The 69,214-nt window shown below is 41.9% G+C and overlaps 1 protein-coding gene and 1 long non-coding RNA gene across 2 annotated transcripts in view; one reads left to right on the top strand and one right to left on the bottom strand.

The window, feature by feature from the left end:
* Positions 1–5,725, bottom strand: part of LOC125294087 (NXPE family member 3-like) — a 13,555-nt gene extending 7,830 nt beyond the window's left edge. The window contains exons 1-3 of the mRNA XM_048242433.1: positions 5,246–5,725; positions 3,047–3,462; positions 269–339 (exon numbers count right to left, since the gene is read on the bottom strand). Coding sequence (XP_048098390.1) covers positions 269–339; positions 3,047–3,462; positions 5,246–5,518 — 760 coding nt within the window. The 5' untranslated portion in view covers positions 5,519–5,725. The remainder of the gene's footprint in view (positions 1–268; positions 340–3,046; positions 3,463–5,245) is intronic.
* A 50,911-nt stretch (positions 5,726–56,636) lies between these two features.
* Positions 56,637–63,477, top strand: LOC125294999. The gene is made up of 6 exons (XR_007193614.1): positions 56,637–56,716; positions 57,510–57,626; positions 59,259–59,365; positions 60,689–60,766; positions 60,886–61,024; positions 63,250–63,477. It is a non-coding gene; the product is annotated as an uncharacterized LOC125294999 (long non-coding RNA).
* The last annotated feature ends 5,737 nt before the right edge of the window (positions 63,478–69,214 follow it).

Here is a 69,214-nt window from a genome sequence, read left to right as displayed (position 1 = left end):
AAGTATACTTTGACATAACAAAAGGTGTGAATACTTATGTAAATGGAATAATTCAGTCTTTTTATATATACATTTACAAAACACTAGCTTTTTGTGGGGTGTTAGAGTATTGGGTGTACTGATGAGAAAAATAAATAATTGAATCCATAACAAACATAACAAAATGTGGAAAAAGTGAAGGGCTGTGAATACTTTCCGTATGCACTGTACAGTATGTGTCTTATGTTGGCATGGCATTCACAGATCCAAAGAAAAAGGAAAAATATACCAAGAGTGGAGTTAGAGGCAAGGACTGTAATCATTCGTGAATCACCATTGATCCAACGATTCACATGTTGCCTGAGGAAACCAAAAGAATATGGCATCAGAGAAATGTTGTTCCTAATTATGCATAATCACTGATAATGCATATTTTTTACTCTATTCCAATTGTCTTCAACAACAGTACACATGGAATGAATACTGTATATAGGAACTGACTTCAAACAGAACACAACTTTAACAAGATACAGTTTTAAACAAAATTCAATAAACAATAGAAGTAAAGCATGCATAAAAAGTTGCGTAAATGTTACTGTTGACGGCGAAAATTCGATCCTTTCATTTTGACCATCAAAGCGTACAGATTCTAAAAATGGGATTAGAAAAATGGGATTTCTCTTTCAGTCGACTTCACGTAACATTAACTAATGGGAAGCCATGGCCGCATGACGTCATCAATCTGAATTTATCTCCAGTTACCCATCTGATGCTGGGCTTACATTTCAGGTTTTTCTCTTATGGTTTTATAATCAGGCACACACATAAAGATAATCTCAATGCACATTTCTGGCAACTTGACATGGCCCATTTGAGGTGGCTGAACGAGTGTGATGATAGAGTCCGGCAACCATTTAAATGAAGTTCCAGAATTTATTACTTACCCAGAGTTGGCAAGATTATTAAAGGGCCTTAGAAATGCTAATTTTATCACCACTTTAGAGCTTGCGAAAGGATATTGGCAAGTGCCATTGGCGAAGACGTTGAAGGAGAAGACTGGTTTCACCACATTTGAGGGGACTTTGGCACTACAAAATGATGCCCTTCGATTTGTGCAGAGCACCTGCAGCCTTTCAGCGCCTTATTGACCAGGTATGAAAGCCTAAAGCTTACGCTTCTGCATACATAGATGATGTGGTGATTCAGGGCCAGGATTGGGAGAGCCACTTGCTGAGGGTACTAGAATCTCTCAGACAGGCAGGCCTGATGGCTAACCCAAAGAAGTGTAAACCTGCTTTTGGAAAGCTTAGAATCTCAGCTTTTCAATGATGTATGATGGCTATCTGACAAGAGTAGCTGTTTTGAGTTATCACACATAGGGCCAGATGTACGTACATTTGCGAACGTAGCGTTATCAGCGTCATGGACACACCGCAGATTGCGAACGCTGTCAGACCCAAGTTTCCGTCGTATTTATCAATCGTTCTATCCTTAGTGTAAACTGCACCTTTCTCTGCCTTTCTCCGCCCATAAACGCAATTTACGAACGTCCACAACTGAATGGCAGCGCCTACATACAAGCGCAGTTGAATGAAGTTAACTGATGACAACATTAAAAAGAATCAAACGTTTAGCAATCATGAAATAATACCATACATGATAAGATGTAAACAAGCAGGGAGATAATGAAGATCAGTAGTTCTACTCAAACTACTTGTGCACGTAGGCTATGGAAGATTGGTCAAATCTAGCAAGTAGGAAAGTTTAAGTGAATGACGTGAAAGTGAAAGTAAGACATTCGAAAGGCCAATGAGGTTGCTTTTGGTAGTACAAATACTTTCACCACCAAAACTGGTGCTCTAAATAGCGATGCTGTTGTCTTTGAAAGGTTCTCTTATTGACACATTGAACTGCAATTTGGATTAACACCTGCTTTTACAAGGCAGAAGTATTTAGGCGCAGAATAGACGTGCACTTTCAGGAGCAGTCTTTGTACATACGCAGAATACATAATTAGGCGCTTTTTACTCTTCCCCTCCCATCTTTTTACGCTAAACTCCAACTTTCCCCTGGATCCTCCCATGAATGCATATGCATGACATGACAAACACAATCTGCCACTTTCAGCTCCCGCGACAGGCAGTTTGCGCTTTTATATAATTGCGGCCTGTTTGTACATACCTTGCAATGATTTTACACGCACATTGCGAAACAAATACGCCTGAAGTGGGCGCAAAAGCGTTAGTACATCTGGCCCATAATGTAAACTAAGGTTGAAAAAAGAATGCGTATAAATCAAGCAGAACACTGAATTAGCTGAAAATCTATATTGGACATATTGGAATATTTTATTTTGTTATGTTTGGTATCATTTTAAAGGGGAGACTGAGCTTTCATTTAAATCCTTTTGTGAACATTTTTGATAAGTACAGCCAACCCTGCCGACAGCCGACGTGGGATAAAGATGATCTTATGGAACCAATAGAGTATCTTGTAAATTACCCCACTAATAATGCCCTGAATGGTACGAAAACTTCTACAGTAGTACAAATATGTTCTGTACTCATAAAACGAGGCATTGAAAAGTTTGTAAGTACACCAGGAGTTTATTTAAATAACACTTGCCTGATGTCTTCTACTCTGCTGCTATCTACCGCTTGCCTGATTGATCAACGTTACTTCTGTGATTTGGGAAAAGCCCATAAAAGTCCTGACAGGATGCGATGCATAAGGATGTAGATCCAGGAATGCATTAAAATTTGTTTGTAGTACCAGTTTGCAACAATTATTAGTTAACACTAAGTTGTAAACACTTCAGAAAAAATATTAAAAACTAGATATACCAAAAAAATTAACTTAATTCTCTACTATGTAGCATAACTTCATTTGTGGCCATGTAATCTCTGCTTCAATGGGAATGAGGGCTTCCCTTAATTAACTCTCTGATAATTATGATGGTGATGCGGAGCAAAGCATAGTTGAGCAAAGCCCCCCCCCCCCCACTACATATTCAATTTCAATAAAGCTACCCCTTTTTAAAAATAAATACCAAATTTCTTTTACTCACTTGTCCATGATTTCTTTCTCAAGGTCTGTCATGTGATTCTTGTAAACACTGTGAGTGTAGTACACCAGGGTATTGCAGGGGAGAGTTGGAGGTTTACGGCAGTGCCACATCAGCCCTGTACGGACATCTGGGTACTCACAGCAGCAGCTCCCCTTGCCAGATATTGCCACCCCATCCCATTTTACATTACAGTCCACCTTCTCCTCCACTTTAGCACCCTGTTTGTTCTTGCCCACAAAAAAGCCGTAGAAGTTGACACGGTCAGGGTCCATGTCCCGGTGTTGCTTGAGGATTTGAACACCCTCACTGGAGTGAATCAGGCGGATCGCCACAAACGCCTCACCCGCCCATGGCAGGGTAAACCGGGCCGTGTAGGTGCCATTGTGATGGTCTAGTACCTCTCCAAACACACCAGCCTACCATCCAAAAGAAAGAGGAAACATTTTGCAAATAGTCAGTGAACAGCCCTTTTAATTTATTTATAGAAATATGTTCTCCTCTGGGTATATAGGCCACATGCACCATGGATATTGTCAATTGAATTAAAGGCAGGGATTAATTTGTGCCAAAAGGATGACAAACTGCTCTGCATCCTCCCAGATTAGGAGCTAACTTTTGAATCCAGCACCTCCCTTGTCACACTGAATGTCAGTTGGCTCACAAACAAGAGATTACAAAATCTAGGAAATTAACTAGTAACTAGAAATAAACACTGAATCTTAATCATCCTACTGTTAGGTGTCCAGTGATAATGGTGCGTGAGTCATGAACTGATCAATAATTTAAAATAGGCTAGTTAGTAGAACATTCCATTCCATCCAACTGTCACCTTCAACTGTGACTTGTGTTGACTAGCAAAATACTGAGGCATTGAGAACTGTTTAGACACAACAAAATTACCCCAGTCGCACCCACTCGAGTGTCCCTTGACTTTCTTTCTCTATCAAGACTGGAGCAGTACCCTCTCCGTGCTTAGGGATGTTCAGATAATTAAAGGACCACAGGCAAACAAGGCATCAGTAGTGGTCTCCCTCTCTATATTCAGTTTGTATAAAGATTCTTCACATCACATACATTTTTTGGTTTCTGATAGTAATTATCCATGTATCTTGCACATTGTGTTTTAAGGTATGACTAAATCAGCTGGCTGTTCAGATTGATCAGAGCTTTTCTTTTGCTCTGATGTACTCTGTGTTAGGGCTTTATACATTCTATGATCATAGGCTGAGTTTATGATTGTTAGATACCTATTGTGCCATCTCAGGATGTTTTTATTCTTGAAAATAACTAATAGGAACTACAGTATTACGTCTGACGTGACAGGGCATGATGGTCAGCCATTTTAATGGCTATTTATCTGCTTGTGAACATGCTAGAATCAAAACTGTTAGGCACCTCTAATATTTTTTAGTTAGCTGGTGAATAGCCACTGCACAATTTGAAGTCAGTGTTGATGCTTACAGTGTTGGGTTCCTGCAAGCAATGTCCAGACAATAAGAAATAATTTAGAGGAGGAATTGAAGACAAACAGGGAGCAATTTTAAGTTTAGAGGCGTGAGGATTTGATGTTGTAGACAGAGGTGTTTGGTTCTTGTTGGACAATATGTGAAACGTCTCCTTTGTATGTCGCCGCTGTTGCTCCTTTTGATCAACTGTTTCTTGTGTTTTCTCTCTTTACGCCTTGAATCATTTACACTCACGTGATTCTGTCTCCATGACTACTCTAGAAGGCGGAAAAATTGGGGGGTCATCTCGACCCCCCTTTCTGTTTCAAAAATGACAGGCGTGCCGCAATAAAGGCACATATAATTGAAGCCACATTGATCTCTGTTTCTTAAGGTCACCGGGTGCTGTCGGTACAAAAAAAAACTAACCTAGCTTGAGCTGCTGCAGCTAACAGCTAAAGCAGCCAGGCAGCTACAGCGCTACACTCTGAACATGACCATGGGGGCTCATGACCATGGCCCCAGAGTGTAGCACCGTAGCTGCCTGGAAGCTCTAACTGTTGGCTGCAGCAACTCGAGCTAGGTAAAACCGATTGTTTTAGTTTTTTTCATACCGACAGTACTTGGTGACCTCAAGAAACAGATCTATGTGAAAAATCCTTTATGTAGATTTCTCCTTTAACAGAACTGTAGAGATAAAAAAATAATTAATTAAAACTGAACAGCATATATGAAATAAATAGAATAAAATTACATTTAATTTGTTAGAATAAGCCTTTGCTTGGAAGAAATCCCCTCCATAGCTTTTTGGCCTACCAGTACAGTCCTTGGCAACAATGGTTGCGTGGAGCTCCTCTCCCACATAGTAACTGGCCTTAAAGTCATTAATGATGAAAGTGGAGTGGTCCGGACTGGTGCACATAGTTACACTGGTAATCTGTCGGTCAGGTTCACCCCAGTAAACCGCCCTCTGTATCCGGTCCCACTCCTCCTTACTAAAGCCCAGATCCTCTTGGATTTTGAGCATTTGTGTTTGGCTAATGTTGGATCTGTTCCCGTGCTGCTGCAGGATAGGCCATCGAAGCTCACCAACTTTATCTCCAAAAAATGAATGTCCACCTGAACTTGAAGAACACCTGAACAAAGGTAAACAAACAAACAAACAAACAAACAACTAGAATTACCGCATTGTGGTGGTATGCCTCTGTGCAGCCGTGATTTTTTGGTTGACATACATTTATAATTCATGACATTGTCAAAACTAGGATAGCATTTCTACACATATTTAGCTTTTTGTTTCACAGTAATATCACATATTGCTTAAGGGGAGGCATTTTCCCCCACTCTACCCTGTTATAAGTGAAATATTCTTGTTCTATTGGCAGTTTTGCAAGTGAAATCTTATTGTTTTGTGGAAATACTATATAAAGGGATATTCCACCATTTGGGGAATTACAATTGTTTTTTTTTTATTTATTGTTTTTTTTCTTTGCAAACATCATTGACATTACAGAAAATGCAACACTACGACATGCACATGAATACTACATACGACAAACAGATGTACATTACATAAACACATACTGTAACTTAACAAGACATCACATTGACTTGGCTTCCACAAAAACAACATAACATTAATAACAGAAAGGCTAAGGATGATTTGCGTCCAGGATGATTACAGATATGATTATCAGGGATGAAATTGATGACCGGAATGAAAAGAAGGGGGGATGGGGGGGGTGCGGATGGTAGCTCTGAGAGTGTGAATGAGGTGGTGTTGGGATGGGGGTGGGGATGGGGGGTGAGGGGTAGTGAGTATGTGAGGATGTATGTGTGTGTGTGTGTGTGCCTATGTATAAGGCTGGCTTGCTGTTGGGCCAGGAGGAGAGAAGCTGGAACATAGAGAGGGAGGGTTTCAGAGGAGAGGAGTTGTAATTATTCTATTAATGATAAGTATAATGATAGGAATAACTGATTGCCTGGTTGATTGCCTGTTTTACAATTGGTTTTTACCTTTCTCAAGTTCATCCAGCCGTTCTCTTTGTCTGGCGACACCACTTTTAGCTCCAGCCTAGCATAGATCATCGAATCAGACGGATTAGACCATTAGCATCTCGCCTGCTAGCATCACGTTTAATAGTGATTTCCGGTAATTTTCCTATTTAAAACTTGTCTCTTCTCAAGTTAGAAAGTGTAATAAGACTAATGGAAAATGAAACGTGGCGATTTTCTAGGCTGATTTAACATGGAACTATACTCTCATTCATGTGTAATAATCCAGTCACTAACCAATTCGTCTGCTGCAGCTGAACCTTGTTGCTGGAAGCTAGTCTACAGGGACTATTTTCAGATGCTGCATTATATCATTATCTTGCTGAGCCCATGGTGTTCCTTGATTGTTAGGCTGAAATGAGAGTATAGTTCCATGTCAAATCTGCCTAGAAAATCGCCACTTTTAATTTTCCGTTGGTCTTATTACACTTTCTAACTTGAGAGGAGACAAGTTTTAAATAGGAAAATTACCGGAAATCTTAGTCACTTTTAAACGTGATGCTAGCAGGCGAGATGCTAATGGTCTAATCCAATTCAATGATCTATGCTAGGCTGGAGCTAAAAGTGGTATCGCCAGACTCAGAGAACGGCTGGATGAACTGGAGAAAGGTAAAAATGTTTAACTCAAGGGGAGGTGGAAAATGAGTGTAATTCCCCAAATAGTGGAATATCCCTTTAAAAATATAACTGCAAACAGCAATGAGGGGGCCAAGCAATTAGGCTGGAGTTGCCATGGCAACTCAATGCTGTTACATCAGACATATGGCCGTAAGCTGTCGGAGTTTCATGTTTAGCAACCAAAGATTGGCTGAGATATTAACACTTTCTGTTTGGCGGCATCGCAGCGGATTTCAATTGGTTGTGTTGGGCAAACGCTTGTGAATATGGCTTCAAAATCAAGACATATCTAAGGCTCAGTCTGAACAGTATTAAAAGACACTACTAGTAAGTTTTAATTCCAAACATGTCAACACATCATTTTTGCTAATTGCAGCGACCCCTAGAGGTCAAAGGTCACCAAATTTCTTGAGTGTTCTCCTAATGGGGTCATGAGTCCATGTTTCAAGATTATGATACATGTAAGGGTTGCTGAGATATAAGCTCACTTCCTGTTTGGCGCCTTCGCCACCAATCTTGATTGGCTGTTACGGGTGAACGGTTTAAGATATGGCTACAAAAAGCTTGGCTTTTGTCAGTTTTGGCCTGAATATCATCTGTGTCGAGTTTTGTAAAGAGCAGACAAAATTTGTAACCTGTGAAAAATGTTTAGTGCTTTTGATGGAATCCAATATGGCGGCCGGATTGATTACGTTGACTTCACAAGTTGGCATGTTTCAGACTTTAGATCTCCCACAGTATTAACAGACATCCCTAAGTTTTAATTCCAAACATATCAACAGGTACAAGCCAAAATGCATTTATGCTAATTGCAGCGCCCCCTAGAGGTCAAATGTCACCACATTTTTGAGCGTCTCCCTGATGGGGTCTTGAGTCCATGTACTAAGTTTGGTTTTGATACATGAAAGGGTTGCTGAGTTATGAGCTCACTTCCTGTTTGGCGGCTTCACCGTAGATTTTGATTCGCTGTTATGGGCAAACACTTGACAGATCGGTAATTTGTTGAATTGTGATTTGTGTGACATTATTTTGCTTAGATTTGACACGAGAAATAAACATTTTACTATCTGATATTACTACCATTGTTGTAACCATTGATAGCGTCTGGTTTGATATACACTATATTGCCAAAAGTATTGGGTCACCTCACCTGCATTGACTCGCATATGAACTTAAGTGACATCCCATTCTCAAACCAGGTTTAATACGACGTCGGTCCACCCTTTGCAGCTATAGCAGCTTCAACTCTTCTGGGAAGGCTTTCCACAAGGTTTAGGAGTATGTTTATGGGAATTTTTGACCATTCTTCTAGAAGCATATTTGTGAGGTCACAAACTGATGTTGGACGAGGAGGCCTGGCTCTCAGTTTACACTCTAATTCATCCTAAAGGTGTTATATAGCACACAAAAAAAATGTGATGTATGAAACTGTGCGTACGCAGCATTCCAAACAGCTTTTCTTTGTACATCTCAATTAACCTGAAATTAAGCACACGTTTACAAGCATTACACTTGTCCTCCCTCCCTCACGTCAGCGAAGACAAAATGGCATATCCCACAATATTAATAACAATGAAAACTCATTTGTGGATCCATCCGTCAGGGGCGTCAGACTGGGGGGAAAAGTGGGACTGATTACTAGGGCCCCAAGGGGGAAGAAGGCCCTTGAAAAGTCTGGAATATATATATATATTTAATTTAATGTCCAAATTAAATGCCAAAATGAATGTAAGACAAAATGTAAAGTTAATTTGTAAAGTGTATTGCTGAATAATATGGTTGATTGACTGAATTTTGTACATAAAAAATATCGAAGACTTTCTAAGGTCACACTCACCCCTTGCTAAAGAGCAAAATGGTTTAGTCTGCCTGCAGGACAATAGGTAGGCTATGCAGTTTTTGTTGTTGAAAAATGTAAAGGTGACACCTGATAAACTCATGCACCTCAGCATGAGGGTAGAATTTTGTACGTGACTGCATGCACAGACTACATGACAGTATGCGCAAATGAAAGTAGTCATAGAACCACAACCTTCCTATTTGTGTGTGTGTGTAAGGATCCTAATTACCAGACTGCTGATAATCCTTTCAATCATATGTGGACTCTTGATCAGCCTATTGTGAGCCTATTGTGGGCCTACTGTAACATGCTTGGCACATGTCCAGGAACAGTTAACTATAGGGACAGGAAATGTAATCAAATGTATACCTTGTCATGTCTTGATTGATTCATTCTCACTACAACAATGGTCTCAAGTCTCATCAACAGTACTCCTCATGTGATCCCAAATCAGCTGACCTCCTAGCCTGGGTGTTCCCATGCTGCCTTGCGCGTGATTTGATTCACGCTGCTAAGGCAGCCTGGAGACCATGGAGCAAATTTTCGCCTGAGATAGGCGACCAATCACAGAACAAGGGGGAAAGCAAGACGATGATGAGCTATGCACAGACGCATTTGATAGACATCCGTGGCACCCAATAAACGGATCTGGGCATTTTTTTCAAATACGAGAAAATGAATGTTTGGTTCCCAGACCACGTCTCATTGAGAAGTGGTGGCGCTAGCCAGGCTACTGACCTCCTATCATGTGATCCATATCAATGTAACCAATCACAAACTGGGTAACCTATTTAAGGGAAGTTCACAGATTACTCGGGGAGCCATTCTATAGCCAGAATCTCCCGCACCACTTTGGTGTGTAGCCATCATCCTCTGAGCTGGGTATGTTCATTCTCTGATTTTTTCGTATGATATCCTAAGTATTCCTTTAACCTGTTTTCTTAACTTTCACATTATTCATTTAGATGTACTTCTAAAATGTTTTGGATGAGTAACTTCTACCTGACAAATAAATTGTTATGCTCTGATCCGCATTGCCTACTATGTACTTATTGACCGGGAGAGCAGTCTAGGTAACGGTAGTGATGGCAGTCTGACACTGAAGCTTCGATATGTGCTTCAAACCAGTAACTACAATTCCATTTGAACCACTGCTCCGAAGGTTGCTTTGCTACGGAAAAATCATGTGACATATGACGTCCGAAGCAGAAACTGCTTCATTCTCTGAATGAATCACCTGAGTGGTTCGCAGCACCACCGCCTCGTGAACCAATCGTGCTGCCACTGCAACTGGCACGGCCTCGTTTCTAGTCTGAATTGTATCGCGCTCAAAGCATAAACACTTTGGGCTAATGCACAACATTGTGTTTGGTTCATAGCCTCTACTGTGACAAGCATAGTTTGTTCGTATTTCGTTTGTTCGTATTTTTATTACAATGTAAGAGAGACGTGGGAAAACTTTATTCTGATGGCTCCTGATCAATCTTTATTTGTATAAAGAATGATATTCTTATTCATGTGCACTACGTATGTGTGGGGGTGGTGTGGTAGGTGCGTGCACTAGATTTATTTTACTAGTAAAGCGTCCTGTCCACTATCTAGCCGAGATAATTTAGATGCAATCTTGGCTTTTCACCAGGACAGGTCGCTGTTACTGAAGCTTCGAGTAATGAAACAATTGTTCAAAGTAGTTCAGTGCTTCACCAAAGCTTCATTTGCCCATCACTAGGTAACGGTATAGCGCAATGGATGGCTAGGATTAATTAACGCCGCTGTAGAAATTAGAGCCAAGGTCAAGAGAAGAGAGAGAGGAAGCCAAGAACCTCTACTTTTATCATTCACTTGGGCCACCCCCGAGTCATCAGAGCCTTTGTTGTCTGTGGGGGATGGGTGTGGCCCAGGTGGATATCATTACTTTATGCTACAGTGTAGTTCTTAGTCTACAACTATGCACAGATACATTACATTGTAATGAAACCATGACTGTTGCCCACATTACAAGTATTAATTCAAGACCAAACATGAATGTATTATTCTCACAACACACTTTTTACAGAGACAGTTATTTCAGGGGTAACAAATACTGTATGATAATTAGCTTGGCCTGGCACCCTGGGGGGTTAGGAATTTCCTTTGTGGGGGTAGTATGTGGCAGACTTCTGTAGCTTTGTTGTTTGAAATATTGGCCTTGCAACCGCAAAAGGCATTCTTTAGAACAGTGTTTTTCAACCTTTTTTGTGCCACGGCACACTTTTGACTCTTAAAATGTCCCACGGCACACTAACATCCTGTGTGAAGAAAAAATAAACATACCATAGCCTAAAATTTCAAATAATACACAGATATGGCCTTATTATGGCTTCTATGCAAGACCTGCTCAATAAAACAAGTGCCCTCTGTTTCATTTGTAGGTGACTATATCTAATTTAATTGTAGTTATGGACTGGATATGTCATCTCCTCTCTGGAGGTTAATGAAGCCACTGACTCGCTCTGCTCCACACTGACCTCGTGTCTAGACGAGCTGTGCCCTCTTACCACAAGGCCAGCTCGATCCAAACATTCTCATCCATGGCTAAATGATACCCTCCGATGCGCAGCGCACCAAACTCAGAGCCGCTGGAGGAAATGGCACAAATCCAAACTAGCTGACGACCTCAAAAACTACCAGACACTCCTGACCTCCTTCTCAGCCAGCATCACTGCTGCTAAGACTGCTTTCTACCATGACAAAATCAACAGCGCTACAGACACTCGAAAACTTTTCTCAACCTTCAAATCGCTACTCAACCCTCAGCTGCGTCCTCCTCCATCCAGCCTTACTGCAGATACCCTCGCCTCATTTTTTACAAACAAAGTGGCGGCAATCAGCAGTCAATTCTCTACATGCCCACTCAACGCATCTGACTCAGATACCGCACTCCTACAACCTCTAGGGACAGCTGGAACATCTTTTTCAGCATTCACGCCTCTCTCCGAGAGTGAAGTGTCCAGACTCCTGACATGCAGCCGTCCTACCACATGCTCACTGGACCCTATACCTACGAGCCTACTTCAGTCCATCAGCCCGACCATCGCTCCAGCTATCACACATGTGATCAATGCCTCGCTAACCTCCGGCACATTTCCAACAGCGTTCAAAGTGGCCCGGGTAACACCATTACTTAAGAAAGCTTCTCTCAACCCTGCTCAAGTCGAGAACTACCGCCCTGTCTCACTACTGCCTTTCCTATCCAAAGGCATTGAACGAGCAGTCTCCAAACAGGTCTCTGACTTCCTTTCACAGAACAACCTTCTGGATCCAAATCAGTCTGGGTTCAAAAGCGGCCACTCTACCGAAACGGCTCTGCTGTCTGTAACAGAAGCCTTAAAAGAAGCCAGGGCGACCGCTCGGTCATCAGTACTCATTCTGCTTGACTTATCGGCTGCCTTTGACACGGTTAATCACTGTATCCTTCTCTCTATACTCGCTGACATGGGAATCTCCGGTTCTGCTCTCTCCTGGTTTGAATCCTACCTCACAGGACGCTCGTTTAACGTATCATGGCTTGGTCAGCTATCCGCACCTCACCATCTCACCACAGGGGTCCCCCAGGGCTCAGTGCTGGGCCCCCTCCTCTTTGCTATCTACACCACCTCCTTGGGACAGATTATCCGTTCGCACGGCTTCTCATACCACTGCTATGCAGACGACACACAGCTCTATCTGTCCTTTCCACCTGACGACCCCCTGGTTTCAGCACGGATCTCAGATTGCCTTTCAGACATAGCTACATGGATGAAGGCACACCACCTCCAGCTGAACCTCTCAAAGACTGAACTGCTGGTCATCCCAGCTAAACCTACCATACACCACGACATCAACATCAAATTTGACTCCCTGTCTGTTTCACCGACCAGGACTGCAAGAAATCTAGGAGTTGTTCTCGACAACCAACTAAACTTCTCAGATCATGTTGCCTCAGTCGCCCGGTCATGCCGTTTCGCACTCTACAACATAATGGAAAATCAGGACTTACTTGACTCAAAGATGCTACCCAACTTCTGGTTCAGGCAATAGTCATCTCACGACTCGACTACTGCAATGCCCTCCTGACAGGTCTCCCAGCCTGCGCGAGTGAAACCACTTCAGATGATCCAGAACGCGCGGCGGCTTCCTGGTCTACAACCAACCCAAAAGGGCACATGTTACCCGCTGCTCATCCAGCTACACTGGCTACCTATGGCGGCCCGCATCAAATTCAAGTCTCTAACGCTTGCCTACAAAGTAGTCTCGGTTCTGCTCCCACCTGCTTGAATGCCCTCTTACAGACTTACACTACCTCCAGACCGCTGCGCCCTCTGATCTAACGACGCCTAGCTCTACCACCACCGCACTCAAAGCCAATCCAAACTTTTCTCATCTGTTGTTCCTCGTTGGTGGAACACACTGCCAGTTCCTACAAGGGCAGGGACATCCTTTTCCACTTTCAAAAACTCCTGAAGACCCAGCTCTTTAGAGAACATCTACTCTCATAGCAACACTTACAACAAGTCTTACTGATCCTAGCACTCACCAGCCGTTTTAAACTGACAAGTAACTGCTAAAAACAGCACTCACCGACGCACTTATTCTTACTGTACTGTAATGTTTTTTTTAAACTGTCCTAAAATTGTGAGAATTGTTCTAAAAACTTACTGTTTACCATGTTGTTAGTCACTTTGGTTAAAAAGCGTCAGCCAAATGTAATGTAATGTAATGTAATGTAATGTAATGTAATGATTCTGTGAATACTGGATATGGGGCCCCTGTTGTACAATGCCTGCATACCACAAATAGTGCAATCATACAATCAATGAGGGCATTTGGTTATAAATTCTTTGATGCAAGAGTTGCTTTTCTGGACCAGTGAGTGACATTTGGGTAATTTTCTGCGGCACACCTGATAATCTCTCACGGCACACTAGTGTGCCCCGGCACAGTGGTTGAAAAACACTGCTTTAGAAATGCAAAAGGTTTGGGCAAAAGACGGGGCTTACACACACATCTCTTTATATAAGGTCTCACAGATGATGGTGTATGTCAGAGTGAAAACCAAGCCACAAGGGTTGAGAGAATTGTCTGTAGACAGGCGAGACAGGGTTGTGTGAAGACAAAGATCTGGGGAAGGATACAAGAACATTTCTGCAGCATTGAAAGTGCCCAAGAGCACAGTAGCCTCCATCATTCTAAAATGGAAAAGTTTGGAACAACCAACAGTATTCCTATCTGGCCGCTCAGCCAAACTGAGCAATCCGGGACGAAGGGCCTTGGTCAGACAGGTAACCAAGGACCCAATGGTCACTATGAATGAGATCCAGAGTTCCTTTGAGAGGATGAGAGAAGCGTAAAGAAGGACAAACATCAGTGCAGCTCAGTGCCTGGTTCCTTCCACACACACCGTTGGGAATTGTGGCCAAATCGTTTCATCAGACCAGATGATTTTACTTCTCATGGTCTGAGAGTCGTTGAGGTGCTTTTATGGAAACTCCTGGCAAAAAAAACGGATTCTATCTGTCCACTCTACCATAAAGGCCTGATTGGTAGAGTGATGCACTGGATGCATTGGGTCCTTGGTTAACTGTCTGACCAAGGCCCTTCGTCCCGAAGTTTGGCTGAGCCTCTCCTACTAATATGAATTCATTTTGTGGGGATCTACACAGACAGGCACACAACAGAGCTGCATCACATCCACACAACATCCAGGATCACATGATGTTTTGGGAAGTCACATGACCAATTAGGAAGTGATAAGTGTTTGCTGGCTGCAAGTCAGATTCTCTTTGTGTTGGTGCTGGACACTGTTGTGCGAGTTGGGCTCCCTTTGGTTTATTGTTGGTCATGGTAGAGCATGTTTAGTCACTGCTATTTGAATTTTAATACTTATTTATTTCATTTTATTAGGGTAATTTCTAGAAGCGTGTGTCCACTCTTCACGGAGGACACAGGCTTCTGCATGGAGTTTTAACATTTGTTAAATGTGATCACCTCATTGTGATCACCTCATTGTGACCTGAGCTGCTGGGCTGCATTGGTAAATTCCTTAATATGCACATTTCCCATTGAATGTTTATACCTGCATTGGAATATGTTTTAAACTACTTTCTCTGTCCGTAGCAACGGAACATTCACCTTTTTGTCTTCATGTGTCAATGAGCTGTGAGACAGTTGAGCATACCGAAAAGTAGGCCTATATTTTAGCTATGTTTGAGTGGACTATGCTATGTTGTTTAATGAGGCTGGCAACTAACATGCTTGTTCTCTCCTGAAAAGGGACCAGGCCAGCCACTGTTTTCCTGTAATTAGTATGCATTTCTTTGTGTTTGTTTGTTTGGTTGGTTATCTGTGATTTTGCCTCTGGGCCTACCAGCCATGTGCCCCATTCATAGTAGCATTGTACATTAACTAGTGGTGCTATTGATGCTGGTGGTTCTCCTCCCTAACTATGTCTTCTGCTTAGGCTATCCCTGTACAAGGCCGGATCCACACTGATGCTTTGCCCCTTCTTGCCAAGGGACCACATTGGGAGACACTGTCTTGGTGTGTACTATAACTACAACACGGTGTGATCTTTTGTAGTGGTATCTAAAGATCTTGAGTGTGTAGTGCTTGCTGTGTTGCATGCTTCGTCTGGTGTTGGGTTGCTGTCTCCTGTTTTTCTGTCTCACCAGGGTCCTCCTGAGCAGGGGTTTTGCATTGGCTGATCAGACCTTCCTAGACTGAGGCCACCAGTTGTTTATAGCAGTATTTTAAGATCTATCCTTATAACTTTTCTACACCTTTTGTACTAAATTGTAATACATTTACATATCTGCCTCTTGTCAACTGTCCCTTTGCGGAGAACATATAGAACTAGATTTGCGGTTCCGAGGAACTGCAAGAGCGAAACATGACCTTTACAACTGGTGCTGGCAAGGCATTGAACTGGGCTTCATTCGGGGATTCCAACGGTACCTCATATTTGAAAATCGGACATACAGGTCAAAAGTTACATGCACACACCTTCATATACACAGACAGCCAGGTGTCTGGTGCAAGTAATCAACTCTTAGCAGTAGAGGCAAAGATCCTTGATTACTAGGAAGATAGAGCAACGTAATTCGTTACTATGGGAGCAAAACGGGACAGTTCCAGTCTGCATAAGTGGGAGTGTCACCCTACGTCACTAAATAAACTTTCTCTCTTAATAAGCAATAACAACAGATAAACATAATTGTGTTCACAGTATTATTGTCCATAATCATGTATGATACCAATGAATCATTCTTAAGGAAATGATATGAATAATTTAATTAGTCATGTGAACCAAGCTAGCTAGCTAGCTAGCTAACGCTAGCTTAAAATGCTATACAAGTGGATGGTAGTAGCTATGGCAATACAGCTATGCGCTAACAAGTGACTAGTAGTTGAAGGACTTCGCTTAAACTTAATATACTGTTGCAAATTCGCTTGAGTATAAACTATCCACTTTAACTAATGTCAGTAGTGTTATTCAGCTAGTTGTCATTTCAAAGAAATTACACTTCTCCGTTTAAAATGTTACCTTAGCTAAGAGGCTAGCTAGCATGCTAACAACCGGACAGTAACTGGCAGCAGCATGGTCTAATATTAAGTTATTTTATTACAAATCCGAACACTAAAAAATTACACTATTAGGCTTGAAATGATCCCAAACACTTACAGATTATGACACAATTCTCCAAAAAACCCTCAACAAATCCAGAAAGACAAAATGACCAATTTATTGGTAAAATTCCACAAGTCTCCATTGACATTAGTGCAGCAAGGGCTTACTCTGGTCTGCATAAAGATGGATTTTCCCCCTTGCAATAATCGAATGCGGAAATTGTCGAACGTTTGCGCTTCTCGCTCCACTTGAACCAGCATTCCGCCATTCATTTCAATGGGGCCCAAAAACGGCGAAAAACGGGAATACCGCGAAAACGACAAGGGCCAGCAAAACGAAAGTAACAAGCAAGTTACACCAATTCGGGCCTGAATTTTTGGAGGTCGAACTGCGTCGATAGCTCAAACGGTCTAGGAGCAGTAGTTCGTCCAAAAAGTGGGTGAATAGGAAGATATAATAATAAGTAAACTTAAGAAGAACAATAGTGGGCTTGCTGGATCAAACCCACTAATAATAAGAAAACTTAAGAACAATAGTGGCCCAAACCCACTAATAAGTAAACTTAAGAAGAACAATAGTGGGCTTGCTGGATCAAACCCACTAATAATAATAATAAAACTTAAGAAGAACAATAGTGGGCTTGCTGGATCAAACCCACTAACTAGCCACACTACATTCAGGGAAAGATCTATGGGTCCTCCTGCCAATCATCAGGGGGTGGCGTAGTCAGATTGTAAAGAAGGTATACCGCTTGACGGGTACCACAATTTACAGTAGGCACAGGTGGACTCCAATCAAGTTGTAGAAGCATCTCAAGGACCATTGATAAAAGTAGGATGCACCAGAGCTCAATTGCAAGAGTCATAACAAAGGGTATGAATCAGGGGGGTCAGGATTTGGAGGGTTAGCTTCAGCCACTAAGCATGGCATTTGGCCGCCAACATTTAAAAAAAAAAAAATGGCATTACATGGTTGCAACTTCCGGCACCAGTTTTTACATGCTGATTGGTCTTTCTACTCACAAAATAAGTCAAGCAACAAACAGCATAAATTGTGACGATCTAACAAACTAAACTAAAAAGGCAGGGTTTAAGTACCCAAACTGATTGACACAATAAGGGACAGGTGAACAGACAAAATGGAGGGAAAAGAACAAAGACAGGAAGTTGCCCAAATAAGGTTATGGGTGTGGCACTGGGCACTACCCAAACTGATTGACACAATAAGGGAAAGGTGAACAGACAAAATGGAGGGAAAAGAACAAAGACAGGAAGTTGCCCAAATAAGGTTATGGGTGTGGCACTGGGCACATGACAGCACATGGCTAGATCAACAAAACAAAGAACTGTCATCACATTGACAGGTAGGGGGAGACAAAAACTAAAGTCCAGGTGAGGATCCTGACAGTTGTGTATGAAAGCTATTTTAAAACACACAAGCTCCTACCTGTAGTCCATGACAACGCAACGTCGGGATCATGTAACCTATGTCTCCCCAAGAGATTTGAAACTAAACAAATGTCAATGACTTCTTATCATATAAGGGATTGGTAGAGTTTTTTTTTTTTTTTTTTTCCGTCATCTACTTCCTGAATTTTTGGTCAAAGATACCCGGGACACCGAAACACCTGGGCACATGAAATTTGGTGGGTATGTAGCCCCACTAGACTTTTACGGAAACATTTTGTTTGGTCCCCAGGGTCCACTCCACACCCCGTGCTGGGCCCAAAAAATGCAGTTTTTCCTAAATAACTACTTGAACCGTGGCACCGAGGATGAAGAAATTTGTATGGTATGTTGGTCTCAAGGGCCCACATCAACCTAGCCCATAATCACTCATTTGTGATTTGCACCCCCCCCGTTAAAAAATGAAAATGCAATATTATTCTGCTTTAATCGCCCCTCTCTTCAGTTAAGATGTTCAGAACTGCACCAAATTTTATGTGTATTATTAACCTCGCATTCTCTGGGGGTATGCCAAGTTTCGTAGAATTTCATCCATGGGGGGGGTCTAAAAAAAATAAAGTTATGTGTACATTTAGTGACTGTACACTCATTGGCCTGTAGATGGCGGTGCACACATATACACACGCACACACACACAGGCACGCACATACTATCGGTATCGGCATTTAGAATGGCCGATACATAATTACAAATTCAGTAGGATTAAAGGAAAACCAAATATTGATCATCATCATCATGGCTGCAATTCCAGTATTGGCGATACGTAGTCGTTTGTCCACCAGATGGCGCATCGTTGCAGTGAGACGTAATTTTGTTGGAAGTTAATCTAAAGTGGGTTGGAAAAACAATGGACGCTTCCTACAAGGACTGTAGTTTACCGCAGAGAACGTCTAATAAGGATAGGACGATTTTCACATTAAATGTAATTCCCATTTCTTCTTGAAGCCGAAATAAATCTGAGAATGTTTATCGGACATGCTTGGTTTTTACTGCAGGTACGTTAATCTTATAATATCAATAGCTATAGGACCTAGGTACAATAATGTTACCGTTAGCATTAGTTGAGGGATGGAGGCCAATTTGATTGCATTTGTAGAAAACTATAAATGCAGTTATACCAAGCAAATTGATAGCAGCACTAATTGTATCTTTCGACTGTCATCTCATTTGCTTATGACCATAACCTAGGCTACTAACAGGAGCTAAGTGAGTTAGCCACAACACGTTCGCTACGTGATGGTTTTTTAATGAAAAATATATAGTCTACCTGAAAGATAATGCATTCTAAACACCGGGCTGGGACATTTCTGCTCAAAGTCTCAAAAAGCATCTGAGTCAACATTCATTCCCAAACACCCATATAGGCTACTTCAATCCTCTATTTTAAAAGGTGATTCAAGTAAGGAAGAGCATGGCTCAAAGTAGAGTAACTAGGACTGAAACTACATAAATTCGTCAAAGTGAATAATGTGTCAACTCGCCGCAATGTAGATTTATTAACGCATCCGTGATGATCTACATCTCCATTTAAACCAAGGGCCCTATCATGACATTCTAAAGTGCATCGTCACTCGTCAAAAGTCTATTCAAATTTAGTAGGATGTCCAGTTCACATTGGGAGGGGTTTCATTATCAAAAGTGGAGCGCATGGCGCAACAAGGTGTTCCTAGTTTTCAGCCATATGGGTGTGTTTGGGGCGTAACATTTTTAAACCAAAGAGAATGACATCTGTCATTCATTCATATGACTTGATTTCATATCATAGCTATGCAGATGACACAAATTTACTTAGCTCTGTCACCAAACGACTATGGTCATCTTGAATCTATGTGTCAGTGTATAGAACAAATCAACATATGGATGTCTCAAAATTTTCTTCAGCTGAACAAAGAAAAAACTGAAGTAATTATATTTGGTAAAAAGGAGGAAAGACTTAGGGTTGCCACTCTCCTTGACACAAAAGGGTTGAAGGCAAAGGATACAGTTAAAAATCTTGGTGTATTAATTGACAGTGATCTAAATTTCAACAGCCACATGAAAGCGACAACTAAATCAGATTTTTACCACCTCAAAAATATTGCCAGATTCAAGAGGGCTGATGTCAAAATATGACTTAGAAAAACTAATTCATGCATTTATCTCCAGCAGGGTTGATTACTGCAATGGACTGTTCACAGGCCTTCCTAAAAAGACTATTAAACAGCTTCAGATGATACAAAATGCAGCAGCTAGGATTCTAACAAAAACTAAAAGAACTAACTGACCACATTACTCCAATTCTTAAGTCCTTGCACTGGCTTTCAGTAAGTCACAGAATTGACTTTAAAGCTCTATTGCTTGTTTATAAATCAGTAAATGGAGCAGGACCTAAATAACTGTCAGACATGCTTCAGCAGTACACACCTTCTCGTCCTCTCAGGTCCCAGGTGAAAAACCTGCTAGTAAAACCTACTGTTAGAACTAAACATGGTGAAGCAGCTTTTAGCTGCTATGCGGCTCAGCTGTGGAATCAACTTTCGGATGACATCAAAAAGGCCCCAACTGTAGCCAGTTTTAAATCTGGACTTAAAGGAATTATCCGGAGTAAAATGCACTTCGATTTGCAGATCGATTTACGGATGATTGGGAGTACATACGTTGAGTTGACATCCAAATCATGTCATTCGGATGTGTTTTGAGAAAGTTCGATGTTACCGCACACTTGGCAATCGACTCCTACGGACTTTCCCCTAAAGATGGCAGCAAAGATGGCAACATTTCCGGAAAGGTACTGGCTTGATGAAATTCATTCTAGACTCTCTATCCGACCACATAAAGACCTCAGGATACTTCGGTTTGGCTTTAGGGACCCTCTACTCACTACCACGTAAGTGTAATGTTGTTTGGAACTGTAGAAGAGGTATAAAAATAGCGTTTTGTAGCGGCGAAATAATATAACCTACATCTGTCCTCTGTCAAATACAAATGCATTTCCAGCTTTGAAAAAACGTTCAGGAATTAGGCCTATTACAGCAAAAGTGGGACGTGCGTTTCATTCCTCCCTCCTCGGGACAGTTGAAACAACATAAGGGGACGAATGAACATAGGCCTACAATAATATAAAACTACAATAATATAAAACGTCCCACAACTTCAAAATTTTACTACATCTCATGAATGGTAGGCCTACTCCCAATAGGGGTTATTTTAGATAGATTGTTGCAGGGCTAGCCTCTTCGTGCATGTCTGATAACATATGCCATCATCGTGAAGCAGTTTGTGCGGTTTTTGAAATATCATGCCCTGTGGATGATTCTGCGATGTTTATAGCTAGAACGGTAGGCTTTCCCATTTATATCATGTTTATATTGTTGGAAACAATATATTGGAAATGTCGTTTCCACGGCCACGGCACATAAGTAGGTAGGCTATAGGCTTAACGACCCGGCTGTCAGTCTCCATGGATAACATGGAAAAACTCGACCCCCTGTGGGCCCAAATGCATTTTCATCTTCCTAAAACTGTTTTTCCATGTCTCACCTCCATAAATTATTGTTTAAACACAGATATTTGTGCATTTAATTAAAATACATGGAGTTACAGCCTGGTCGGGACGATTGAAGCTTGTTTCAATCGTCCCGACACAGACATAGCCTATCACTAGGCCTAGCTTGTTTTGCTTTCCATGTAAACAAGCATGCGATATGAAAGTCTGGGATTGTGGAGAACTAAATGGTCTACTGAATAAGCATGAAGTCGAACCTTTAAATGAAAAATACTCGGCTAACAATCAAAAAATAACCTCTAATGAAGTTTACTTTTGCGCATCAAAACTCGTTTCGCCGGTAACTCCGTGATACAATGACATAGCAGGAGGATATTTGGCTGATAGAAGGATGTTAACATGCTCTATGTTTTGACCGAAGGACGTTTGTCTATCATCATTAGCCTACACTCGGAGAAAACTGGAATGTTTCATTCGTCCCGTGTTTCAATCGCTCCAGCTCTCCTATAGGCTAGCCTACTCTTGAATGCCTTCCACTGTAACCTACGGGGAGGGGTTATGAACAAGGTAGGCTATATGTAGCCTACTGTATATATTGCGGAAAGCCAATATCTCTCTCTCACACACATTCAAATGTGCAGTGTGGGCGGCCATACTGGGCGAGATCGGTCGTAAATATGGCGGCGTTCTATTTGATAGTGACGTAGATGGCACCTATGAATAGTCTTAAGAGAATGAGACCAGAGATGGTTGATAAAGCGAGACGATTCATAAGAGGGTAAATTCTGGCACGTTGTGACGTGGGGTTCGAAGCTGTCACGCCCATTTAGGAGTCTAGCGGGAAGTCCAGTATCTATGTATTCCTATGGAAGAAATGAACATTTTCACAGAATATGACCAATCCCTTAGCCCTACATTCAGCGATGTAAGTTTTGAACCCATTTTCTAGAAGCCACATGTCTCTCTAACATAACGACATTGAAATTGTATTTTCCAACGAAACAAATAAAGACAAAAATAGCTTTGTTCGTGATCTGTCACTGTCTCCTCAAAGCTCTGGTGCACAGCCACCTGTTCTCAGAGGCTCTAGACTCAGAGATGGTTGATAAACTAACCTAACATATTTTTTGCTAGAACTAGTAGACTACCACAACGTTGCTGAAAGTTGTTATTTCAGGTTTGTTTGCAACAATATATAAGTTTAACCAAAGTTCTTAGCTGCTAGCGAACATTCCCATTCACTTTCCGTTTACTAGCTAGCTTGGTTAACGGGGAAAATGAAATTATTAATTTCGTGTCCGAAAGAGTGTTTCATTGGCATCACACACAAACAATGACTGTAAAATAGTATACAAAATTATATGTATATGTTATTATTGCTTGTTCAGAGAAAAGTTTATGTTTTGACACGCCTATTTAGGAGTCCGTAACTAGTGCCATTTTGTTCCATTGGTGAATCGTCTTATGATTCATCTTAGTTAACTATAGAATCTTTGATGAGACTGTATGCTTAAAGCCTGAGGCCTGGCCACCTGGCAGAAGATTCTAATTGCTGTGATGTCATAAAGGCCCATGTTAAATCAATGGGGAAATTGTAATAGTTTTTAATTAATAGTTTAAAAGTATAAAAGTTACAAAGATGAAAAATACATAGCACTCATGTCCTAAGTAAGACCTACGTAACATAGTTTGAATGAAGTTTCTACGTTAAACGGTTGAAGCTGCATTAACCTCCTAAAACCCGGGGTATAAATTTGAATGCATTTTTTATTTCTCTTATTTTGGTTTATTAGGGCTTCATGAGTATACAAAATACATTTCACCTCTGTACATCAAGTAGTTTTTCTCATTTGAGGACATTGGGTCTATTTTACCATAAAACACAATTCACTAGTTCGCCCTTCTATATGATTGCTTCAGCTAGACTAGAATGTATGGGAGAAGTGTGTGTTTGGCAAGGTAGCTGTCCGTGGTCCTGGAGTGCCTGGAGCGGATATCGCGATAGAGCGATGACCGCTTGCACCCCCTGTGTAAGGAGGATGAGTAACAGGGCAATTGGTGAAATGGAGGAGTAGGGGGAGGAGGGGGGATGATTTCGCGAACGTCGGAGCGTGTGACGTATGGAAAAGGAGGTCGGCTTAAATAGGCCTACCCTGCGGCGGCAGTGGGTGAGTTAATTGCTGTCAATCATCCCAAAGGCTCCACCCGAACTTTGTTTAGAAAACATCATTTCACTAGTTCGCCCTTCTATATGATTGCTTCAGCTAGACTAGAATGTATGGGAGAAGTGCGTGTTTGGCAAGGTAGCTGTCCGTGGTCCTGGAGTGCCTGGAGCGGATATCGCGATAGAGCGATGACCGCTTGCACCCCAAAAGATCACAAAGGCCGCTACCAACTACATAAGTGCTTGCTGAGAGAGTCGTAAATCCGCTAGATTGGAGCAGATGTAAGACTGGTAGGCATCCGAGGACCAACGGCCCAGTATTTTAATTTGTTGCTCCGATAAGCCGTTGAGCGCAGCTGTTGTGGCAGCTCCTATCCTGAAGGAGTGTGCGGAGTAGCGATCCGCGGGAAAACCAGATTTGACTAGAATGGTTTTTAAGAGTGTCTGGAATCTGTGGCGAGTGATGGGTAGCCCTTCGTCTGACACGAAAAGCGGGCTAGTAGACGAAGCTTGAGCTGACCAGTATGAGATGTAGTGAGATAGGTATTGGAAAGGCTGAAGATCTGAGGCGGAGTTAAATATGAATATGGAGTGTCCTTTTCGGAACTGATCGGTTTTACTCTGTTTGATGGTAAATCGAATGGTGTCTTGGTCTAGCTGCTCTATATCTGCGATGCAACGGGTGGACATCGGGGAATGAAGAGAGACGAAAGGGCATGTAAACTTCGCTACATCTCAGCAGCCCAAAAAAAGCCAGTATAAACATAACGGAGATGGTGAAATCGGAATGTGGTGATATGAACCCTTTGCGAAGGGTAGCAAGGCAGGTGGCGAGAATGCTTGAGGTAATGGGAAGGCGGGAGTCTTGGGGGACTGGCTGTGGCCTACGGATACCTTTGATTAACAAGCCTATCCTGGTGTCAGAGAAGGAAGGGCATTCGGAGCCGTGGAGGAGTTTATAGACGAAATGAATGCCAGCTAGGTAGACTCTAATGGAAGAGACTTTGATCCTGAGTGAAGTGTGAGCGTAGGTGATAAATGATGATATGGTGACTGCATCGAAACTGGGGAAATGGTAGTGAGTGCTTTGCATGGAACTGTTTGAAGCCGCGACCAAGCAGTCCAGTAGGACTGCATGGTCCTGGAGTGCGAGGGCTTGGAGGGCTAGGTCGGCCATGATGGGCTGAAGATAGCTGAGGGGGTGGTTTATAGGAAGATGGTCTCCTCTCTGGGGAGTGGGTAGGGTGCAGGTCCGCCTCTGGAGCCAAGCTTCTGAATCTCTGGAAATTAAGACGAGAAAGAGAGTCAGCAATTTCATTGTGGCAACCGGGGACGTGCGCGGCTCTTATAATGAACTGGTAGCTGGCTGCTATCCAGATTAGACGCCTAATAAGAGGGGAAAGCGCAGGCGATTTTGAGCGCGAGTTATTTATGACGTGCACTACGGCTTGGTTGTCACTGTGGATTAGCACGCTCTTGGAGGTCCACTCTTTCCCCCAGAGTAGGGCAGCAATGACTACGGGGTAGAGTTCGAACACGGCTGACGATTCGTTTTCCGTTATTAGCTCTCTGAACTCTAGTGGCCAAGGGGATGCAAACCAGCGCCCTTTGAAAAAGCCTCCGAAGCCTATTGAGGGGGCTGCGTCTGTGTACAACTGGAGGTCTTCTGGATATGATTGGCAGTCGTCGTAGAACATGCACAGACCATTCCATTCGTCTAAAAACATCCTCCAGAGTTTGAGATCGGCCAGGCACTGGGCATCTAGATATACTACGTCTTCGAGAGATGGGGTTGCTGAGGCGCAGTTTAGGAGATGCGAGATGAAAGGGCGGCCCTGGGGAATGATTCGCATGGCGAAATTGAGGTGGCCTAGAAGGGAGAGAACTTCTTGTTTGGTGTGAGATGGTGAGGTTATAAACTCGTTCAACAGTAAAGAGATTCTGTCTTTTTTCTCTTTAGGGAGAGATGAAGAGAATTCTTCGGTATCTAAAATGATGCCGAGGAATTCGAGTCTGGATAAGGGACCGCACGTCTTCTCTTCTGAGAGTGGGACTCCCAGTTTGTTGAATACGTCAATTAGCGTAGAAATGCCTAGGGCCGGTGGGTAGGAATGGGGGATAACTACTAGAAAGTCATCCAGAAGATAAACGAGAAATGGGAGCTTATAATTATTTAGGAGAATCCAGCACAGGGCTTCTGATAGTGTATCAAATATTTTGGGACTGCTGCGGCAGCCGAAGGTGAGGCGAACTGCAAAATAGTATCTCCTATGCCATTTGACTCCGAAGAGGTGCCAGAATTCGAGATCAATGGGCATGACTTTGAAGGCTGAGGTGATGTCCGCTTTAGCTAGCCAGCAACCTAGCTACCTGCCTTTTTGATCAGAGCGATAGCGTCATCGACGGAGTGGTAGTGCAGCGAGAACTCTTCTAGTGGAATCAGACTGGGAGTGGTACTATTGTCAGCGGAGCTGAGAGGTCGATGATAAGTCTCTTTTTTTCCCTGAGTATTTGCGGCGTAGCTTCATGCCTATGGGGTTGATCCTGTAGACTGGGAATGGAGGCTTGGTGAGCGGACCGATCATAAAACCAGATTCAACCTCTTTGCTTAGGAGTGAGATGACTACCTCCGGATCTTTGACGGCAGATTGTAGGTTTTTACAAACGAAAGACTCTGTAGGTCTTGCTAAAACACCTGGATGGAACCCATCGTCAACCCCAAAGTCAAATAGTTCATAAAATTCCCTATTTGGATTGGACTGAAGTTCTGAATGGAGAGCAGAAACAATGATTGGAGTAGAGAGGTACTTTTTAAACTTTTTATTTATGTTCTTGAGTGCGGAACAGACTGACTTGGCATGGGCGCCTGCGCAGTAGCTGCAAACGTGGAGGTAACGGCAGGAGGATTGGCGACACTGAGCGAAGTTAAATTTTCGGCAGATTTCTCGACCTTTCCAGGAACGCTCGTCCTCTTCCCTGGCTTCTCCTGCCGTAGCATCGGGGATGCGGGGAACATAGGATGAGGATTTAGGGGCTGTGGAGCTGGTGCTGGGGAGTTGATGGTCGGGGTTGACTAGTGGACACTCGGCCGCGCCGTGACTGGGGCTATTGCAGAGGGGACAAGATGGCTTAAGTCCTAGAAAAACGCGGTTATGGAGCTCCATATCGAGCGCGCCCCAGTAGGGGTTTTGGTTCCAGAGGCCGACTCTGGCAGCGCATTTAGCTGAAAACAGCCGGTGATACGTGTAGAAATGAGCTCCCCGTGGGATCTGGGCTAGACCGGGCGATGATGGCCAGGTAGTCGTTCAGCTCTTTGCGTCGGCTGGGGAACGCGAAACAGATGACTTCCGTGTAGTTAGTAAAAGCTACGGTGAACTTCGAAATGACAGGGTTTTGATGCTGGGCCAGAATTTTTTAGAAAAAAACCAATTCGCCAAAACTAGATCCCGTTATGAGAGGGAATAGGAAGGGAGGAAGAATGGTAGAAAGGTCTATGTCTGCACCTGACAAGATGAGGTTCCTGTTGGGCGCTGTGACGGGTGGTGGTTCCGAATGCTGCAGCGTGAGGAGGCGGTGGCAGGGCCTGTGCTGTGGCTAAAGAATAGTTATGCAGCGGAACGGAGGCGTCGTGGTCGAAGCACTCGCTGAGTGCTGATGATGACCACTACTGCGCGGCTGGTCTAGCGAGCCGGGAAAAGAAATGGGAAGGGAGAAAGGAGGAGGGAGGAAGCGGTCGCTGACGAAACCGGAAGTGGAGCAACCTGTGACAGGGTCCGCGGGGAGGAGAGAGTTAGGGGGAATAGCGGCAGCTGTCGCTATCGGCCCGGCTGAGACCAGGTGCTCGCTAACTTCGTAAGAGATGGGGAGCTAGCGAGGTGAATCTTCTAACTGGCGCTGGTGAGTTGAGGCGTGCAGTACAGGCGTGGCTCCCCGGAATGGAAAGGGAGGGGAAAAAAGGAGGGGAGGGGAGCAGTCGTCGGAACGACTGGAGGTGGGGCAGCCCTGGACCGAGTCCTGGCTAGGGGAGGTGGATGGGGGAGGGAAAGAAGGGGTGGGGTAGTAGCGACGCTGTCGCTACCGGGGCCGTCTGGAGAAGTGGGGTTGGACCCGGAAATACGGCGGAGATGCGGCGGGAAGAAAGTCGGCGGGAATGGGCCTGAGCCGCTGACGTGGCAGTGGCTGTGGCTGAAGCAGCGGAATGATGTGCTCTGAAGCGTGTGGTGCCGGAAGGTTCTGTCGGCGTGCCCGGTTCGCGGGGTGGCTGGTGGTGTGTGCTTCGTCCAGCTGAATGGCCGGCGGAAAGAACCGCGCCGGGATGCCAGAAAGAGCAGCCTGGTCCGGGGAGGAAAACAAAGTGAGGGAGCGGGAGGGCGAAAGGACCGGGCCGAGGAGATGGAACTTCCTATCCGACCTATGGAACGCGATGCCGCGGGAATGGAGAGTGCTGCGGATGCGAGCCACTGTCCAGTGGGTAGGGTCATCGCCTTGCTGGCGCTGGGTCCTGGTGCTGCCGCGAGTTGAGGCTGCTGAGCGGGGAATACTGCCCCACGGGGCAGGAGAGGGAGCACCTTCTGCGACCCTGTGTCCTGGGTTCCCTACGCTGGCGGCGAGGGGAACGATAAGGATTATTTTCGCCCGGCGGAGGGCCCTGGGTGTCGGGTGTTGGCGGGACGAAGTTGTCCTCCAGATCGCTGGAAGAGGCGTGGATTTCCAGTTCCATGTTTTGTCTTTGGCAAGCGATCACCTTGGACTGGTTGATTTCGGCTAACGTCGGGCGTGAGGCGTATGGAAAAGGAGGTCGGCTTACATAGGCCTACCCTGCGGCGGCAGTGGGTGAGTTAATTGCTGTCAATCATCCCGAAGGCTCCACCCGAACTTTGTTTAGAAAACATCATCTAAATTGCCATTGTGTAACAAAGTGTAACTCTGTTTATTTCATCAGAATATAACAGAGTTAAGAGTAAAACAAAAGTACAAAGTGTGTGTGTGTGTTTGTTAGTGTGTGTGTGTGTGTGTGTTTGTTAGTGTGTGTGTGTTTGTTAGTGTGTGTGTGTGTGTGTGTGCGCATGCGTGTATACACAGGTACATGTGAGAGAGTGCACCTATGTATTTCCATAGATTTATTTATTTATTTTTTTAAAAATAACAAAAACATAAACAATGAAATTAAACACTAAATTCAAGGATGTACAAAATAATGCAAAGTGTGTGTGTGTGTGTGTGTGTGTGTGTGTCTGATATATGGCACCCTGGAGGTGTCATTGCAAGATATTTTGTGTGTATATCAAGATAATGTGCACTCATTTTACAAAAAATGTGTGTAATTTAGCTAAATGCAAGTACAATTTAGCTAAATGAGCCCACAATTTAATAAAATGAGCACACTATTTACGAAACTGAGCACATCATTTGCTAAATTCAGTGCACAATCTAGTACAATGAGGGCATGATTTAGCAAAATTAGCTATTTTTGTCAAATGAGCTCATAGTTTAGTAAAAAAACTATTTACTAAAAAGAGTGGACAATTTAGTCAAATGAGCACACTATGTACTAGAATGAGTGCACAACTGAGTAAAATGAGTGCATGATTTAGTAAAATGATATTCATTGGAACATATAATTTAAAAAAATCCATTTTAAATTTAGTTGACAAAACTGTGTGAAAACAACAGTGCAAAATGCAAAAAACAATGCAAAATGTGTGAGTGTGTGCATGTGTGTATTGAAAACTGTTAGCATTGAATATTACTTTTTTGTACATTATTAGTCTTTTAGACAAAATACTGGTTACACCAATTGACATAAATCGGTTACACCAATTGACCATAAAACGTTTATAGCAATAGGACAAGAAATTGACACAGAAAATAGGCATCAAGGTAAACTGAGTTGGATATTTTGAAATGTATTCATGTCATTCATCATATTCCATATCAAATATCATTTCATAACATCAATGAAGAAACTTGTGTTCTATTTGATTTCAATTCAGTTCTCATACAATTTCAGTCTATACCCATTATTTTCAAAGAGAGTGAGATAAATGGCCCTATTTTCGCGATGCAAAACCTGGTGCAAAGCGTATTATTATTCTGACACAGTTTTTTCCTATCTTACACTTTTATTAAATAATGCGCCCAGGGGTGTGGAAATTACATAAAGTGTGGTCTGGCACATGATCTAAAAATCGCTATCTTACATCTAAAAATCATTAGATTGACCAAGAAAAAAGTCTGGTCTATAGTGAAAGGTGCATATGAAACACAACTGAAGACGCACCGTCACGAGATGTAAGCAGCAATTCCTCTGCAGAATAAATATCCTTAGGTTATTTATTCAGTCATTCGAACATTATAGGGGGAAGCTTTTTTCAGGCTAAGTTTTTGCTGGTAACCCATTGTCAGTTAATAGTGAAAGGAACTGTGTATAACTGTTTTGTCGTGGACTATGACACCACGGTGAAGTTAGTTTCACTTTGCCTATAGTTTAGTTAATAGACAAGTGCAGATGTGTGTAGCCTATACTCTGCTAGGTTTTAGTAAAGAATGGCTTAGTGGAATACCTGTTCCATAAGGTCTTGCGTACAAGCAGATTCCTTCAAATACACTGACTATCAAAATACTGATGCGCTGTTTGATGTTGCCCTGCTTGCTGTTAAAGGGAATGACAGATGTCCTCCTCATTGGCTTAAAGGATGTTACGCCCAAAACACACCCATGACTGATTAAGAAACATAAGAGCCACCTTTTTGCGCCAGGCACCTGACGTTTGATAACAAAACCACCCCAAATGTGGACTGGACAAACCCCTAAATGTATTTACGCTATTCGCTAGTGACCCAAGGGCGCGGGAAGGGGGGTGCTGAGGGTGCTGCAGCACCCCCTGCTGGCAGGAAATCGATTTTTAAAAAATATTATATATATTTTTAAATAACAATAATAAGTATGTGAAATGATGAGTCAAGTAGCAAAAAAGGGTTATGGATAGGTTCGAATATAGGCTACTAAAAATTAACAGTTATAGAGATCAACGTGAACGTGAGTCAGTTACTGTAAGAACCGTAGCGTGGTTTCATCTATGTGATAGCGAAGTGTGTAGGCCTACGGTTGATATAGGCCTACATATTCTATGCGATTTACACGTTCAAAAAAAACATGGATAAGCTGAAAGAAACTTTAATTGTGTTTTACAGTTTTGCAAAAATAATAAATGCATAGCTAGTGAAATCATTTCACTATCCTAGTCGCTAAGATAGAAATTAATAGGACACATACTTGCTGTGGAAACGACACACTTTAGGCTATTCAGAAATTATTTGCGAGATCATTGCAGCCTGATTATTAGCCTATATTTAAAGCCTAACATATCTGGTGTGGTTTTGACGATCAGAAAAGTAATTTTCCTTAGCTAAACTAAAATAAGCTAACAATGTCAAGTGCGCTTCTGTGGGGTTAGGGTGGGCGCAGTGGACTCGGAGTGCTGTCGCGGAACATTGGAATTTGTGGCTGCCCAGGACTTTTCTAAAACTTCTCACTATCACCCGCACACCGCACTAAAATGACGTATTTAGCAGTCAAAATCCTAAACATGTCCAGGGGTGGGGGGGGGGAGAGAAATCGTCGGACATCCATTATTTTTGTTATTCATCACCCCTGGTCAAAAATAGGTTCCCGTGTGCCTGTGGCTCACGTGTCATGTCTATCATTAATGTGATGATTTCAACAAAATCATAGAAATTAACATTGCAAGACACTTATCTCTTCTATGATCCCATAAATATTTTCTTTGACTTGTTAATTTATTTTATCAAATGACATACAAAACATAATGAATTGCATCCATATATCCTTGGATGATGCAACTATTTTCCTCTAGCCTAAAACCATGAGAATGAAAGCTACTTTGACGTTACTCTTAAAGTGGCAGGCACTCAATTAGACCTACACACCACCACTGTAATAACATTGACACTGATGTGAATGATCACAGTATTCAATATTACTGATGTCGTCAAGGTGGTGGAGGCCCCAAATCAAATCAATACTGTCATGCCTGGTCCATGCTCTGACAACAGCTCAGACACGGAATGTATATGGAGAGCAATAAAAAGGGGACCTTGGAATTGTGACGTTAAAGGTGCTGCGATGAAAAATTTGGGTGCACCTAAATTTTGTGCTGGTGCACCTAAAAAAAAGTTAGGCGCACCAGTGCAACCAATGCAACAAGTTAGTCTGGAGCCCTGACAAATGAGTGCCTGTCACTTTAAGTAGAATGTGAACGCAATTAGCTTTCAGTCTCACGGTTTTAGGCTAGTGAAAAATAGTTTCCGCAAGTGCAAGGATATGTGGATTCAATTCATCATGTTTGCTATGTCATTAGATAAAATAAATGTTCAAAAAACTAACAAGTCAAAGAAAATCTTTCTGGGATGAGAGCACAATTTAGTAAATATGTCAGGTCCCAGGGACTTTCCAGTTGCAGTTACTGCTTTTGGCCACTAGATGTCCTCATATGCACCTTTTTTTGTTATTTTCGGAAATTTCCGGATTTTCTCGACTCATGTGTTTGAGTGATTACACCTGTGAGTGTTAATGAATCAGAGTATTTAAGGAGCATGTGTTTGTTAGTGCCTTTGCTGAGTTATCCTGTGTGTCACCTGTTTCGTAAGTGTACTCCTGTTTTGAATGCTTGTGAAAGAGACTTTTGGTTATCAATTTCTCCCTCTTTGAGGTGTTTTTTTTTACTTGGCTGGCTTGTTGAATGGACTTTGTTTACTACCCTCTGTTTTTGGATTTTCTGCCTTTTTTTCCGACTAGATGGTCATTGCCTTATACCTGTGATTTTGCAACAACCCACAAGAAAGTCTGTTTGCCTGCCTGTTTTGACTCAGTAAAGAAGACTCTGAATCTGACTCCTCTGCATTTTGGTTAATTCACTTCTGAGGGTGGTACAGGGGATTCATCTCCACCTTTCACTCCGGATACCTGGGTTCGAATCCCCGTGCGGGCCTGACTCGTGATAGAAGAACTCAGCCAAAAAAGATGGACCAGGCAGAGAATATTCCTCTTCCTGACATGGAATCCACCATTCACCGTTTGATGTGTGCAGTTCATAGCCAGGAGGCTACCATGCAGCGACATGAACAGGCATTGAACCATCAGCATTCAGAGATGGACCGACATGGAACAATGCAAAGGGAGATTCTGCAAACCCTCCACAACTGATCCTGCTCCTCTAGTCCCTTCACCCCCTCCAGCACCCAGCCTGAGCCAAGACTGCCTACTCCAGAGAGGTATAGTGGAGACCCTGAAGAGTGTCGTGGCTTTCTGACTCAGTGTCGACTTACCTTTGATCTGCAACCGGCCGCTTACCCCTCAGACCACTCCCAGGTAGCTTATGTCATAACACTGCTGAAGGGGAAAGCTCGTTCCTGGGCCACTGCACTCTACCAGGCTGGCAGCCCTGCCTGTGACTCCTTCAGGTCCTATTCTAGGGATATGATGAAGGTCTTCGCCCCTACAGCCACTGGCCGCATGGCAGCCAAGAAGCTCCTAGATCTGCGCCAGGGCAATCGGTCTGCAGCCGACTACACTATCCAGTTCCGGACTCTGGCCACTGAGAGTGGCTGGGGAGAACAGGCTCTGCAGGCAACCTTCTACCATGGCCTGGTAGATGGTATTAAGGATGAACTTGCATCGTGGGAAGAGGTGGAGGATCTGGAGTCACTGATCTCTAGAGTTATCCGTCTGGACAACCGTCTCCAGGAGCGATCCCGAGTCCCAAGAAGGCCCTTCTCAGAACCACTATCCTGTGCCAGCCGGGCTCCTCAGCTCTCTGAAGAGGTTCCGGAGCCAATGCAGCTCGGTGGAACAAAACTATCCCAGGCTGAACGTGACCGAAGGATGAGGAACAACTGTTGCCTGTATTGTGGGAAGCCTGGGCATTTCCGCAATGCCTGCCCAGAGTTGGTGGGAAAAGCCAAGCTCCGTCCAGCCGAAAGGGGGACTGTGACGGGGTAACTTTGTCTCCTGAGTAATCTGGGTTCGGGCCTCTTTGTCCCCATTACCATCTCCTGGGGTCATCGAGAACACACCCTTCAAGCCTTCATTGATTCTGGATCTGCGGGAAACTTCATGGACCTCTCCTTAGCACAACGTCTCAACATCCCCATCTTAAGCCTTGATCCTCCTCTATCTGTGACTGCCCTGGATCGACGGCCCTTGGGCCCAGGTCTAGCAGACCAGACGACCTCTGCTGTGAGAGTGCACATCAATAATCACAAGGAAGAGCTGTCTTTCCACCTTATCCAGTCACCAGATTTTGCTGTGGTCCTAGGATTCCCATGGCTGACTCGGCATAATCCCCATCTGGATTGGACCTCTCGCACTATACTTGAGTGGGGCCCCACCTGCCACGCTACCTGCCTCTTTTCAAGACTCCCGTCTCATGAACCTTCTGAGCCTCCTGAGCTTTCCCGAGTGCCCCCTGAATACCACAACTTGAGTGAGGTCTTTAGTAAGAAAAGAGCAACTACCCTTCCACCCCACAGACCTTATGATTGTGCCATAGACTTGTTGCCTGGTACCTGTCCCCCTAGGGGTCGCATTTTCTCTCTGTCAGCTCCAGAACGAGTGGCCATGGACCAGTATATCAAGGAGGCGCTGGCTTCTGGCTTCATCCGACCTTCGTGCTCTCCAGCGGGGGCGGGCTTCTTCTTCGTTGGCAAGGACGGAGGTCTTCAGCCATGCATTGATTATCGTGGACTCGATAAGATCACTATAAGGAATCGCTATCCACTTCCCCTCATTGCTTCAGCCTTTGAGTTGCTCCAGGGAGCCACTGTCTTTACCAAGCTGGATCTTCGCAATGCTTATCACCTTGTGCGTATTTGTGAGGGGGACGAATGGAAGACGGCATTCAACACTCCTACAGGCCATTATGAATACCAGGTCATGCCTTTTGGACTCACCAACGCTCCAGCTGTGTTCCAAGCTCTGATCAATGACGTCCTACGGGACATGTTGAATAAGTTTGTCTTTGTTTATCTTGATGACATCTTAATCTTCTCTAAGGATCTCCGTCTACATGTCCAGCACGTCCGTCTTGTCCTGAGTCATCTGCTAAAGAACCACCTCTTCATCAAACCCGAGAAGTGTGAGTTCCATGTTTTGAAGGTGTCCTTCCTTGGCTTCATCATTTCTGAAGGGAAGATTAAGATGGATCCAAAGAAGGTGCAATCTGTCGGGGGACTGGTCTGTTCCTAGGTCAATTAGGGAAACGCAGAGTTTCTTGGGGTTTGTCAACTTCTATCGGAAGTTCATCCGAGGATTCAGCTCCATTGCTGCTCCCATCACTGCTTTAACTTGGAAGAGCAATACCCCTTTTTCCTGGTCTTCTGAGGCTGACAGAGCCTTCAAGATCCTGAAGCGGCGTTTCACCACTGCACCCATCCTTTGCCAGCCCGACCCTGCCCGCCCATTTGTTGTCAAGGTAGATGCCTCAGATGTAGGAGTGAGGGCAGTGTTGTCCCAGAAGGCCGCTGATGGGAGACATCATCCATGTGCTTTTTTTCTCCCAAAAACTGACTGCCACAGAGAGGAATTATGAGCTTGCGAACCGGGAGCTCTTGGCCGTGAAGCTGGCGTTAGAAGAGTGGCGACATTGGTTGGAAGGCGCCTCACACCCTTTTCTGGTGTGGACTGATCAGAAGAACTTGGAATATATCCAACAGGCCAAGCGTCTGAATCCACGCCAGGCTTGGTGGGCTCTCTTCTTTAACCACTTTGACTTCACCCTTTCCTACAGGCCTGGGACTAAGAACAAGAAACCTGATGCCCTCTCCCGACAGTTTCCTTCCGATGGCCCAGAGGGTTCTCCCGAGCCTATCCTCCCGAGCTCCCGAGTGGTAGCCCCAGTTCGCTGGGAGATCACATCTGTTGTCCAGCGAGCTTTGCAAAGAGATCCTGGCCCTTGTGCAGTTCCAGCTGGGCGGTTGTTCGTTCCACAGAGGGTCAGGGGACAGATCCTCCAGTGGGGCCATAGTTCACAGCTGACTGCTCATCCGGGATCATCCAGGACATTGGAGTTCCTACAATGGCGCTTTTGGTGGCCAGGTATGAAGAAGGATGTAGAGACCTTTGTGGCAGCTTGTTCCAACTGTGTCCAGGGTAAGGATCTTCGCCAAAGACCCCAGGGCCTACTCCATCCTTTGCCCATTCCCCGGAGACCATGGTCGCATATTTCCCTGGATTTCATCACCGGCCTGCCTCCATCACAAGGTAATTCTGTTATTCTTGTTATCATTGACAGATTTTCCAAGGCTTGCTATTTCCTACCTTTACCCAAACTCCCCTCTGCTCCTGAGACTGCCAGACTTATATGCGACCATGTGTTTCGAGTGTTTGGTCTTCCCCAGGATGTTGTGTTGGATCGAGGGCCCCAGTTCACATCGGGATTCTGGCGGGCCTTCTGCAGACTCATTGGCGCAACTGTCAGTCTTTCATCAGGATTTCATCCAGAGTCTAATGGCCAAACAGAGAGACTGAATCAGGACCTGGAAGCTACTCTAAGGTGTTTGGTGTCAGCTAACCCGTCTTCCTGGAGTTCACGACTTCCATGGGCAGAATATGCGCACAATACTCTGAAGTCTGCGGCCATAGGTATGTCACCCTTTGAATGCCAGTTTGGTTATAAACCTCCTTTGTTTCCTGAGCAGGAAGATGATGTTGGTGTTCCCTCGGCCCAGAGGTTTGTGCGTTGGTGCCACCAGACTTGGAGAAAGGCCAGACGGTTCCTACTCCGGGCTTCCCAGGTATACCAGCAGCAGGCCAACCGCCGTAGGAGACCGGTCCGACCTTTCCGAGTGGGACAGAGGGTGTGGCTTGCCTCCAAGGACCTTCTGTTAAAGTTGGAGAATCGGAAGCTGGCACCTCGCTTTGTTGGTCCCTTCAAGGTGGTTAGGCGAGTCAACCCAGTTGCCTACAGACTGCAACTGTCTCCCACCTTGCGGGTCAACCCAACATTCCATGTCTCCCGCCTTCGCCCTGTGGTTACCTCACCACTGCTTCCTAAGCCCAAGGCCCCACCTCCTCCACGGGTCGTTGATGGTCAGACCACTTTTACAGTCAACCGGCTGCTGGATTCCCGTCGGGTCCGGGGCGGACTCCAGTACCTAGTTGACTGGGAAGGCTATGGCCCAGAAGAGCGTTCAACCTGCTCGGAACATTATTGATCGCACTTTGATCAGAGATTTTCACCAGTCACATCCTGATCGACCGAGGATCGTCAGGAGACGATCCTAAAGGAGGGGGTCCTGTCAGGTCCCAGGGACTTTCCAGTTGCAGTTACTGCTTTTGGCCACTAGATGTCCTCATTTGCACCTTTTTTTGTTATTTTCGGAAATTTCCGGATTTTCTCGACTCATGTGTTTGAGTGATTACACCTGTGAGTGTTAATGAATCAGAGTATTTAAGGAGCATGTGTGTGTTAGTGCCTTTGCTGAGTTCTCCTGTGTGCCACCTGTTTCGTAAGTGTACTCCTGTTTTGAATGCTTGTGAAAGAGACTTTTGGTTATCAATTTCTCCCTCTTTGAGGTGTTTTTTTTTTTTTTTACTTCGAATTTTTGGCTGGCTTGTTGAATGGACTTTGTCTACTGCCCTGTTTTTGGATTTTCTGCCTTTTTTTTTCCGACTAGATGGTCATTGCCTTATACCTGTGATTTTGCAACAACCCACAAGAAAGTCTGTTTGCCTGCCTGTTTTGACTCGGTAAAGAAGACTCTGAATCTGACTCCTCTGCATTTTGGTTCATTCACTTCTGAGGGTGGTACAGGGGATTCATCTCCACCTTTCACTCCGGAGACCTGGGTTCGAATCCCCGTGCGGGCCTGACTCGTGATAATAATATAAATAAATTGTGTTACATACTGTAGCCAGCTTAATTAATGTCAATTTAAAGATTGATTAGCAGTTTCTATGGTTTTTCCATTGATAGTTATAGGAAGCCACGTTGTTGTTTAAACTATTGTTGCTTCTAGCCCACGTTACCTCCAGTTTCACTTGCTGCAGGGACGCACACATTGCATGAGCGCTCATAAGCGTTCTATTGAGTTCTACAAGATGGAAATCTTAGCTCTCAGATGTATAACTCAAATGTGTCTTGACGCCGCCGTTTGTAAGATCAAAATAAGATGTTTTAAATGGAACGCAATCGTATTTTAGACATTAAGATCTCCAGTAGATGTAGCACTACGACACACATTGACAGTGAAATGCCGCCGACGTTTGTAAGATCAGGTCAAATAAGACGTTCTAAATGGAACGCAATGTAATTAAGCTGTTCAGATCTTTTCCAAGCGTCTTGGAGACGTATGTGTGCTGAATGGGCTATGTCTATATAGTTGATCACACCAAATTAATGAGTATTTCTTATTGGGGAAACTTTTAGCCTAGTTAATTTTTTTTCTCAGTCCGCGGTCCCATACAATTCAATCTTGCTGCAAATGATCAGACGTGTGAAGCACCGGGCATCACTTAATTTCGCGGCTACGTGGACCAGTAGGTTAATTGTTGAGGAGGCCTATAGTTTGAGAAAAGCTGCAGATAATAGACAGAGAAAGCATAATGCTCTGAGAACAGTAGCCTGGTCTTTCTGCAGAAACAACAGTGCCTTGGTGCGCGCACCCCTGCTTTCACTTATTGACTACCTGCATTTCTACATTCTGACAAAAACTGTCAGTCAGACAGTGAATTTTGGTTTACTAAATTAGCATAATGCGGTAACAATTATCATTTCAATTCTACCTGAAATCTGCTCACTGCAGACGTTATAATGCAGACCCAAGCAGCAGCACAGCCTTGAAAGATGCACACTTTGAATTTGATCAGAGCGGCTCTGGTTTTTCACTGACTAACTTGATGTGATTGGCTGGATGACCGTTCAATCAAATCAACAGACCTATTTGTGTCTCTCTGTGTATGCGTTATGGTAGATACGGTTCCAACTATTTACGGGAGCATTTATTTCCAAATTTTACTTTCATTTTAATCTTACAAAAAGTGTGGGGGATAGAATCGTGTTCCAGCAAAAGTGTGTACGTTATAACACCCACATCCCCCACGCTTACGACACGCTAGCGGACTGGCTCTAACTGACATTCACCACCTGTTCTGCACACACGGAATTCAATTCTAGAGCGTTTTTGAAGCAAGGCTATGAGCAAGACTGAACCACAGAGAGGGGCGAAATATAAAGGCTGCATCATCTTGCCTAGTGTCGCGAAATGCGATGGCGCAAATGTTTACTTTTTTGGATGACAATAACAACTGATGGCGTAGACATACTGATAGCTTTGATTAAGCCTGAGTGATGTATATTTATGTGGAGAGCTAGACAGTCGTCCTACTTGGCCGATGAGGCACTGAGCCAGGCAGTCGACAGCCGTCAGATGGACTTTTCCAGAACGCACAGCTTGTCAGTCCGCCCCTGCCTACAGAACTATTGGCTATTACTCTGCATAAAGGAAAATCTGATAAAGAAATACATATTTTTAAAAGGAATACACCGGGTATTTATTTTCATTAAGTATTTTAAAAACTTTGTGAAAAACAAACTAATATCCACTCACCATGATCAGAAATCCAAGTAATAAAATCACAAATCTGTACCGTAGGATCTTCTGCGTAAAAGGAAAATTTCATAAAGAAATACATATTTTTAAAAGGAATACACAGGGTATTAATTTTCATTAAAGGACAATTCCTGCGCAAAATGTTCGAGTTTGACCATTCTCTGGGATATGTTAAGCTAATTTAGCTAGCGGTTTGTGATAAAACTGGTCACATTCGATTAGCATGAAAACATATCCCAAAGAACGGTCAAACTCGGTACAAATGTGTTATTAACCCCTAGGTTCGTTTTGCACCGGAATTGTCCTTTAAGTATTTTAAGAACTTTGTAAAAAAACAAACTAGACCTAATATCCACTCACCATGATCAGTGATAAAATCAGAAATCGGTAGGCCTACCGTAGGATCCAACTAAAATGACAAAAGTATACTAAATCAGTGGAATTTTGAGGCTGATGAACACATGGCCAATTTGATTAATCTGCGCCTATGTGACTTTAGTTTAAGGCAGAATTAATAATTTGATAAACAACCATACTCACAAGTTCTGGACAGGCACATGACCCCTTTTTCTACCACACAGGAATTTTTATTGAGTGGAAATTCTATTAACTTTACATGTTGTGTTTCTGACCACAGTCAGAAAGCGTGCTGGACGTAACGTTATTCTGTTCCAGGGCCGAAGTTAGTTATTCTGTTCCAGGGCCGAAGTTAAACATCTACAACTCCAGGGTTAGTTCCCTTTTTTCTGTTTGTGGGAGGCAAATGACTTAATAGCGGTTGGGTTTATCACACTTTATATAGGCCTACAATGAACTCACTCTGGTCACAACTTCACATCTGATCGACTTTCTCGACATCTCAGATCCAGTGGTGGTTGCTGCTCTTTGGAATAGGGGAAGCTCTAATAAAAATGGTCAATTATTTACTAAGGTGCTATTTTGTTCTTTGAAGGCAAAGATTATTCTAAAACCCAGAATAGACCAAACAGTATAGAGTTCTGAGACATGGCAGCTTGGGGGGAGTTTAAATAGGCTAGCCTACTAGAGTTATTTCTCTGTGACTATTCTGTTTCATTTTTAATCTCCCCTGGTAGGCTTTTAGCCAGGCTACACCATTATATAGCGAGCTATCTAACTTAGCCTAAATACACAACTGAAACAAAAGCAAGTCACAAACTCTGTAACATCACATTACGGCTTTATTTACAGTATGCTATTTACAAAGACAAATAGAAACCGACTGTATTGCTCACAAATTATGAGAATTCGAGCTGCAACTTGCCTTGCCTCGACTTCACCTTCCAACACTAAAGTTAACGCATCCCCTGAATTTACTTGAAGATACAAATGATACTTACTAGATAAGAAATAACGATAAGAAATCTCTCTCTCTCTCTACCCCGCACTATTTGATAACACTATACCCCCACTCTGGATGTCACTTCAGCAGAATAACATATTATAAAGTGCTTTGAGTGGCTGGTCCTGGCCAGGGACGGACTGGGACTAAAAAAAGGCCCTGGACTTTCTTCCAAATAGGCCCACTACCATACGCGCACATACAGTACTGTACACCCTTGTCCCTTGCTGTCTCACATACTTTGTGATTCAAAAATGAAATAGGTGGTCACAATGTACAAAAATGCAAATTATTTGCTGCTGGAGAATTTGGGCCCCAAAACATAAAATACTTTTGGGTCTCCTAAATGCTAGGGAGGTTCGGGGGCATGCTCCCTCGTGACGAAAATTTTGAAAAATAACCCCTTAAATGATGACTTCTGGCGAATTTTGTGGAAACTAATTGATAAATTGACTTAAAATACAACCCCTAAACAGAAAAAGTTGGGACGTTGTGTAAAATGCAAATAAAAACAGAATGTCATAATATACTCGTTAAGTCTCCTAAACCCATATTTAGCACCAAAAAGGACATAGTCAAATGTTGAAAATGAAAATTTGGACTATTTCATGGAAAGTATATGTTAATTTTGAATTTGATGCCAGCAACATGTTTTAAAAAAAGTTGGGACGGGAGCATGTTTACCACTGTACTGCTTCACCTCTTCATTTAATCTTCAATTCTGTAAATGTTTAGGAACTGAGGAGACCATTTGCTACAGTTTTGAAAATGAAATGTTGTCCCATTACTCCCTGATACAGGATTTCAGTTGCTCAACAGTGTGGGGTATTCTTAGTCATGCTTTTCATTCCATTATGCACCTAATTTGACAGATCTGGACTGCAGACAGGCCATCTTAGCACCTAGACTCTTCCTCTATGGATAAATACTATTTAAATATGTGCAAAATTCATTTTGCCATTGTTTTCCTGAAATATTCAAGGTCGTCCCTGGAAAAGACATTGCCTGGATGGCAGTATATGTTGCTCAAAACCTGTATACATCATTCAGAATTGATTGTGCTTTGGCAAATGTGCAAGATGCCCATGCTGTAGGCATGAATGCTCCTCCACACCGTCATAGATGTTGGGTTTCGAACTGAGCACTAAAACAAGTTGGATAGGTTGAATAATTGGACAGGCCCTCTCCTCTTTAGCCCAGATGAGTCCATAATTTCCAAAAAGAATGGCAGACTTTGACTGGTCTAACCACAGGACTTTTTCCCATGTTACCTCAGTCCATTTTAAACAAGCTCAGGCCCAGATAAGAGGGTGGTATTTTCTGTATCATGTCTCAATACAATTAGCTGTTTTTGGCTGCAGTTTTTGAATTGAGTATTAAACTGGACACATAGACAATGGTTATCAGAGGTTTTCCTGAGCCCATACAATGACAGGTCTGGTGTTGATACAGTGCCATCTGAGGTCCAAAAGACCACGGCCATCCAATTTGTTTTTCAGCTATTTCCCTTGTTTGCAAGGATTTCTCTGGATTCTCTGAATGTTTTAAGAATTATGTCCTGTAGTAGATGATGAACTCCCTAAATACGTCACAAATTCATGTTGAAAGGCATTAAAAAGGACATTGTATCATCATTTGTGCACACAGGTTTATACAGAGTGATGAATACCCCTACATCTTTACTTCTAAGAGACCCTGCCTCTCTGGGATGCTCTTTTTCATACCCAATCGTGTTGCCAGTTGCCCTAATTAATTGTGAAACATTCTTCCTTTTCTTTCTTTATCATTGCACAACTTTTCCAGCATTTTGTTACCCCCGTTTGAATCATGTTGCTGGTATCAAATTCAAAATGAACATATATTTTCCATAAAATAGTCAAATTTGTCATTTTAAACATTTGATGTTGTCTGTGTCCTTTTTGCAACCAAATATGAGTTTAAGAGATTAGCAGATTATTATTATTCTATCTACTATTTTTATTCACATTTTAAACAACGTCACAACTTTTTCTGTTTTGGGATTGTATATTACATGCATTGAAAGCATAATACGGTCTATAAAAACCTACACAGGTTGTTATATTCAACTAATTTTAAGCAAGTCTATTTGGAGTTTGATCTCATCACAGCTACTACTGTACATCAAGGTAACAACTTCTTCTTCTTCTGTCAGGTTTTATGGCAGTTTACAGGCAAAGTGTATTACCGCCATCTACTGGACTGAGATGCAATCAATTGGATGTTATTTCAAGGAAAATCATAAAAAAAAAAAAAAAAAAAAAAAAAAAAATAAAAAAACACAACACAACCAACTAAATCCTATTTGCTAATTGTGTTTCTTTGATAAATGTGATGACAACACTAGTGATGTTTCCTGATCTAGGCTCACCTAATAAGGTGTCTAAAGAGAAGGCTTTCTTGGCTGCGTTCACTTCCCTCTTTAGCTTTTCTCTTTGTCTGGAGAATCTTAAGCATTTTAAAAGAACATGATCTACATCCTCTCTCATTCCACAAAACTCACATTTTCCAGTTGGATGTTTATTTACAACATGTAAGCTATTATTCAAACCAGTATGGCCTATTCTCATCCTTTGTAAACCAAACCTCCTCTTGTCTGTTTGGGTACATAGGTTTGTTATTTAGGATATTCTTTTGTATATTATATAAATGTCTACCTTTCTTCTCCTTATCCCATTCAGCTTGCCATATTAAGTTAACTTTGTGTTTGATGATTACCTTCACTTCTGATCTGCTGAGAGGAATGTTTAACTGAACTTCCTCTTCCTTAGTTGCCTCTTTTGCCAGCTTGTCTGCTTCCTCATTACCACCAACTCCTTTATAAGCAGGTACCCATACAAACTGGATTGATATTCCCTGTTGACTGATTGCAAATATGATATTATTAATTTCATTCAATAAATCCTGTCGGCATGATGATTCTCCATTTTGTATAGATGTGAGAGATGACATTGAATCAGAACAAATAACTGCTTTAGGGGGCCTAGCTACTTCTATCCACTGTAATGCAATAATAACATTTCAGCTGCAAATATGGACAGATGGTCTGATGTTCTCTTTTTAATAGAGATTTTGTGATCAGGGATATATGCATGAAAAACACAGACTATATTGGACTAGCTGCAGCATGTGAAGCAAATGAGGATGCACCTTTCTGTGTCTCTGAGGTCGATGTGAGCAATGCCTTTAGGAGGGTAAATTGTAGAAAAGCTACTGGACCGGATGGAATTTCTAACAGGGTTTTGAAATCCCATGCTGCTCAGTTAGCTCCTGTGTTCACTTATATCTTTAACACATCATTGGCTCAAGAGACAGTTCCTACTTGCCTCAAGCAGTCTGTTATTGTTCCAGTACCGAAAAACAAAAGTCCATCATGTCTGAATGACTACCGCCCAGTAGCCCTGACGTCTACAGTGATGAAGTGTTTTGAGAAGCTTGTGAAAAACATTATCTGCTCATCCCTCCCTGCCTCCTTCGACCCCTCCAATTTGCTTACAGAGCCAACAGGTCTACAGAGGATGCCATCTCAAACCTCATGCACACCACCTTAACTCACCTGGAGGAGGGGAATGGGAATTATGTGAGGATGCTGTTCATTGACTTTAGTTCAGCATTCAACACGATAGTACCTCTCACCTTGGTCACAAAGATGAAGGCCTTAGGACTGAACACCACCCTGTGTCACTGGATATTTGACTTCCTCACCAACCGCTCACAAGTGGTTAGAATGGGGGTCTGACATCTGACTCATTAACCATCAGCACTGGTGCTCCCCAAGGCTGTGTTTTGAGTCCACTGCTGTACAACATCTACACACATGACTGCAAAGCCTACAGTAGTCATACCTCCATCATCAAGTTTGCAGATGACACAGTGATCTTGGGCCTGATTAGTAACAACAATGAACAGTTCTACTTGGATCAGGTTGATGAGGTGGCACAGTGGTGTCAATCTAACAGCTTGACACTGAATATCAATAAAACCAAGGAAATGGTAGTGGATTACAGAAGGCAGCAGCAGAACTACAGTTACACCCCACTAATGATCAGCGGGCAACCTGTAGAGAGAGTCACAAGTTTTAAATACCTTGGTGTCCACATTACTGAAGACTTAACATGGACTGTTAACACTCTATATGTTCTGAAGAAGTCCAGACAACGACTCTACTTCCTTCGTCAGCTAAGGAAATTCAAAGTTTCTACATCCATCATGAAGGCCTTCTACACTTCAGCGGTTGAGAGTGTCCTAACTGGTAGCATCATCACCTGGTATGGGAACTCCACAGTTAGAGATTGTAGTACTCTGCAGAGAGTAGTGGCTCAGCTGAACGTGCTATAAGAACTCAACTCCCTGCTCTACAAGATATCTATTCCAGAAGAGTACTCCTAAGAGCCCAAAAGATTCTGAAGGACTCTTCTCATCCTAACAATGGATTATTCCTACCGCTGAAATCAAGAAGACGCCTATGTAGTCACAAAGCCAGAACTGAGAGACTCAGGAGAAGTTTTATCCCCAGGCCATCCGAACTCTGAACTCACACTATACTGACTTTGCACACATTCACTCCTCAGCACTCTCAAACATTTCCCAACTCTGAACTCACACTATACTGACTTTGCACTCATTCACTCCTCAGCACTCATGACCCCCCCCACACACACACACACACCCACACACACCTACAAGACTTTTAGCACTTTTACATCCCTCTCCCTATGCTACAGACCTTTTATTTATTTTCTTATTTCATCACACGTCAAAACACACACACACACACACACACACATATCTGACTTTCTCCAACTTTTGCACACTTTTTATTTATTATTTTTGATTTCTCCTCCATCTACCCATGTCCTTGATTGCCTAGCCTTTCTGCCCCCCCCCCCCACCCCCATCCCCAACACACACACTTACACCATCACTGTCATCACTTCACATACATACAGCACACTGCTTGCTACAGTAAGCCTCCTCTACATACTTGCTGCACACTGCCCCCCACATACACAGCACATTGTCTTCAGGATCTTCTCCAACACACATCCTCTACATACTTACAGCACACTGCCCCCACCTACCCACACACACACACTACACACACACACACACAGTCACTGCTCCACTCTCCTCCACCCACACACATCTTTCACTGTCATCACTCACATACATTACATACAGTACTCTGCTTGCAATAGTAAGTCCCTGCCCCCCCCCCTTCATACACAGCACATTATTTCATCAGGAAGCTTCTCCAACACACATCCCCAACATACTTACAGCACACTGCCCCCCAATACACAGCACATTGTCTCATGAGGGAAGCTTCTCCAACACACATATTGCACACTGCCCTCTCCCCACATACACAGCACACTATCCCATCTCCCCTGTCATCCCCCAACACACACACCAAGACCCCCATTAATGCACAAATAGGCTGACACCAGACATAATTTCACTGCATTTCTTACTTCCAGTAACTATATGCATGTGACAATAAACTTCCTTGTATCCTTGTATGCTGCAATACCTGTTTTACCCTCTGAATCTTTAGATGCATCTGTATAGACCTGTGTTGTATCATAATACATACTTTCTAGATATTGCTCTACGTTCTGATACACTCCTCCAGATTTAGCTATCTCTTTGGTTTCCATAATCACTATAGGAGAACAAAACAACCAAGGTGGAGTTCCTACCAGGGGCACAGTCTTACTACAATTGATACCATCTATTTCCAATTGGTTTGCTATTTTATTACCATCCCAACCAAAGCTACAAATCTGGGATCTACCATATTCCCAACACTCGTTAAGAACTTTCTTAGTGGGGTGTGATACATCATGTTCCTTTAAATTAATCCAGTAAGCCATACTCAACTTAATACGTCTAAGGCTTAAGGGCATTTCTCCTGTTTCTATTTGTAATGCTGGTATTGAAGATGTTCTAAATGCACCACAACATATCCTCAGACTTTTAGCCTGCATTCTATTGATTTCACCAATCAATGTCTTAGATGCTGAACGATACACAATACATCCATAGTCTAACACTGATCTTGTCAGTGCAATATAAATTCTTTTAAGGGACATTCCTGACGCTCCCCAGTTGTACCCTGACAAACATTTCAAAACATTAATGCCCTTTTTGCACCTCTCATTTATTTTCTGTATGTGTTCCTTAAATGTTAACTTGACATCAAACCACACTCCCAGGTACCTAATAACATTAACTTGTTTTAATGATTGATTATATAACTTAAGTTCTAGTGTGGGATTTATTCTTTTCTTTGAAAAACAAATAAATTGAGTCTTCTCTATAGACAAATGAAAACTCACATGCCCATTTTTCTACCTTGTTAATAGCCAGTTGCATTTTGGTTGTAATATTATCAATATTAGATCCCTTTTACCCACAAAGCTCCATCATCCGCATATAATGCTCTATTAATTCTAATGTTGTCTATTGTATTGAAAACATCATTAATCATGATGTTGAACAGCACTGGACTGCATACACTACCCTGAGGTGTTCCGTTTTCTATTGAATAGATTTTAGAAAAATTAACCCCAACTCTCACTTCTATTGTTCTATCCTTTAAAAAGTCTCTAATCCAGTTAAACATCTTACCACTAATACCCATTCTATTCAGCTTAATTAACAGTCCCTCCTTCCATAGCATATTATACGCTTTCTCTATATCAAAGAATGTTGCTAAGACTTAGTGTTAATTTTGTCACCTATTTTTAATTTAGTCTTAGTCTTAGTCTTGTGACGAAATGTCCTTTTTAGTCTTTGTCATATTTAGTCATTCAAATATCATTTTTGTTAGTCAAGTTTTAGTCGACTAAAAGTCTTGTCATTTTAGTCTAGTTTTAGTCAAAAGAAAACTAAAAGGTATCTTAGTCTTAGTCAGTTTTAGTCAACACATTTTTAGTCTTTTTTTTTTTTAACAAATTATTTCTGATTACCATTTGAGTCAAATAGTGTTTCACACATCTCAATTTTCCAACAATATTGTGTGTCCCACAGGGCTACTCTCGTCTGTTATAATTACTCATTCTGATTTTTTGTCAATCAGTATGTTTACATGCACAGGTAAGTCGAGCTACAGTTATAGCTTTCGGCTGGGATTTGACCATAGACAGTAAAAAGATTTGACTGGACCACTGTCATGATAAGTAGACCACTGTTTCTCAAAGTGTGGGGTCGGGGATCACTGGTGGTCCATAAGCTATCCCAAGTAGTCCGTGAGAAGGCGTGGTAAAATATAATATAGATGAGTTGTTTGCAATATTGAACCAACTTGTATGTAAAAACAGTTCTGCAACACTGTCTATGTAAGATATGCCAGTTTAAATCATACAGTATGAATCCACACAATAAGCAAAGTGCAAAGACAATAAGCAAGGTGGTTCAGTGAGTAGGCCTATTGTGTAGACTAATTATAGGCTACTGTTGAAGTAGGTCTAATCTTTTTTTTTTTTTTTTTTTTAGGGTTAGTTCCTGAAACTGAAAAAAGTTTGAGAAACACTGTCATAGGCCAAAGTATTAATGTTCCGCCCGCCTGCAGCTAGATGGCGATATATGCTCAAACACAACACATTCCCCAAACAGACTCTCCATCTTAGCCATCGCTAACTTGCTAGCGAACTTTCCATATTAGCTTACTTGCTAGCAAACTTTGCATCATCAGTCTAACTAGTTAAATAGTTGACATTACATGATGAACATTTTCGTATGGACATTCTGGGGGATGTTAATTTGTATAAGAGAAGCTTCAACTTCTGGGTATGTAGCATTGTGGCATAAAGCTTAGGTAGTTAGCTTGCTAACTTTAGCAGAAATCTCCAGTGTTCTTGTTCCATGTAGTTTCGTGTTGCAGCCACAGGGTTGCAGCAACAGCACGTAGACTAGCCTACAGGAAAGCTGTTGCGTATGAACTCATTCAGAATATTTTGAAAACATTACAGCTAGATATTCTGTCTTCTCATTTTGTAGACGAAAATGAAGAGATTTTATCTTAGTTTTTATTTCATGCAAAACATTTTAGTCTCGTCTTTTTTCGTCAACAATAATGCATCTTAAGATAGTCTTAGTCAGTGTTTCAGGACATTACTGCCGTATCGTCATCGTCTCGTCTTAGTCATGAAAAAAAAGGTCGTTGACGAACATATTTCCTCTCGTCTCGTTTGACGAAATTAACACTACTAAGACTGATTCTTTACTGACTTGCGCTTTCCTTACTTCATTTTCTAGACATACAACAGGGTCCATCGTAGTACGTCCATTACGGAACCCACTCTGGTGTGGGGAGACAAGACCTCTTTTTTCAATTTCATACATTAGTCTTCTAGTGATAATTTTCTCCATAAGCTTACATAAGTTAGATGTTAATGCTATTGGCCTGTAACTTTTAACTTCAGTCTTATCTTTCCCTGGTTTACATCAAGGTAACTGTCACACTTGTTGAACTCATAGTCCATGAGCCACAGGGGGTCGTCACTACCACTTGGGGAATTCTCACTATATTTTTCTGAAAGCTACATATCACTGGAGTATGAAATGGTTGGATCTTGTAGCTTTGTGGCTGTACAGGCCTTCAAAGTTGACCTCTGATTTGAAAAAAAGGAAATTCCGCCTATTGGCTTTTTTTGTTAAAACACTCATAAGAGCCCAGAAAATAATCCAAACCTTATTATTACTGATGCATATGTGGTGTTTGATGTTGGCATACATATTTTGACTCATTATGTGATTTTGCTCTTCATTTTGGTTGATAAAATTCAAGATTTATGTGCAAAAAAAAAGCTAATTTGAGTTTTCAGAGCAACATGTTATGCCAATACCTGAATGCAGACCTTATTGATCATTACTATTCTACCTTCCTTACTTTCAATTGCGAGAAATTAATGTTAAATGATGACATACATAGGTCTGCAGTACAAATGCAATTTTTTTTTAATTGTAGCTAACGAGTAGGGCTGAAACGATTCATCGAGTTACTCAAATAACTTGATTACAAAAATTACTCGAGGCAAAAACCCTGCCTCGAAGCCTCGTTAAATTCCTATGACGCGCACTATATATTTAGCTGGTGCGATGGCGAAGTCAAGATGTCCATAAATGGCAGAGAATGTCTAAAGTTTTCAAGTAATGTTTTGGGATCATTACATACTCAAAAAGGAAAAGAACAAGCATCTGAACCGAAAACATCCACTTCATGCTTCTATCAATCTATCTAGCCTATATATCTATCTACGTAGCCTATAGCCTACATTGATGTTGGCTGATTTTAATCACATACTGTATTTGTAGCGATGTCGTGATATAATGTTTAGCTTTAATGTTTATAAGTAGTAAACTTATTCACGTTCAATTGCAAGACAGTATTCCTAAAAAAAGAACCCCTTCTTATACACACATGCATGCACCCTCATCTTCTCTCACGCACCACACGCGTGCACGTACACACACACACACACACAGGTTACTAGGTTACCATAGCAAATAGGCTCACCCCAGAAATTATTTTTTAGTAGCCAAATGGTAAAATTATTTATTAGTAGCCTAATGGTACAATTATTTGTTAGTAGCCTAATGGCAAATGCTGCAGGTGTAGAAAATAAAACAGATATTTACTTTGATGTCAGGTCTAGATTACAGCATGAAACTTGTTGTGCATATTAATACATTAAATTGCTTTCCTTCTTCTCCCTCCCAGCACTTCACAGCTTTGTTCGCCCAGCTAAGTCATGCACAAGAGGCTGCAATTTTACAGAGAGCATTTTGAACATTATTTAATTGTTGGCACTGGCTCTTATAAACACTAAATGGGTAAATTGCAATAAATGGGCTTAGATTTGGAGCCAAATGTTGGGAGTTAGAATAAATACCTCTGTGCCAATTGCTTGATCATTTTACAGCCATGTCATTTTCGTTATGCATTATTCGTTTTGGTTGTTTAAAAATGCAAAAAAATAAATATCCGATTAATCGATCGATAAAGTGCTAGATTAATCAATTACAAAAAGAATCGATAGCTGCAGCCCTACCATCATCCCCTCCAACCTGATCACCAAACTCAGAGAACTGGGCATCAATACCTCCGTCTGTAACTGGATTCTGGACCTCCTAACTAACAGACCTCAGTCTGTTAGGTTAGATAGCCACACCTCCTCAACCATCAACCTGAACACCGGCGTTCCACAGGGATGTGTGCCGAGTCCTCTCCTCTATTCCCTCTTCACCTACGACTGCACACCTGTACATGGCTCTAACACCATTGTCAAGTTTGCAGATGACACTACGGTGATTGGGCTCATCAGCAACAACGATGAGACGGCCTACAGGGAGGAGGTCCAGCACCTAACATCGTGGTGCACTGATAACAACCTGGCTATCAACACCAAGAAGACCAAAGAGCTCATTGTGGACTTTAAGAAGTCTAAAGCTAGCACCCACACACCCATTCTCATCAACAGGACTGAGGTGGAGCGTGTCACCAGCTTCAAGTTTTTGGGTGTCCACATCTCTGAGGACCTCTCTTGGACCCTCAACACCTCTACCCTGATCAAAAAGGCTCACCAGCGTCTCTTCTTTCTGAGGTCCATCTGTCTCCTCAGATCCTGGTGAACGTCTACCGCTGCAACATCGAGAGCATCCTCACCAACTTTGTCACAGTTTGGTATGGCAACTGCTCTACCCACGGCCGGAAAGCACTGCAAAGGGTGGTGAAAACTGCCCAAAGCATCACCGGTTCCTCACTCCCCTCCATCAAGGCCATCCAGGGCAAGCGATGCTTGCGTAAGGCGCGCATCATCAAAGACTGTTCTCACCCCAACCACAGACTGTTCACCCCACTCCCCTCCGGGAGGCGTTACAGGTCTCTCCGCATCCGAACCAGCGGGTTCAGAGGAAGCTTCTTTCCCCTCTTTATTTTGTCACCCTACTGAACTCTAGCTCTGCATCCCGGTGACATCCAACAAACTTAGCCCCCATCACCCCCTGCCCCGCCCCCGCCTGATGCCTCCTTGCCTGTGCCTGTTGAGGTGTCCACGACCATGGCAACCTTGACAGGGACAACAAGGAGGACATCCCCTAGCCCCCCAACTGCACTACCCTATCCCACCCATAGTGTCTGTTTATTTACAAATGTACATACTGTAATTACACTTACACTGTACATAGCCATATTCTACTGCTTTTCATCCTGCACATACACTTAGTATTAATACTATTGTAATGTTACTGTTTCTGCACTACAATGGTACTGTTACCACACTGCACATAGTTGTACATACTGTACATATCTGTTTATATGGTTCATACTAAATATCCATATTTATTCAGTTTTTCTGTAATATATTCTGTTAATACACTGCATATATCTATATTGTTCTTACTACTACTATAATGGTACTGCCACTACATTGCTGTTACATGTTGTTCATACATCGTTCATATTACATAGCCATATTTATTCTGCTCTTATAAGGTAACTGCTAATACACTGCACATATTTATATTTAATTTATGCTACTCTAAACCACCTTCTGCAAAACAACTGTATACTACTGTCTACACTGCACTATATTTCTTGTCCTGTCTATGCACCACCTGCCTATACTGTGTATATCACATTGCACTTTTCTGCTTTTTTGCACTTCTGCTTAGACACAAACTGCATTTCGTTGTCTCTGTACTTGTTCTCTGCACAATGACAATAAAGTTAAATATAATCTAATTTAATCTAAACAATTATCTGCCTCTGCTTTGCCTCTTTACGGATCATGCTATGAATAGCAGCAGCAATGTCTGCAAAAGTGGAGACATTGTTATTGACCTTCTGGATCAGAGACATTCCATCAATGATTGTTGCTGTATTATATTCATCTGGAAGATTATCTGATAGTGATGCAAGTTTCTGCAAGTGCTGCTTTAGTGGTTTTCCTTGGGGTCCCCTCAGGTGTCGCCAATGACCATGGTTAAGGTCCAAGAGGGTGACAAAAGACTTCTCTCATGTCCAGTCTTTAACATGATGGTCTTGCCATGTGCCTGTTGTTACGACCCGGTGGGTCTTTGTGTGGTGGCTCCGCCCCTATTGTGCTACTGCCAGTGTTGGGGAGTAACGGAATACATGTACCGGCGTTACGTATTCAGAATACAAATTATGAGTAGCCTAACTGTATTCCGTTACAGTTACCATTTCAATAGTTGATATTTAGAATACAGTTACATTGTTGAAATCAATGGATTACATGACGATACTTCTCTGTTTCATAAGTTTATTCACTCTCTAAATAAATAAAGGCAATTCCATTTCCCAGAAGCTCCTGAAAGCAATCTATGATGAAATTGTTTCCATGTTCTTCATGAGCCACAGGCTCTTCAGTCTTGCACTAGCCTCATATTGCACCCATCAAAACGCAGCCAGCGCGCATTATGGACGCGTCATCGGAGACCCTGAAATGACTGTTTGCACAGCAAATTAGGAGTAAAGTATATAGCGGAGGTAACTCGTGTTCCTCACTGATCGTGGTTCCTGATGTCTGTTCAAAGGATATTTTCCCTAGTATTAATAGCTCAGGCTACTTCGGCCAATCGGTTACACAGTTTGCTAATCAATAAACAAAGCCTAGTTCACATGTTGATTTAGACCTACAATAAAACCCATCTCTAAAATAGGCACTGCATTCTAATTTTTTTATTCTAACTTAAAATAGCTTTATGGCTTATTTTCTTTTCTAATTAGATCTACATTTACGTTTTAAAATGAGTTATGATGCAGCCTCTGAAGAATTATTCTTGCAAGTAGCATATTTTAACATGCGTTTTTCGATTGTCATTACGCGATCACGTTAATTTTGAGAGCACTGATATACAGTAGTCTATGTTTACTTTTGGAGGTCATTTGCGTTCCACCTGTTATATGTGCCCCTCACTTGTACTGGGTTGATGCCACCTAAAATCTCACAGAAACACCTTAATTATAATTTCTGGCTACGCCCTTAAAGTAGCCTATTTTTTTGTTTGTTTTAATTAGCCTAGTCGCCTGCTGTAGTTTTAGTGGTCACCTTGCTAAAGTTGTATCAGGTAGCAGTTGACTTTACATTCTCCTATGTGGGCCTAACACTTCAGCCATTTCGAACAGAAGAACACACCAGAATTAGGCCTGTTTAGTAAGCAGGATTTGATGGCCGCATTCCTACACTTATAAAATGCAATTCAATGCGTAAGTAATCCCAGTATTCAGAATACGTTACTCAGATTGAGTAACGTAATGGAATACGTTACAAATTAAATTTTTTGGGCATGTATTCTGTATTCTGTAACGGAATACGTTTTGCAAGTAACCTTCCCAACACTGGCTACTGCTATCTTGTCTGTCTCCTACAGGCTGCTGAGTACAGAGGTGACGCCTCCTGAAGTTAATTGTCGTGGCCATAAGAGGGCCGGCTCTGGCATGATGTCACTCTCACTCATTTCTCTGGCCTGCTCCGACGAGAGAGCTCGTTGGGAGCTGCCCTGACTCGCTGCCCTTCTGGGGATCTCGCCTCCTTCTGCGTCTCCGTCGCATTATGTTTAGTTTATTCATCTACCCCTAGACACACATTGCACAACACTTTACTTTTGTAACTAAACTGACATTCTCTACTTTTATGTTAAGGACCCGTGTTGAGACCCAAGCTCTTACAGTTTTTTGCCAATGTTTTATGAATACGTTAGCCTGGCTAACGTCAGACCTCATCTCATTGAGATGGGGTCTGGGAACTAGACATTCATTTTCTCGTATTTGAAACGTGGTTTACGAATGCCCAGAGCCGTTTATTGGGCGCTACGAATGTCTATCAAATGCGTCTTTACGTAGCTCATAACGGCTCCGGTGTGTCGTCATCGTCTTGCTGCCCTCCCTCCGTTCTGTGATTGTTCCCCTAACTGAGGCGAAAATTTGCTCCATGGAATCCAGGCTGCCTAGCAGCGTGAATAAAATCGCGCTCGTAAGGCAGCATGGGAAAACCCAGGCTATGAATATGTACTGTAGCCTACCACTTTGTTGAATAGAAGACAATAAATTGTAATGCCTAGATGTGCTGCCTTTTCGTAGCTCCTTTTAAAAACATGTTCATATGCTAGCATCATGTGTAAACTGGATATGGGGTAAGGTTTAAGTCACACCAAACGCAAGATAGGCTAGGCCTACGATAAATTATTTGAGGGATAAAGTTTGTCAATACACTGGGTGAAAAGGTTCTGAATCAGGGGATATACTGACCGGATGTTTTTATGACATGCAGCATATCAGGAGCATCTTTGATCATATCCTGAGTTTTTAAGAATCAGTGAAAATATTGATTTATTTTGACTCCTGATTTGCCAATGAGATATCAGGGGTATGTATACCCAAATCACAAGTCACACACACCATTGGATATCTTTGGGTAGGTCTCCACCCGCTATCATATTAGATATCAGCCTAGGCCCAAGATCTGCCTTATTAACAGTCACGCATGCCCTACGCCCAAAACGAACCATAAAACATCACTGATAGGCTGTTTGCCGTTTGATTTCTATCTAATTTCGGGACATTCAAAAATAGACTATTTAAAGACTACTTTGTTCAGGCCAGGGCTAGCCTACTTATCTAATTATTTTGGTTATGGTTCAATTTCAATGATATCTTTGAGATTTTATAGTTGCTGTAGTCTGTAGGTCTAATATACTTTTTATGTATAATATGCATGAGATCTGTTGGAGGAATAAAGTTCACATTTTAAATTATGTGCTTTCCCGTCGTCCCCAATGCTGTCTGCCAACTTCGGTTAAGCTGGAGTTGTCACATAACAACAATACAAAGTTAAATTTAACAGTAAACAATTTAAAAAGTTGGTAGCCTAGGCCTACATTAAGAAGAATAGCAATAATAAACAACAATTCAATCAATAGCCGAATGAAAATAAATAAATACTATAATATATGCTACAAACCATAACACATAAGAAAGGCTTATTAAACTTGTTAAAATTGAGCATCTATAATTTCATACTATTTTAACATTACAAGCTATGGCTTCCTTGTGGGCCAACGTGACAATGGATCAATCATGTTGTAAACGTGGGTCTGATAAAACCAATGTTGATTTAATTAAGAAACTGGGCTTCAAACCACTAATGAGTAGCCGTTTGAATTTTGCCATGCATGTGAACATATGTTGTCTGTGAATTTTTAATATAAATTTTCGTGTAAAGAATGGTACAATTGAGCGGGTAGAAGTTTGATGCGGTTAAACTTTGTGTGAGAGCACTTTGTGGACTACAACTTTCCGCTAGACGACAGATCACTAGTTTCCCATAACAACCATCAGTTGGTCGAGATGTAGAGGGTTATTAAGATAACTTAATAACGACTTTGAACACAGTGAACCATACAACTTTACAATCACACTGTATCGTAGTGTTAATGTGTTGAGTGAAGCTAGACATGTTTCAAATATTTTTGTTACCATGTGTGTTTATTCCTGCCGTTACAAAAACTAGCATCTCAGCTAATGTTAGCGATTAGCTCACGTCACAAGCGACATGTAGTCTTTCTCGTTATGTCTTTTCCACAACTGATAGCCGAAGAATCATATAATATACTGTCAAACTCGTAACATGAAAAATTATATTAAAAATTCACAGACGACATATGTTCACATTCATGGCACAAATCAAACGGGACCAGAAAATAATTATTTTCTCACATTCACTTGCATTGACGATTTTTCAATCTAGAGGTCCACTGGGGGTTTAGCGGATGGGCGGGACTTACCAGCTCTATACCCATCCCCCACCCCTGACTGACTTTTCAACCAACTCCTGCCACTGGTGGTGACTTCAACCGTAATTTTTCTGTCATGCATCTGACTGCAAGCTGTAGAAACTCTGCCATCATCATATCCAAGGTAAGAACTACAGTACTTTTGTATGCCAATTGAAAACTGGAATTAATTAGGAAAATACTGTTTTTATATTGTAGCTCTAGCATTAATGTTAACCAAAACCGTTTGTTAACCGTCATGTTAGAATTAGCTAACGTTTGCTAGCTAGCGAGCTAACATCGCTAACGTTAGCTGTAAATGTTAACTTTTCAACTAACTAACTTAACCATTGTGTGGAATATCTGGAATGGTAGTAATATCATATCCAACAATAAGTCTGTCTGAGATTTCGTTATGGATGTAAAGTTTTAGTTTGAATGAAATGGCCAAGGCTATCAGGCACGCGTACGTTAGCTAACCTAGCTATAACTTAGCCTACATTATAGTGGCTGCTAATGACCATGCAGGCTAACGTGAACAGGGGGTTGACCTACCTCAATATGATGCCGACAAGTCAAGGGATCTTTAGTTTGTGAAGGGTAACGTATAGTGTTATATTAAGCCATCCTTACACCAGAAGACTTGACCAGATTTGGGTAAGATTATTGAAAGATTGTAGTCTTTTGAGTAAAGCTTGAATGGGGGGCATTAGTTAAAAAACTCCAATCTTTCCCAAATCTTGTCAAAGTATTCTGATGTAGCATTAGGCAAAATGTTCTTCATTTCATAGCCCTTATTTGGTTGTACCTGACTTGTACCAAGGCATGTGTTTATTTAAGATGCATGTGAGGGCAGAAGTGCTTCAGTGATGGTCTTTTCATGTTATGTGTATTTTGCAATTTATTCATCTTAATTTACCTCTATTCCCTGTTTGCAGGCAGTGAGTTGTGAGGACCACTTCCCTGAGAACACTGAGTGCATTCTGGAATATTCCAAATGTGTGCCACTTCCATACAAAAGAAGTTCCAATCCCGCAAGAGAGTTCACTCACCAGGTAGAGAGAGACAGACAGACAGACACACACACACACACGTAGAATAGCAAATAACATTATAATGTGTGACCAGGCATGGCAAAACCAGGCACAAATCTCCCCAGAGACATTTTGAGTTATTCACATATTCTGCAAACAGTGAGGCATAAAGACAGTGGTAAAAGTGGCTAGTGGACAGACAGTACCAAACATGGAGGGGGTGAAGAGGCAGACAGACTATGCAGAGAAGTCTCTCTCTCCTCTTCCCTTAAGTGAGGCATTGAACAGTTCAATGGCCCTGGGGAAAAATGACTTTCTCAGTCTGTCAGTTGTGCAAGGCAGTGAGCGAAGTCTCCAGCGGTGCAGGCTCTTCTGCTTAACAATAGTGCTGTGGAGTGGGTGACACTCATTGTCCAAGATGTTGATCAGTTTGTTCAGGGTCCTTTTGTCAGATAGTGAAGTGATGCACTCCAGTTCAGCTCCCACTACAGAGCCAGCTTTCCTTACCAGCCTGTCAATTCGCCCTGCATCCTTCTTCCTTGTGCTTCCTCCCCAACATACTACTGCATAGAAGAGGACGCTGGCAACAACAGACTGGTAGAACATCCTGAGGAGCTTACTGCACACATTGAAGGACCGCAGCCTCCTCAGGAAGTACAGCCTGCTCTGCCCTTTCTTGTAGAGTGCATCAGTGTTGGCTGACCAGTCCAGTTTATTGTCCAGGTGGAGACCCAGATACTTGTAGGTGCTAACCACCTCCACATTGACCCCATCAATGGGGACTGGTAGCAGCGCAAACTAAACAAACATGAGATCACGTTTGCAAACCCTGTTAATTTGAATGCACACACGATAAGGCACCCTGCCATCAGTCAAAACAAGACATTCTCGCATTATTCAAATGAATTGCCCACCGAAACTATCTGTAATGGGTTTTGGCTAGTAGCCTATGGTGCCAATAGATAACGACAGTAGGCCCACGTTAGCTAGCAGCGATGGATAAAGTTTCTAACACACAAACTTTATCCCCGTCAAATGTAACTGTGGAAATAGCATCTGATATCTTACGATCTAGTTCCTCTGCTGCCAGACCGAGAGATTCTTCCTCGTTGTAATTATCTTCGGCTAAGGTCAGCTCTAGATTAGGGATGTTCTCCAATGTAATGAAGTCGCCTTCATCATCAGATTCAGGTCATCTGCAATCCGCTGTGCTTTGTCCATCTCCATTCCAATTGTAAACAAACAGCATGTTGGTTCAGTAAGTAGCCATGAGGTTACTTCTAGCATACAGCTGATTGGCGACAAAACAAAAGAGCACTAATAGTCACGCCCAATTCAAACGCTGGTTTACTTCCTGAAACTTAACCATTTTCAAAGACAAAATATACACTTTTAAAGCAACCAATGCTGTTATCTGAAACATGGAATTGCTTCTTTAGGACTTCAACTTGCACATTCTGCAAAAAAACCCAAAAATAACAAATTTTGAAAAAAAAAACCTTCAAAGTCGTTTTTCGCGACTTGCGTCTCTGCGACTTGAGCCTGGTTTTGCCATGCCTGGTCACATTTGTGTGCAATCTGTGCATGTGTTTGTGTCTGTTACTGTGTTTAGCTTATCCTTTTGTATGTGTCTGTTTGTTGTTATGACTGTAGTGGGCTTCATCAACAGACCAGGGCAAAGTCAGTCTGTCCTGCTACAGTGTACTACTACATGCTACTTGACTATGTCTGGAAGCCATGGCTGCTGCCCTCAACATGCTGTAAGTGTTTGTGTGTTTTGAATGAGGGCTATGGGGTATGTCACTGTGCACACTCTGGGCTGTATTTTGGGTCACCAGTGCATGGCGTAATACTAGTTATTCACCCGCGCAAAGTTGAATTCGGTATTTTGCACGTTTATTTTTTAAGCATTACGCCCAGGGGTGTGGCAATTAACAACCTAGGGGAGGGGCCCTAGCGGCGTTGTCTACAAATCGCTATCATACACCACCTAAACCTGGTCAGAAGTCATTGGCGAGTTGTTCATATGCTATTTTAAGAGCGCATGTCACCAGTCATATTGGAAGGTGCACGCACCATCCTTCTATCATTCATGAACGCACACCAGCGCACGTCCATGCAAAGCATTACAAATTGCACAATTACAATGGGAAACATAATTAGAACAAAGATATTACGAAATACTGTACATCTCATAATGAGTAGTTCTTTCAGTAGTAATTCACCATCATTTGCAAATTGGTAATGACGGTTAAAAGTGATTAGGGGAGAGGCGAGAGACACGTATGGAGCACAGCTGAAGATGCACTGTCACGAGATATAAGCAACTCCTCTGCAGGATAACTGTTGTTTTATTCAGTCATTTGAGCAATATTAGGGTAAGTGTTGCTTTTTCCAGCCTATGTTTTCGGTGGTAACCCATTGTCAGTCAATAGTGAAAGTAACTGCATATAACTGTCTTGTCGTTGACTGACTCCTTGGTGAAGTTAGTTTCACTTTGCCAATGAGTTCAAATAGACGAGTGCAAATGTGTGAAAGCTATGCTAGGTTTTAGTAAAGCATGGTTTAAGAATGACTATTCTAAACGGTCTCGCAAGCAGCCTCCTTCAAATGCACCGTTGAATACCAAAATACCGATGCATTTATTTGACATATCGCTAGCGTTCTGCCATAAAGGAATGACAGATGTCATTCTCATTGGTTTAAAATGATGTTACGCCCCAAACACACCCATATGATTAAAAAACCTAGGAACACCTTGTTTAGCCATAAACTCCCACGTTTGATAACTTAAAACCCCTCCCAATGTGAACTGGACATCCTACTAAATTTGAATAGACTTTTGACGAGTGACGATGCACTTTAGAATGTCATGATAGGGCCCTCTAATTTGTTTGACAAATGTGCAATGTAATGCATTAATACAGAAACTAATCATCATTATTGTAGCTTTTTATAATAGTCTTAAATTTTGAAGTTTAGCCATGTTTACCATTATGTTGGTGGTAATGTAAATAGTGTGTTGAATATATGCCAAACTGAGCATAATCATAGTTTTGTTAAATCTTATTTTCTATTGACAGAAACTGAAACCCTCACAAATAAAATCACAAATCAAGAATTAACATTGATGGTGATGGTGGCAAGGGTGCCTTCATAAGGTAATCATAATTTTTGTTTGTACACCTGATTGACTTACCAACTTATTTTTTAATGCTTTGATTTTTATCTTAATCAACAATAACATAATGTATAGCAATTGCTGTTTTATTTTTTTTAGGTGCCATCCAGCAAGTCCCAGCCTGGAGCCAGAGGCTGGCACTGCACGTCAGATGGGGGATGATCTATGTTAGGCATCAGAAAGGTGGTTTAAGCAAGAAGGCAAGAGCTTCTGCAGACACTCAGAAGGGCTGAAAAAGGTGACATATTTCCGAAAGATGCCCCAATCATCAGTTGCCGCCTGCCTTCTAAAACCTACTATTTAGTGATCTAAATCCATTATGTAACTCGTTAATGCTGCGGCTGAACGACAGTCTGAAAGGCACACTTGGCATCATTGGATTTCACACGTGTAAAAGAAAAGCTAACTTTTATGCACAAGCTACGTTTTGCACAAGCTACGTTTGATACTTTTTCTCTATGTCTAAATGTTCACTCCTTGCATGTCTAACTTGCATTTTACAATGCAGGGACTGTAACTACAGTTATACTAGTTATAAATACAGTAATCATTACTTTATTTAGGCAGAATAAGTTTTTTGTGGTTTCCAAGCTCATTAATGTTAACGTTAGCGGTCTTCCACTGATATTCATGGCATTAGCAATTGACAATTCTTTTCTCTCAAAAATATTGTTACCTTATTCTGACTACCATTAGGCGCCATGACTTAATACAGGGCATCTGAACACACAAAAGAATTTTTGATAATTTTCATGACAATTTGAAATTTTTTTGAAATTTGAATTTTTTTTTATTTTAACACCCATGTGTATTCCCGGTCTCAAATATGACCGGCCATTAGAAATGAATGGGTGAGAAAATGGTCAGTGTATAAAATTGAATCCAGACACATACTTATTGATTAGATGGACTGTATGTGTGCTTCTGTACATTAAAACACCCTCACTCCCCCTCTTTGCTTCTATGCCAGCCCCCACTGGAACCTTTCCCCAATAGAATCTTCCCCTTTCTGACTTGCATTAGCTCAGGTCAATGAGGCCTACAGGCCATAAATAGCTAATGGAAGTTCAACAGGTTATATCTATAGAACACACGTTCATACAAAGGTCTATCACAATATTAGATGATAATATATGTGCTACGATGGATTTATAACAACTTTGGGTGCTGAGATATCATGCAAAACATGAGTACCTTGTCTCACCCCCCACAGCACAGACAATCTCTACTCTTTAAAAACAGCCCCTACAAGATTCTTAGCAATTCTGACCTTTTGACGATCGAAACTATCTCAGGAACAGAGATATGCCCCAAACAGCCCCTACAAGATTCTTGGCAATTCTGACCTTTTGACGATCGAAACTATCTCAGCAACAGAGACATGAAACTGCCCCAACTGGTCCTTGACAATTCAAGAACTTCAGTGCATTCTCCTCCAAGCACTTTGGGATGCCTGGAGCCATAGTGCTCATGTCCCCAAATATGTTGCTGGATGTATTGTAAGCCATTCTAAGCTGTTACACACGCCAAAGCTGTTTTGTCATTCAAAATAGGGTATTGGTCTTCACAACTGAACGTAAATGCCCCCCCCCCCCTTAACAAATACATCTATCCCTCATGTTATGTTGGTGTCTTTCTGCTCCTCTCGTGTCTACTGAGAATGCTGCGGAATGCTGCGGGAACTTGAATTTGCGAGTAAACACTTGTTAACCTCACCTCAGCAAGTCTTTCATTTAACCCACCGAAGGCAAGAGAAAAGTAGCCTAACAATATGATGTTTTACCTTGAGTTTATAGTCAGCGAGAGTGTATGTGGCCCGTACTTGTTAGCTAAGATTTTCTTTTTTTCCTTGGTCATATCGCTGCTGCAGGCCATAACAGAAAGTGAGAGAGATAAAGCCCGCCCTCAGAAACAACTGATAGGTAGGTCTTCAAAAATAGCACAAAGAGAGGTAAATCACTTGTCTATAAATCTCGCATGAAATCGACTAGTCTCACTCCAGACTATGGGAAGTTGACCCCCCGAAAAAAAAAAAAAGCCTTCGGATCTACACGATTCACGTGAATGACATATTTTGATTCAAAAATGGCGATTTTCGGCAAAAGGTGACTAGTTTGCAGGTATGTAATTAAAAAAATGAGGAAAAATCCAGCCTTTAAGGACAACAATTTTCTTTGTGAACGGATAATGTATCGTAAATAAATAAGTGTTCCTTAAAGGTTGGATTTTTCCTCATTTTTTTTTTTAATTAAGGCAAGATCAGATGATTTTTAAATGTATGTGTATGCTAAGGTTATGTAAACCTATGAGCACAACTGTAATACATATCTCCATTACTTCTAACTATTGCACCCGACTTCTAGGCTGCTATTGTGGGTTTGCTTTTATTTGTCACACAAGCTGAGTTAATTATATTCATGGACAGGGTCAATTGTAACATATGCTTTCTTTCTCTTTTTACAGACACCTGACTTTTACTGCCAAAGGGACCATCAGAGCACCTCTCCCTACCCTGCCGGACATCTATACCAGAACAGTACGGACAAGGGCCCAAAATGTTTTAAAGGACATTTCACGCCCAGACTATGGACTGTTTAAACCACTGAGGTCAAGCAAAAGTCTCTGTTCTCACTCGAGGCAGGTCATTGAGAGGGGGCGAGTGTCACTGCGTAAGCCCCCTACTGCAGACGAGAAAGCCATGTTGATTTGAATATTGATTGATAAATACAATAAAGGCCAATGTAACACATTTTATTGCCTGTCGTATATGAATTTTCATGGTAAAGTAAAATAAGTCATTGGGATTTAGCAGGTGTAATTCAAAGTAAATAATGTAGTTAAGTGTAAAATTAATATGAAATATAGCTGCAAGCAGCAATGAAGGGGCCAAGCAGATAAGCAGTTGAGCAAGAGTTGGGATTGGACTGGACTTGACTGTGTTGTGTTAGATTGGATTGGAGTTGATTGGATTGGATTGGACTGGACTGGATTCAAAGGTCACCGAATTTATTGTGTGTCCTTAAGATGTACTCCTAAGACCACATACCAAGTTTGTTTTAAATCGGTGAAAGTGTTGATAATTATAGCACCCCTAGTGGTCAAAGGTCACCAAAATAATTGTGCAGTCTTAATATGGGCAAGTTCAGTTTCAATCAGTGAAAGTGTTAATAAATATAGCGCCCCTAGTGGTCAAAGCACACCAAATTAAGTCCACATACTAAGTTTGGTTGCGATAGGTGAAAGTGCTAGTCATACTGCCCCTAGTGGTCAAATGTCACCAAATGTATTGTGGGTCCTTAGGATGTGTTCACGAATCAACGTACCAAGTTTGGTGTCAATACGAGAAAGTCTTCCTAATTATAGCGCCCCTAATGGTCAAAGTACACCAAATGCATTGTGCGTCCTCAGGATCGGGTCCCTAGTCCATGTACCAAGTTTGGTTTTGATACGTAAAGGCGTTACTGAGATATGAGCTAATTTCCTGTATCTCTAGCGCCCCCATAGTGGTCGAAGATCACCAAATGTATTGTGTGTCCTCACGATTGGGTCCCAAGACCATATATCAAGTTTGGTTTCCATATATGAAAGCATTGCTGAGATATGAGCCTACTTCCTGTGATTATAGCGCCCCCCCCCTAGTGGTCAAAAGACTCCAAATGTATTGTGCATCCTCAGGATGGGGTCTCAAGTCCATGTACCAAGTTTGGTTTAGAAATGTGTAAGCATTGCTGAGATATGAGCCTACTTCCTGTGATTATAGCGCCACATAGTGGTCAAAATTTACCAAATTTCTTGAGCCTCCTCCTAATTGGGCCCTGAGCCCATGTAACAAGTTTGGTTTTGATACGTGAAAGCATTGCTGAGATATCCCTTCACTTCCTGTTTGGTGGCTTTGCCGCAATTTTGATTGGCTGTTACAGGCGAACGGTTTTAGGTTTGAAGACAAAAAGGGATAACTTTTTTGAGGCTTGGACCGAAGATTATGTGTGTCAAGTTTGGTGTTAATCGGACAAACTTTGTGACCTGTGAAAACTTTCAGGTGTTTTTGATTAAATCCAATATGGCGGTTGGATCAATTACGTTGACGTCACAAATTCACATCTGTCGGACTTAGGACCTCCCACAGTATTAACAATCACAATTAGTAAGTTTTAATTCCAAACACAACACCCGTTACAGGCCAAAAGTAATTTTATTTATTGAGCCTCCTCCTTATTTGGTCCTGACCCCATGTACCTAGTTTGGTTTTGATACGTGAAAGCTTTGCTGAGATATCACTTCACTTCCTGTTTGGTGGCTTCGCCGCCAATTTTAATTGGCTGTTACGGGCGAACTGTTTTAGATTTGAAGACAAAAAGGGATAACTTTTTTGAGGCTTGGACTGAAGATTGTGTGTCAAGTTTGGTGTCAATCGGACAAACTTTGTGGCCTGTGAAAACTTTTAGGTGTTTTAGATTAAATCCAATATGGCGGAAAATCCATCATGGCGGAAAATGACGTCATAGGGTGCGTTGAACTCGTTCTAAGGATTCCAACGATACCTCATATTTGACAATCGGGCCAACGGGTCAAAAGTTACTTGCATGAACGCACGTCCAACTTTGGCCTGTTGGTGGCGCTAGAGTGCTCGAGATGCCGACTTGAAACTTGGTGAAATTAATCATGGGACTGTGCTTAATTTGTGTGCCAAATTTTACAACTTTTTACCAGACGGTTCTATGGGCCGTTTTTGTGACGTTTTTTGCTTAAAAAATAAAGCCAAAATACGTCCGTGTATTTAAGGATTTTAACCACATGCTGTGAAGTTACATGCAGATCTCTTTTACGGAGGAAACCCATGCTAAAATAAAACTCTGTAGTCACGAATTTGATCGTGTTGGTATGAATATATGTTGTAGTATGTGATTCCTACAGTGTAAAAAAATATACTAACATCTTAGAAACTTTGTAAAATTATTGAAATAGGTTAAGAAAGCCACCGCTAATGGTGATTTCAATGGTTAGATTGATTTGTTTAGATCCAGTGAAATTGCTGCCTTGGCAACGCTACGTCATGGCTTCGGTACTCTATTAACGTTTTTCATGTGACGTATTCTAGGTTCTATAGCTTTGTTTACATCCACCTGGTAGGCAAGGGACAAGTTGAACCCATTGAACATCGTTGTCTGCAGGGATGGGCAGTATTTCTAATACATGTATTTAAAATACGTATTTCAAATACAAAATACTATTTTGTAATTTGTATTTTATTGAGATGATGAAAATGCCTTAGAGTATTTTTGTATCAAAATACTTCAGTGTTGTGTATTTTTGTATTTTCAAAATACTGTAAAATACTTTCTGTGAAACACTGTGATGACATCTATCTAACTATCTATAAAGCACAAATTCTCTGTCTCTATCTGTCTGTGGCACCCTTGCATGGTCAAGCCCCTCTGCTCCAGTAGAGCATTTATTTTCCTTTGCTGGACTGATTAACAGGCCCCATAGGCGTCGTCTGAATGCAACACTGTTTGAGAAGTTAGGCATCAACTGAGGAGACACCACTAGCTAAGGTTACACACACTACTTTGTTTACACAAGGACAGCACAAGGACTTCGCAAGTCCTCTTTTCTCTGTTTTACAGGGGTTTTTTTTACCTGTGAAATATTTCAGTGCTATGGTGACTTGATCATTTCCTACCTCAAACAAGGACATTACCAACCTCTTGCACATTTTGAATAAGAAATTATTGATAATGTCATAATTATTGGCTTCTAATTGGCTTAACTGATTGGGTGGTATATGTGACAACCTGATTTTTATTTTTTATTTTGTATTTACATTGGAAGAGGTTGTGCACAAAATTATTCAACTGATGAAACTCACCATACAGTATGTGTGGTAGTGATGGTGTTAAATAACTAGGTTAAAATGCTACCTAGTTTAAATTTCTAAATAAATCATCCATTTGGATAGCCTGACGAGCCAGACCCACATCAGGATGTAGGGTCTGGGAACTCACCATTGGCAGTGCTCAATCCGAGGGGCGGGATAACCTGTTGTCTTTCAAATTCCCTCTGCACGCAATAGGATAGCGCTACAACTCATGAGCCCCATGTGTTTTGCCACCAGCGAAGCTAGTTGGCTAGTTGATCAAACTTTTGGCAACTTAAAAAAAAGCTTAACTCTAGTTGCGCTGTTCGTCAGCAGCAGCAATCATCTTTGTTTTCAAGTAGCAGGAAATTCACGCGGAACCGTCGCAACTCTGCCATCATTATGTTAAGCTTGTCCACCAACTCTATACACGATGTAATTGTCCTGACAGAAGTTTGTTTTTTAAAGCTTGCAAGCCAACAGAGAGTTGCTAGACTACCCTGGCTGCAAATTACATTTACTGCCGCTAGGGTGCGTTTAGATTTCTAGGCTACCATTTAGATAGTTTGTCTTTGAGTTATTGTCACTGACTCATAGTGGGCAATCTACACCAATAGAGTAAATAAGGAAGGGTTCCTTGAGTTACCGAACATTTCCCAGGGCAGAGGTTTATATTGGGATGTCTAACATGAGGGGTCATCATATCTAATCTGTTGACTGATTATGGAAGGAGTCTCTTGCTTTCAGATGTTTTTCCAGGTATTGTACAAGTGAAGGGATAGACGAAAAAGGCTTTTAGAAAGAAGTATTTTGTAGTATTTTGAAAATACAAAAATACAGTATTTTATTTTGATAAATTTTTTGGCTGCTGTATTTTGTAGCTTATTTTGATACATTTTTAAGGTGGGTATTTGGTATTTTATTTGAAAATACATTTTGATGTATTTGTGCCCATCCCTGGTTGTCTGCAGCTGCCTCTCAGTAGGCTACATCTCTGTATTTCAGCAATGTCAACATTTCAGGCATCAATAAAGGTGATGATGAAACGTTATCCCATTGTTCAATATTTGATAGCCTGTCACAGGAACGTTATTTCGCTAAAATCGCCCTTATTTGGTGCATTTGGCTAGCCTAATGGTACAGTAGCCTAACTTTTTTTCTCTGTTCAAAACTCGGTTTACACAAAGACGATAGACTTTCTTAGAAGCTGTGAAATTTGGCCAGAAAGGAACATGTCTTCCCTCTGAAAGTTGACACAAAATCAAACAACATTTAATCATTGTTAGGTTGTTGCTAGGGTGTCCATGGTGGCTACTATCAGAAATAAAGGAGTTACTACAGTGGTTTGCTAGTATAATCATGTTGGTTGCCAAGGGCGTAGGTTTGGTCTCAGCTTTGGTGGGGACACATCCCCAACTCCTGTTGTCACAATACCAACATTAGTGTTTCAATACTAAGTGAAGAATCTCAATTTCGATACTTTTGCGATTTTTGTAAAACTTGATTTGGTTTGTGTGATTTGTGAGATCATTCACATCAGTGGCAATCACAGAATTTGATTGACCCTCCACACACACACACACACACACACACACACACACATAGAAAGTGATGGTTGTCATCAGTGTTGGGCAAGTTACTTCAAAATCGTATTATGTATTACTCATTACTGTCATTTCAAAATAATTTGTTACATTATAATATGTATCTGAATTGTAAGGCATTACACTACTATTGTATTACTTTTGAGTTACTTTCACCAAAATATCTAGAAATATAAATTTGGAATTCTAAATGCAGTTTATTATGCTCAATGCAGCTCATTGCACTTCTAATGGAGGGTGATGTGGTATAACATAATGACTGAGCTAGGCTTAAGGCAGTAGAATACAATAGGCACAGTGATGGCTCATGATGTAATACAAGGAACAATCATAGCCAGAATTTTGTTAAAAGCAGACCAAAGGTCAAAGTCTGGTCAATTGTGATAGAAATGCTGTAACTTTAGGCTTAGGCCTACTCATTAAAATTAACAGAGAGCCCACTACCTGTATATTGCAACCCAAAACTTAGACATTTCTGAAACATGTAATATGTATTTCAAATACAAAATAGTATTTTGTCATTTTTATTTTATTGGGTTGAAGGAAATGGCTCTGTATTTTGTATCAAAATACTTTTTTGGTGTGTATTTTTGTATTTTAAAAATACTGCAAAATACTATGTGAAAAACACTAAAAAAAAGTTACTACTTGATGAACTAGATGTACCGCATAGCGGTACAAAATATGACCGCCACTCAGTCCTGTACATCCATTCCACGAAAATAAATCACACTTCAATTTGTCTCCATCTTTTACTCCATCCCCCACTCTTGAAACTTTTGTGTATGCTTGTTTGGCATGCCTGAGTGTGTGTGTGCGGCTGCACAGAAAGTAGCCTACTTGTGCTGAAAAAAGGTGAATAGATTGTAGAATAGCCAAAGAAGATGTAGCATTGTTATAAAACCTTTAAAATCTCTAAACAATCACAAGTAGGGCAGGTCATCACAGTTCATCCATTGCAACTGGA

Source organism: Alosa alosa, chromosome 5 (assembly GCF_017589495.1).
Source record: "Alosa alosa isolate M-15738 ecotype Scorff River chromosome 5, AALO_Geno_1.1, whole genome shotgun sequence".
NCBI classification, from domain to species: Eukaryota; Metazoa; Chordata; class Actinopteri; order Clupeiformes; family Clupeidae; genus Alosa; species Alosa alosa.
The sequence above is the reverse complement of the archived record's forward strand: the minus strand, read 5'-3'. Positions and strand labels throughout refer to the sequence as shown.